General features: G+C 43.4%; 2 protein-coding genes across 3 annotated transcripts in view; both read left to right on the top strand.

Annotated features, from left to right (window-relative positions):
* Positions 1-2,891, top strand: part of LOC137422238 (actin, cytoplasmic 2-like) — a 4,692-nt gene extending 1,801 nt beyond the window's left edge. For both annotated transcript variants that reach the window (XM_068108996.2, XM_068109001.2), the window contains exons 2-6: positions 320-465; positions 551-790; positions 925-1,363; positions 1,446-1,627; positions 1,740-2,891. In XM_068108996.2, coding sequence (XP_067965097.1) covers positions 343-465; positions 551-790; positions 925-1,363; positions 1,446-1,627; positions 1,740-1,883 — 1,128 coding nt within the window. In that variant the 5' untranslated portion in view covers positions 320-342 and the 3' untranslated portion in view covers positions 1,884-2,891. The remainder of the gene's footprint in view (positions 1-319; positions 466-550; positions 791-924; positions 1,364-1,445; positions 1,628-1,739) is intronic.
* An 11,029-nt stretch (positions 2,892-13,920) lies between these two features.
* On the top strand, positions 13,921-48,886 carry LOC137422187 (actin, cytoplasmic 1-like). The gene is made up of 6 exons (XM_068108952.2): positions 13,921-13,967; positions 28,299-28,444; positions 32,033-32,272; positions 32,370-32,808; positions 32,891-33,072; positions 46,202-48,886. The coding sequence occupies exons 2-6, from the start codon at positions 28,322-28,324 to the stop codon at positions 46,343-46,345; spliced, it is 1,128 nt and encodes a 375-aa protein (XP_067965053.2). The 5' UTR covers positions 13,921-13,967; positions 28,299-28,321; the 3' UTR covers positions 46,346-48,886.
* The last annotated feature ends 22,672 nt before the right edge of the window (positions 48,887-71,558 follow it).

The following is a 71,558-nucleotide window of genomic DNA, read 5'->3' as shown; positions in this document are numbered from 1 at the left end:
CGATGTCCCTGTTCTATGCTGTTGTACTTGTGTGCTTCCCTCTCTCTCCCCATCTTGCCTACCGCTCCCTTTATTGGATGTTTTGTGTCAGTTTTTTTTTTTGTGATTAATGTTAGCTCTTACACGAGCCTCGATCTTGTATCCAAAAAAAACCCAAAAAAAAAAACAACAGACCCTGAAGAAGTCCCAAATTCCTGCCCTGATTGATGGGAAGGCAATGGCAAACAAGCATAAACCTTTGCCAATAAATTCCTTTGCAGCACCAATGCTCTGTCGAGTATGGTGTATCTCAACTCGAGTATTTTGCTTCATATTGCAGATTGATTTTGAAGACAAGACAATATGGAAGAAGAAATTGCAGCATTGGTGGTGGACAATGGCTCCGGGATGTGCAAGGCAGGTTTTGCTGGAGATGATGCTCCACGGGCGGTTTTCCCCTCCATTGTTGGGCGGCCAAGGCACCAGGTGAGGAGGACTGAATGTTGATTGTCAAGGGGCGGGTGGACTATGAAAAGGTTTTAAGGACTTAACTTAAAGTCTCCAATTCCAGGGAGTGATGGTGGGAATGGGACAGAAGGACAGCTATGTGGGTGATGAGGCCCAGAGCAAGCGTGGCATCCTTACACTGAAATACCCCATCGAGCATGGTATTGTCACCAACTGGGATGACATGGAGAAGATCTGGCACCACACCTTCTACAATGAGCTGCGTGTCGCACCTGAAGAACATCCCGTGCTGCTCACAGAGGCCCCACTCAACCCCAAAGCCAACCGGGAGAAGATGACTCAGGTTAAAATAAAAATAAACTTTCTTATCCACGTCTGAAATTGAATTCTTGAAATGGTGGATTTTGAAGTGAAATTTCACAAATGGAAAATGTTTTCATCAGTTTTGCAGATATGCTTTGTGTTGCCTTTCTACAGATCATGTTTGAGACCTTCAACACCCCTGCCATGTACGTCGCGATCCAAGCCGTGCTGTCTCTGTACGCGTCTGGCCGCACCACGGGTATCGTGATGGACTCCGGTGACGGTGTCTCTCATACCGTGCCCATATACGAGGGCTATGCTCTACCTCACGCCATCCTGCGCCTCGACCTCGCTGGCCGAGACCTCACAGATTATCTTATGAAGATCTTGACCGAGCGCGGATATTCGTTCACCACCACAGCAGAGCGAGAAATCGTACGTGATGTCAAGGAGAAGCTTTGCTACGTTGCACTGGACTTTGAGCAAGAGATGCAGACAGCAGCATCATCTTCCTCCCTGGAGAAGAGCTATGAGCTTCCTGACGGACAAGTTATCACCATCGGGAATGAGCGCTTCCGCTGCCCAGAGGCGATGTTGCAGCCAGCTTTCCTGGGTATGTTTGTTGGCAAATTTTATCACCTTCATTGGTAGGCCATGAATGTTTGTAAACTGAAGCCAAATGATTACTACCTCAGGTATGGAGTGTGCTGGAATTCACGAGACTACGTTCAACTCCATCATGAAGTGTGATGTGGACATCCGTAAAGACCTGTACGCGAACACCGTGCTGTCAGGTGGTAGCACCATGTATCCAGGCATTGCTGACCGTATCCAGAAGGAGATCGTAGCCTTGGCACCACCCACAATGAAGATCAAGGTGAGGTTGATGGATATTTCTCCCTTGGGCTCTCTCATTTCTCACCCTTGGGCCCTCCCATGTTTATCATTTGCACTCTACCATGGACTCTGATCTTTTAATTTTCTTCCAGATCATTGCTCCTCCTGAGCGAAAGTATTCTGTGTGGATCGGGGGGTCCATCCTGGCATCCCTGTCCACGTTCCAGCAAATGTGGATCAGCAAACAGGAGTACGATGAAGCTGGGCCTTCCATCGTGCATCGCAAATGCTTCTAAATGTTTTCGTTCAATGGCTCTATGTTTGACTTCTGCAGTTTGCATTGAGCATGTATCTATTTATTGTATTTTAAACAAAAGTTACCTTTTTTCTTCATGTCAAGCTGTCATGTCGACAAACATTTACACTAAAATGTTGATTCAACTGTTGGGGAAAGGGAAGTGTTGGAATGCTTGCATGACGATTTTAAGTAGTGCATCTTCAGGTTTGCTTGGGTAATCCAATAGATGTACAAAGGAGTGCAATAGGCCTGGCCCATATCCCCACACTTTGATGGTGTGGTTGATACCAACCACTCCATCAAACTCGAATTTCTTTTTATAAATGCTTAATTTAAATTGGGGGGGGTGGGGGGGGGGGGGATGTAGCTTTTGGCGTTCCTTAAAATTTATGTCCAAATATTTTACTCTCATTCCTGTGTGGTACCTGTAAGTGATTCCCATATCAGGGGAAGATCCATCAATAGAAAGTTAAGAATTAAGCTTGGCCCGTGTGCTCGTGTAGGTTAGACTTTCATTTGCATCAGGGTTCCGTCAGAGCTACATTGTCTATAATATGTGTACCGATGAAGGCGGTGATTGTAACAATAGAGCAGAATAGCATAACGTGTTTTGCGTAAAACCTTCTGCAAAGGTGAGGCTAGGTGTAGGGCTATAAGTGCACTTTACAGGACGTAATGGATGCTTCAAAAGTGTTATGAGCAGGTATGGCAATTCTTCTGACGGCTTTCAAAGGAACAGGGGATAAGTGGCCTCGTGAGCTGCGGGAAGCTCCAGAATGGGGGGGCGAGGCCTATGCTGTGATGGAACAAGTCCCTGTCTTCCTCTTTCTTTAACGGTTTAAGTCAGGTATTTTGGCTCCTTAACGGGGTTTAGTTCATTTGTATTAAGTATGTGTGCTACATACTCTTCTTTTGACCCCCTGGTGCTTTCCATTTATTTATTAGCGTCTTGTCAACCCCTCCCTCCCCTCTTTGAGGGGCTTTGAATAAACCATTTTAATTATGAGGAATATCTTCCTGCCTTCTTACCTTCCCGTACGCGAGCAACCGGCAGCTTTGGAACGTTTCAGTGATCCTTGGGAGATTGTAAATGGTTAAATTGAACGCTGTTGAAATTATGACAAAATGTTGATTGCAGTGAGATGTGAGAGATTTGCGGGTGTCAAAGACCACTCGGTATGATGGGGACGTTAACCCGACGCATTGCTTTCCTGTATACAGCTTTGTGTTGGCTACCTATTCACCTAAACTCTTCCATTTATCTTGAATTTTAAAAGATTGCAAATTACTCGTGACTGGTTGAGTTGGCAGTGTATTTGGTGTTGCTCCTTTTTAGCCGCGTCGCAGACGCTGGTCATAGAGTGCCCTCTGCTGTTGTTGTTGTTGTTCTTCTTCTTGTTCTTCTTCTTCTTCTTGTTCTTGCAGAGAAGACAAAACCTCAAAGCTCCACCCATTCTGGGAACCATAGCTCCACCCATTTTGGGAGAGGCTTCATATAAACAAATATCCACCATTTTATTAACTCGCATAGCTTTGAGGCCTGTTTTGTAGGCCCGTGGTGTCTTCCTCTCTCACACAGTTTTATTTCAAATCAAATTCGATATATCATTTCATTTTTCACAGTCGCTAACATAGTTTTAGACTCGGTTGAAAAAAAACGGGAAGAAAATCAGATGAAAGTTGCCCTTTATAGAACGAAATGAATTCTCAAAGGCCTGTAACTTCAAGTCCATTGAGATTTTTTTTTTTTTTATCGCGGCATGGTCAGGCATACACCGCCCGAAATAACAGATGGGAAAATGCCGAGATATATATATATTTTGTTTAAATCGCGGCATGGTCAGTCATACACCGCCCGAAATAACAGACGGGAAAATGCCGAGATATCTATATTATAATAGCCGTAGATGATTCTGTCTGTCTATCTGTTGGGTGTCTGTCCGGGGTGTGGCTTACTCGGTTTGCAGAGTAGCTCCACCCATAGCTCCACCCATTCTGGGAGTGGCTATAAACAAATATCCACCATTTTATTAACTCGCATAGCTTTGAGTCCTGTTTTGTAGGCCCGTGGTGTCTTGCTCTCCCCCAGTTTTATTTCAAATCAAATTCGATAAATCATTTCATTTTTCACAGTCGCTAACATAGTTTTAGACTCGGTTGAAAAAAAACGGGAAGAAAATCCGATGAAAGTTGCCGTTTATAGAACGAAATGAATTCTCAAAGGCCTGTAACTTCAAGGCCATTGAGTCTCTCTCACGCCTTTATCTCCAATCTAACTCACCATATGATTTCATTTTTATCGATGGTTTTAGACTCGGTGTCAGCAATAATTGAGAACAATCCACACACGCGGGAAAATGCAGAGATATATTTTTTAAAATCGCGTCATGGTGTATCATACACCGCCCAACATGACACCGCCGGCAATGTGTCGATATATATTAAAAATTCGCTTTTGCTTTTCCGTTATGATATATTACTATTTCGTTTGATGATAGTCGTCACAAAAACGTCAACAATGATGCCGACATATATTTCTTCGTTTTTATTTCATTCAACATATTTATTATTAGCCGGAAGTAAAATATGTTTCAGGAAATTACCGAGAGATATTTCTTCGTTTTTTTTATTAGTTATGTGCGCATACACTTTAAATAGGTTTATTTGAAATCTTTAATTTTCCACAAACATTCCACACACGCGGGAAAATGCAGAGATATATTTTTTAAAATCGCGTCATGGTGTATCATACACCGCCCAACATGACACCGACGGCAATGTGTCGATATCTATTTTAAATTCGATATATCATTTCATTTTTCACAGTCGCTAACATAGTTTTAGACTCGGTTAAAAAAAAACGAGAAGAAAATCCGATGAAAGTTGCCGTTTATAGAACGAAATGAATTCTCAAATGCCTGTAACTTCAAGGCCATTGAGTCTCTCTCACGCCTTTATCTCCAATCTAACTCACCATATGATTTCATTTTTATCGATGGTTTTAGAGTCGGTGGCAGCAATAATTGAGAACATTCCACACACGCGGGAAAATGCAGATATATTTTTTAAAATCGCGTCATGGTGTATCATACACCGCCTAACATGACACCGACGGCAACGTGTCGATACATATTAAAAATTCGATATATCATTTCATTTTTCACAGTCGCTAACATAGTTTTCGACTCGGTTGAAAAAAAACGGGAAGGAAATCCAAAGAAAGTTGCCGTTTATAGAACGAAATGAATTCTCAAACGCCTGTAACTTCAACTTCAAGGCCATTGAGTCTCTCTCACGCCTTTATCTCCAATCTAACTCACCATATGATTTCATTTTTATCGATGGTTTTGGACTCGGTGTCAGCAATAATTTAGAACATTCCACACACGCGGGAAAATGCAGAGATTTATTTTTAAAAATCGCGTCATGGTGTATCATACACCGCCCAACATGAAACCGATGGCAACGTGTCGATATATATTAAAAATTCGCTTTTGCTTTTCCATTAAGATATATTACTTTTTCGTTTGATGACAGTCGTCACAAAAACGTCAACAATGATGCCGACATATATGTCTTCGTTTTTATTTAATTCAACATTATTAGCCGGAAGTAAAATATGTTTCAGGAAATTACCGAGAGATATTTCTTCGTTTTTTAAAATTAGTTATGTGCGAATACACTTTAAATAGGTTTATTTGAAATCTTTAATTTTCCACAATATAATTTACTTGCCATTTATCATTTGATGATTACGAGACAAATTCCTCTTGAGGATCGTGACAATTCATGCGCTGCGTGGAAACTTCTATTTCCAAAATGAATGAGACGATCGATGAAGAACGCAGACTTGAACAGGATGCAGCAAGAAAACGAATGAGACGGGCGAACGAGTCCATCGACGAACGTCAATGCAAACTTGCGGGGTCACCCGTGGGAATCCCACGGGCATGGATGTGTGTGACATTTCGACATATTGAGTTAGATGCTGCACATTCATTTTTACAAAATGGTTACTGGCAAGTCATCAGATCCAGAAATGGTGTAAAAACCACCGTTTAGAGGCCATTTTTCCCCGCAAAGCGGGGGTTGGCCTTTTCGGGGACCGTGGTAGTTGTTGTTTTTTTGTCCCCTTTTTGAAGCAATGTTTTACGGCCGGATGCCCTTCCTGACGCCAACCCTTTTTGCCGCCTTCAACGACAAACAGGGAATTACCAGTGAACTGGTACTCAATTAGCCGACCTCGGAAGGATGACAGGCTGAGTCAACCCCCCTGGCATTAATTCGGCGATCGACCGAGATTCGAACCCAGGATCCTAAGCCGGCACCCTAGCCGCTAGCCCAACACCAGAAATGGTGTCATGAACACAATTTATTTACGCACAAGCACAAAAGCAAGACGGGCCGATTTCCGATTCCGACGGGCGAGACGGGCCGATTTCCGATTCCGACGGGCCAATTTGGAGCAAGAAAAAGAACGAGACGGGAGAAAAAGGAGAGAAACGAGACGGGGAAAGCCGATTGGAGAGGCGAGTGAGGCGCGATTGGAGAGGAGTGTGAGGCGCGATTGGAGAGGAGTGTGAGGCACGATTGGAGAGGAGTGTGAGGCGTGATTGGAGAGGAGTGTGAGGCACGATTGGAGAGGAGTGATTGGAGGGGAGTGTGAGGCACGATTGGAGAGGAGTGTGAGGCACGATTGGAGAGGAGTGTGAGGCGCGATTGGAGAGGAGTGTGAGGCGCAATTGGAGAGGAGTGTGAGGCGCGATTGGAGAGGCGTGTGAAGGATTGGAGAGGAGAGGAGTGTGAGGGATTGGAGAGGTAAGGGATTGGAAAGGAGAGGGATGTGAGGGTTTGGAGAGGAGAGGAGTGCTAGGTGGAGAGAGGAGAGTGTCAGGTGGAGACAGGAGAGTGTCAGGTGGAGACAGGAGAGTGTCAGGTGGAGACAGGAGAGTGTCAGGTGGAGAGGAGTGAGGGGTCACATATTATGTGAAATAAATAAATTGTGTTCATCACACCATTTCTGGATCTGATGACTTGCCAGTAACCATTTTGTAAAAATGAATGTGCAGCATATAACTCAATATGTCGAAATGTCACACACATCCATGCCCGTGGGATTCCCACGGGTGACCCCGCTAGTATATATATATTTTGTTTAAATCGCGGCATGCTCAGTCATACACCGCCCGAAATAACAGACGGGAAAATGCCGAGATATATTAAAAATTCGTCGCCACACACGGGAAATTGCCGAGATATATTTTCACTTTGCACAAAAATAACATCAAGTAATCGAATCAATAGGAATGTCCTGTGCCTATAACATCGACGTTATAGGCACAGCTGCATCTAGGCATTGTGTAACATCGACGCGGCTTTTTTGTTTTAATTAAAACTTTTTGTACTTTTAAAAAATAACAAATTGAGGAAAAGAAGAACACGGTATATGCTAATAAATTAGCTGTGGGCTATCGTACTGTTTTTATTGTACAAAAGGGTAAATTTTTTACTTGAAATAAAGGAAAGTTTCACATTAGATATTGTATCCTTGGTGCTGCAGAAATATTTTTCCACTATTACAAACTGTGGTGAAGACAGATTTGTAATTTGTCAGTATGTGTATATATTTGCCGAGGTCATCTTCCATCTGCTTGGAAGTCAGCTAACTTCATTTTCATCAACCATCCTTCCTGTTTATATATGGCACAAGCAAAACTCACTTCCGCTTCACTGTGAAGCTCAGGGCTTGGGGGGCTTTGGTGTGAACCTCCGCTTAAAATTTAAATTTCTAATTATTCTCACTCAGATTTCAACATCACCGTAATGCATAGGAACTTGTTCAAATTTTCTTAATAGAAGATTATTTGAAGTAACCACAACCACCGGGTGGCGCTATATGATACACATTTACAGAGAGAGAATTGGGGTCTTCCTCCCATCCTAAACCCCTCCCCCAGATATGCTACACAGACAGAAACCATACTTTGGGTAGATTTCGGGAACCTGCTAAATTTGGTTGGATTTGGTTCAGCAGTTACCCTCGCCAGAGGAGAAGGTATTGCATTTGGGTCAGTTTGTTTTTGTTTGTTTGTCCATACATAACGTGAGTATGTGTATTAATTACATTAGACCTTGAAGAACCTTAAAACCCTTTACAACCCGAGGACCCATTGAGATCCTGAAGACCCTTTAACACCCTGAAGACTCCCTAGACTCCTAAAACCCATAAAGACCCTTTGGAACTCCAAGAGCCTTTGAGACCCCTAACACTCCACACAGTAGGGTTTCCCAAACACGGGTTTGCGACCCGAAGTTAAAAAAAAATCCCTCAAAATCCCTGTTTTTGAGGGTCTTTTTCACGTCGAAAGCGTTTTCTCCAACTATTTTTATTGTGGGTATTGGTACCATTTTGGTCGCGATGTGAATGTGATTTCAAATTTTGGATGGTGGACAAAAAAGTCAGGGGACCACTGCTTTAGACCCTTTACAACCTGAACACCCTTAAGACCTCCAAGGCACTTTAAGACACCTTAGCCCTCCTAAGACTCCTTAAAACCTTTTAGACCCTTAAATACCCTACCGTGAAGAATGGTGGTGGTAGCATCATGCTATGGGATGCTTTTCAGCGGCAGGGACTGGGAGACTTGTACGGATGAAGGGAATCAAATACAGGAAAGTCCTTGAGGCGAACGTGCTTCAGAGTGCTTCAACGTACTTCAGACTTCAGAATGCAGGAAAGATTTATGTGACAACAGGACAATGACCCCAAGCATATACAGTCACGTGAAAAAGAAAGTACACCCCATGTAAAGTTTTGACTTTTTCAACATACTTCAACATACAGCTATTTGATCTTCAGTTCAACAATATTGAAAGATAAAGGTGATATAATATAACAAATATCATGAAACATTTACATTTTGTAGTCCATTGTATAATTTAAATAAACATAAATGCAAATTTCGCATGTGGAAAAAGTAAGTACACCCCTACATTTATCACGACTTCAAATACCTAAAATTAGAATCAGGGGCACCAGCTCAGGTGCAAATGATTAGAACATTGTTAGATAGGATCTTCGAGGAAGCTGTCTTATTTAAACCTCAGACATTTAGTTTGGTTTGCTCTTTGTTGTTGAAGTGCGGCGTCACCATGCCAAGATCAAAAGAGCTCTCTGAGGCCTTCAGAAAGAAGGTTATAGATGCCTACGAGTCTGGGAGGAAGGGATTTAAAAAGATCTCCAAACAATTTGAAATCGATCATACGACTGTCTGGAAGATCATCTACAAGTGGAGAAGATTCCAAACAACTGCCAACTTGTTCAGGCCAGGCCGCCCCAGCAAGTTCAGCCCGAGAGCAGACCGCAAGATGCTGAAAGAAGTCTCTAATAACCCCAGAATGTCATCACGGGACCTACAGGTAGCTCTTGCCTCTGTTGATGTCAAACTGCACGAGTCTACCATTAGAAAGAGGCTGCACAAATTTGGTCTACATGGGAGGTGTGCCAAGAGGAAACCTTTGCTGGCCAGAAAGAACATCAGGGCAAGACAAGTTTGCCAATGAACACCTAGGCAAAGACCAGCACTTCTGGAACAATGTGCTCTGGACAGATGAGTCAAAGGTAGAGCTATTTGGCCACAGTACCAGAAGACATGTTTGGCGAAAACCAAAGACAGCATTTGATCACAAGAACGTGATACCAATTGTAAAGCATGGTGGTGGAAATATTATGGTTTGGGGCAGCTTTGCTGCATCAGGGCCTGGGCAGCTCACCATCATAGAATCCACTATGAATTCTTCATTGTACCAGAGGGTGCTTGAGGATAATGTGAGGCCATCTGTCGGAAAGTTGAAGCTCACCTGAAGGTGGACCTTGCAACATGACAATGATCCTAAACATACCAGTAAATCAACCAATGAATGCCTGAAAAGAAAGAAATGGAGGGTTCTGGAATGGCCAAGTCAAAGCCCGGATCTAAATCCCATTGAGATGTTGTGGGGGATTTGAAACGAGCTGTGCATGCAAGAAACCCCTCAAACATCGCACAGCTGAAAGAATTCTGCATGGAAGAGTGGGCAAAAATTTCTCCTCGTCGATGTCAGAGACTGGTAGACAGTTATAAGAAATGCCTACTTGAGGTTGTTTCTGCCAAAGGGGGCAATACCACCTATTAGAGACAAGGGTGTACTTACTTTTTCCACATGCGAAAATTTGCATTTATGTTTATTTAAATTATACAATGGACTACAAAATGTAAATGTTTCATGATATTTGTTATATTATATAACCTTTATCTATCAATATTGTTGAAATGAAAATCAAATAGCTGTATGTTGAAATATGTTGAAAAAGTCAAAACTTTACATGGGGTGTACTTACTTTTTCAGGTGACTGTATATATGGTTCTCGAAAAAATATATAGATATATTTATATATATATGGTTCTTGAAAAAAAAAAAATATATATATGTATATGTATATATATGGTTGTTGAAAAATATATATATACTGTATATATATTTATTTATATATATATGGTTGTTTTGAAAAAAAAATTTTATATATATATATATATATGGTTCCTTGAAAAAAAAAATTTTTTTTATATGTATGTGGTTCTTGAAAAACAAATATATATATATATATATGTATCTTACTATAATTCACCAAATGTCCGTCTGTCTGTCTGTCTGTCCGTCCGTTCAAAGGTACGCAAAAACGGCTGAACCGATCGCAACGATATTTTGTCTGGGTAATCCTTGGATCTGGAGTAAAATAGGGTGTATTGTTTTTCCAATTTCAGCTTTGGCCTCCAGCATTTTCAGGTTTGGTCTCCCACATAACGTTATTTTCCCGGGTGCTGCACAAACGGCTGCACCGATCGTTGCACATCTGCACCGATCAGCTGCACCGATCGGATTCGGTGACCTTGGACAAAGACCTTTTATAAGGACATGGGTTGAATCCCTGCTTGAGAGAATGCCAACCCCCTCCCCACCATCACGGTCGTCTCTCCAACTCACAATCCCACGAGATATGTGGAAAGGATGACCCAAAACCAATTATCTTCTTTTTGATTCGTATATAAACATCAATCATTAAAAGTAAATAATGACCTCGGGCAAAGTTCAAACTACGTGAGTTTAATCTCTACATGAGAGAATTCCACATAGCTGTTTGGGCGGTGAATATGCTGACAGATCGCTGTCTCAATCGATCTTGCCAAGGCCGTAACACCTATCGGCTCAAAATCCTTTTAACTGTTGACTTGGTAGTTTTTACAATGAAGGAAACATTAACAATGTTGTTAAAAGTGCATTTTGTGATTGGATTTATGTTATTTGGAATGAAAAAAGAGATATTGAGTTCAAGTAAATGACGACATGCTGTGATGGTTTCTACATTCTAAACGTGAACTTCGCGGATCGTCATATGCAGAATCGCCACGGACCCACGATCGATGTTTCTATACGTGAACGTACCCGTTTGTTTGCGAACGGGTACGTTTTTCATGGAAGTCCTTGACTAACTTTCTGTCCATGTCTGACGTGCGACAGAGGGTGCTACAGGAATGTGGAATTTATTGGTTTCATGCTTTAGCATTCGCCGTATCTGCATTGCCTGTTTGCTTCTGGCCTCCCACCCGTGCGTAGCATGGGTATCTCACTAGGATTTATAAATATATGGTTCTTGAAAAAAAACAACAATATATTGTTACGGATCTCAACGTCGGCCCCTTTTCCCCTTACCAAGGGGGGATTAATCCCCTTGTCTGCGACTGACCGACGTGAGTCCTGGGGGTCCCAACGCTCCTTCCGGTTGGGAGCAGCCAGGGTATTTGGTCAACAAAAAGTCCCAAGGACCTGAGTGCCACTCCTGACCGCGAAGCAGGGTAGGCTCCCGCTCGAACCACGGTTTTAGATGTTCTGATTGCCGAGCGGGTTAGCAGCCCGCGGTTCGAACCATTAACAAAAACTAAACCCGATTCTTATGCGTTGGCCAAAATCGTGCCACAGGTGTTCAATGATGGAAATCACAAAGACGAACGGATGTGAAGAAAGGAAGGCAAAGGTAGGAAGAACAGGGATTTATTATTATTTACACAAGACTAAAGGAAGAGGAGCAATCAAAGTAATATACAGAAAATGGAAGGAGCAGAAGGACACAGCAATTTCTAGCTTATCTATACAGGCTTACTTAAACCCCAGGGACAACACAGACAAACAGACGACAGTCAGACTCACATGAATGGGAATGAAGCAGGAACGAATGGCTGGAAGGATGAGAAGGTTCAGGTGGTCCACAGAGCTGGAAGGATGCGGGTCCGGTTCGTGTAAACGGCAAGGCTCGAGGTGAGCGGCCGCCGACCCTCCTCAATCTCGTTCGCACGGCGGCGTTTCTTCGTAGCAGCGGGTCGAAACTGCCGTCAAAGCTCAACTCAACTGCGGTGGACTCAGCTGCGGTGGACTCGGCTGCGGTGGACTCGGCTGCGGTGGACTCAGCTGCGGTGGACTCCTTACTCATCTCCTTAAGCAGTCCCTCCCAACTTCCTTTTATGAGGCGCGTGGCGATGGCGCCCATCGGTGAGCTCGCCTCGGCCTTGATTGGTCGCGAGGGCTCACCGATCCCACCCCTTGATGAGGCGTTGGCAAAGCCACGCCTTGTTCCTGGCGCTTGGCTGACTCCTCCCACCTACCGCTCCGAGATGACCTCGTGTTCAATGGAGTCTGAGGCGCTGACAATAAGCCAAAGCAGTAGTGGCGAACGCCGCCGTACTGGCGCTTTTCAGGAGGCCATGGTGGTGTCGGAGGGATCCTATCTTATTCGATTCGGTGCAATGCAGTGTCAACTAATGGGCAACAGAGCCTTATACTGACATAGAATAAAGAAATAACTATAGAGAGGTTCTATGGTGGCCTACGTGCTTGTACATGGACTAGCTACGGTGCACTCATTTCAATTAACAGCCAATTAAAAGGGGAAATGTACACAGGAAATTTAATACTAAATTTACAAAGTGAAGGTTCTAAAAACCGTAACAATATATATATATTTCATTTTTTTGATGGTTGCGTTGTTTATGCCAAAATCGCTGGGTACTGATATCTCAATCATCAATGCTGCATTTTTCCTTTGTGTTCCTGAGTACAATGTCCAGACGCAATGCTTTGTTTTCTATGTTCACACTCGATGGAATCATCAGGTGGTGCATGAGTATGACGTCATCATTTTCAATGATTGCCCTTGGTTCGTGTTTCCATGAGTTTCCTGGTACTGGGATGTTTGTGTGTGTGTGTGTGTGTGTGTGTGTGTGTGTGTGTAATATTACGATATCAAATCTAAATTGTCCTAAGTGGGTGTGGGGAAGTGTTTTAGGCCCCCACAAAAAATTTTTTAAATCCAAAAGGATTTCTTCAAAATGCCAACAGGATTAGAACATCATTGGGCAATGCCGGCTACTCCTGCTAGTATGCCTGCGATATTTTACACGATATCTCAAAAAGTTATGGACGGATTCGGATGAAACTTTGTGGACAGGTTGGGGAATGAATCGATTAGAAGAATAGAACAAGGATGAATAGATTAGATTTTGATGAAGAATTTGAATACTGATCCGGATAGGAAAAGTTTTAATTTTTTAAGTGATTCTTTACCATTGAGTGATATGTAGCATGGTATTTCAAACATTTGTGAACGGATTAAGACAAAGCTTCGTGGATGAGTTGGGTGAGTGACAAGAACAAACCGATTAGATTTTGGTTCAGGTCTGAATCCAGATTCGGCCTATCAGTGGATACAAAACGTAAACTGTTCAGCCTGGCGGAGGTACGCTCTCCACAGTGTCGTTCGAGTTTAAGTTTGTGAAAACAAACACACACCTGTAATGCAGACAATCCGTGCCAACAAACATCTCGCAGGTGAGCTTTAACCAATCAGCGTCGAGCTCTCCTGCATCTTACCATTTATGGTGAAATCACGATACTGCTTGTGGGCGGGTAAGTTGTCATATAAAATCTCCAAGGTTGGAAATTAATCGACACTTGCTGTGCAAATCGATTGCTTTGTGCTCGGTGTGCCCAGGTGGGTTGTGGTTGGTAACTTCGAATAGTTTCCTTGTGCACATTGACTTGTTTGTATTACGTATGCCTACCTGGTTGAATCGATTTGGATTTGTAAATTGTATGTAGACTTGTTTTTTGTGTTTTGTAGAATTTTGTTGCGTTTTAAAAGTTTTATTTCGTTCTTTTATTTTCGAAAATTCACAATAAATAAAACTAATGCAGATTGGTGAGATTATTGTCTCTGTGCAGAATATATTTTTTATTCAAGGTGTCCTTCTGGACGCAGGTACGTATATATATATATATATATATATATATATATATATATATATATATATATATATATATGCTGAAAAGAGAAGGAATTGGGGGAATGGGTGGGTGGGAGGGGAGGGGGCAAGATATTCAGGAATAAACAAAGGAGGAAATACTTGTTTATAATCCAATCCGCAAACCGCAATAATAACAGCAATTAAAAAATAGTCAAAAGATTCTCCATATTGCCTAACCTCCCCAAACACATACACACACACCTAATAAAACACCCTGGTTTAATGCCTCGGGCCGAGGTTCACCTTCCTGAAACCAATGCTTGTACTCTTTCTGATAATGGGTTACTTTTCGCCACCAGCACTTGGCCACGACTGTATGTTCGGTTCTCTATGCAGATCCTGGTGGGGTGATGTATTTTTACCTCCGTCACTGAAGGTGGACACAGGTTGTGGTTTCACCCCTGTCTGTTTTCTTTGAACGAAGTTCAGGGGAGCTTATGCTATGGCGCGTCGTCCGTCCGTCCGTCAGTCCGTAAACACTTGAAACTTCTTCTCTGAAACCGCTGATGGGATTGCGACCAAATTTGTCACAAATTATATTTGTTGTGTTGTGACTAAAGTTTGTTCACGGCATTTAAAAAAAATCGGGGTCTAAGGGGGTTTACCGGGGTCAAAGTGGGTCCAGGTTTGACCCCTCCAACATAGGAATTTGCTTTTTCCTCTGAAACTACACAAACTGTTTCGATGAAATTTGACCACAACCTTCATCACCTGTGTTGTACCAAAGTTTGTTCCTGGTATTTAACAAATCGGGGTCTAAGGTGGTAATGTTTGCTCAAGGCATTAGAAAAATTGGGGTCTGAGGAGTACACGGGGTGGGACGGGTGGGGGGTTGCCCCCCAAAATAGGTATTTTTTTTGTTTGTTTATTTAAAGTCTTATGATTATGTTAGTATGATTCTACATGCTGCCCTAGCTTCTAGCAAGAAAGGTTTAAAATACCTTTAGTCAGTGCAGTATACCGTTTATTCCACCAGGTGAGTTACAGGGGTATTGCCCCTATATTTATGTCTATGAGCAGGATATCTCAAAAAGATATGGATGAATTGGAATGAAATTTAGCTGACAGGTTGGCTGTGTGACAAGAACGAAATGATTAGATTTTGGTGAAGATCCGGATCTAGATCCTATAATTTTAAGTGATTCTTAATAATTGAGAAATGGGAACAAAAACATTGTATTGCACGATATTTTAAAAAGTTGTGGACAACCCATGACAAAACTTGGTGGATGAGTTGGTTAGGTGAAAAGAACAACCTGATTAAGTTTTGGTTGAGGTTTGGATCCAGGTCCGGCCTATCAGTGGGATAGAAAACATAAAGCGTTCAACCTGGCGGAGGTAAGGGGTGTTGCAAAACATTTTACCTTTTTTCCCCCCGATAACCCATTACGGTTGTGCACGCATTCGGGGGAAAAAAAGGTAAAATGTTTTGCAACACCCCTTATGCGCTCTACCGAGTGCCGTTCTAGATATTTTTGTAACTCCCACGGTGTTTTCGCAAATCTTCATTGCCTTTGATCATGTATGTGGCGTTTTGTCCTGAATGGCTGTATTTTTGGTATATTTGAGTTAACCATCTCAGTTCCTCTATTGTGGACTAATTGGCTGCTGCAGGGTTTTTTTCTTTTTAATTCTCCATGTGAGAATTGTGTTAAAAAAAGAAGAAGAAGAAAAGATAAACTAGAGATTTCATTAAACGCAAAACTCCACGCAGTGTTTATGTATAAACTTCAATTTTAATAAAAATTGCACCCGTGTCAGAAGAATGCGGTTTAGTTTGACATTTTTCATATAGTCAGGTTCACTATGTTTTTTCGTTCAAAATCATGGTAGATTAGCAAACATATACATTTTTGGAAACGTTATTACATGGAAAATCTGAAAATCAATGTTTACATTTGCCAATTCTGACCAATTCGATTCGACCAATTCGACCAATCGACCAATTCCATTCGACCATTCGACCAATCATTTCGATCGACCATTCGATCGATTCGATTCGATTCGATTCATCGAATTCGATTCGATCGACCATTCGACCAATTCGATTTGCCAATCAATTTGACCGACCTTTGCTTGTGTGGAACGGACTGTGAAAACGATGCGGACTATATTGTCGGATACGACACACAGGACAGTGATGACGAACTCTAAATGGCATATTCTGTAATCGTGTATGTTTGATGCCATTGACTGCCTGTGTATATTTTGTCATTGACTGCCTGTGTAGATGTGAAGTTATACTGACTGCATGTGTATATATGATTTTGCTGACTGCCTGTGTATGTTTGGTGATATGAATTATTGTGACACATTTTGATGTTATTAACTGCCTGTACAAAATGATAACATGTATTTGATTATGCAACTTATCGCGAATATAAAGACAGTATTTTGCTATTCACCACCTTTGATTCGTGTCTTACCATTCCCCATAGCACTAATTTGATACGTTCATTGGATTCCTTGTCCCTGAAAATATAGGTTTAGTATATTTTTAAAAGTTTTTAGGGTAATTAGAGGCAGAAATAGAACAAAATATGTATTTTACAGTGGCCATTTTGAAAATCCAAAATGGCCGCCATACAGGTATCTCTCCAAATGTAAACATTGATTTTTAGTTTCCTTATGCTATAACCTTTCCAAAAATGTATAGGTTTGCTAATCTACCATGATTTTGAACGAAATATAATTTATTGACATAGTGAACCTGACTAATATTAAATAGGTGAAGCCGAGAAGTGAACGAAACCCTTTAGAATTACCCTTTATAATCACCCTTTAGAATTACCCTTTAGAATTAAGAATCACCCTTTATAATTACCCTTTATAATTACCCTTTATAATAAAGAATCACCCTTTATAATTACCCTTTATAATTACTCTTTAGAATCACACTTTATAATTACCCTTTATAATTAAGAATCACCCTTTATAATTACCCTTTATAATTACCCTTTATAATTACTCTTTAGAATCACACTTTAGAATTACCCTTTAGAATTAAGAATCACCCTTTATAATTACCCTTTAGAATTAAGAATCACCCTTTATAATTACCCTTTAGAATCACCCTTTAGAATTACCCTTTAGAATTAAGAATCACCCTTTATAATTACCCTTTAGAATTACCCTTTAGAATTACCCTTTAGAATCACACTTTATAATTACCCTTTAGAATTAAGAATCACCCTTTATAATTACCCTTTATAATTACCCGTTATAATTACCCTTTATAATTACCCTTTAGAATCACCCTTTATAATTACCCAGCTCTGCTCACCAAACTCTCCTCCTATGGTATCCATGGAAATCTCCATGCATGGCTTGCGGACTTCCTCTCTGGTCGTAGTCAACGTGTGGCCCTGAATGGATTTCTCTCATCTCCCCTTCCTGTTCAGGCTGGAGTTCCCCAAGGAAGTGTGCTGGGCCCTGTGCTTTTTCTGGTCTTTATCAATGATCTCTCTGACTCTCTGGAAAATCCTCTCTATCTCTTTGCTGATGACTCCACTCTCTGCCGCTCCATTCCTCTTCCCTCAGATAGGCAGTCTGCAGCCTCCTCACTCTCTGAAGACCTGGACAAAATCACAGACTGGTCAAACAAGTGGAACATGTCTTTCAATCCTGCCAAATCTCACTCTCTTACTATGTCTCTCCGAAAAGATCGACTGGACAACCCTCCCATCTACTTTCTCAACAATCCTCTCCAAGAAGTTCTGTCACTCAAGCTTTTGGGTCTCACTATCTGCCATGATCTTTCTTGGGAAAACCACATTTCCAAGCTGGCCTCCAAAGCCAGTCGCCGACTGGGCATCCTCCGTCGTGCGAAGTCCTTCCTCGGCACACCTGAGCTCCTCACCACATACAAGGCTTTCATCCGCAGCTCAATGGAATACTGTTCTCCCCTATGGGCTGGTGCTCCTGCCTCACACCTGGCTCGGCTTCACGCTGTTGAATCCAAAGCTTTCAAAATCATTGGAATCTCCCGCGATGAAGCTATCTCTGAGGGCCTTTCACTCACTCACCGCAGGCAGGTAGGTGGTCTTTCTGTCTTCTACCGACTCCTCTCCGGCCTTGCTCCCCCAGCTCTCTCCGTGCTCTGTCCCCCAAATATTCCTACAGGTCGCACAAGATCTGCCAGCAACCCTCTGATGGTTAAACTGCCGAAATCTCGGCTCTCTGCTCACCTTCACTCTTTCATTCCTCTTTTCTCCCGCCTGTGGAACAAACTCCCACACTCCCTTCAATCCCTCTCCTCCCTCCAGGTCTTTAAAACAGCTGTTCACCACCATCTCTTATCTTCCCCCATCCATAACCTTGATCTTTTCTACCCCCACTAATTCACCCCAGATCCACCTTGTTTGAAATTCCAACTTATTTCCTGGAAATCCTGGCAGTGTCCATATGTTTATACCTCTCCCACCCCCCCCCCTTCACATGCCTCCCCCCCTTCACATGCCTCCCCCCTTCACATGCCTCCCCCCCAAAGCCCTCTCCCTCCCACAGATCTCTCGATGTCTCCATGTCTCTCGGTCCCTGCTCTCAAATGTTGTGTTTGTGTCCTTCCCCCTCTCTCCCCATCTTGTCTACCGCTCCCGATGTTATTTGTTTTATGTGTCTGTTTGTCTTTCTGTGTGATTAATTTTCGCTCTTTCACGAGCCTCGATTTTGTATACAAAAAAAAAAAAAAAAAAAAAAAAAAAAAAAAAAACCCTTTATAATTACTCTTTAGGATCACACTTTATAATTACCCTTTAGAATTAAGAATCACCCTTTATAATTACCCTTTATAATTACCCTTTATAATTACTCTTTAGAATCACACTTTAGAATTACCCTTTAGAATTAAGAATCACCCTTTATAATTACCCTTTAGAATTACCCTTTAGAGTTACCCTTTAGAATTAAGAATCACCCTTTATAATTACCCTTTATAATTACTCTTTAGAATCACACTTTAGAATTACCCTTTAGAATTAAGAATTACCCTTTAGAATTAAGAATCACCCTTTATAATTACCCTTTATAATTACCCTTTATAATTACTCTTTAGAATCACACTTTAGAATTACCCTTTAGAATTAAGAATTACCCTTTAGAATTAAGAATCACCCTTTAGAATTACACTTTAGAATTACCCATTGGAAGTACCCTTTCAAATTACCCTTGAGAATTACCTTTTTAGAATTACCCATTAAAATTGCCCTTTAGAATTACCCATTGGAATTGCCCTTTAGAATTACCCATTGGAATTGCCCTTTAGAATTACCCATTGGAATTACCCTTTGGAATCCTTTAGAACCCATTAGAATTACCCTTTATAACATGTTAGAATTAAACACAGTGTTAAAAATGTTCTTCTACATTGTTGACAGACAGACGAACATAACCAAATATTGAAGCAGCTTCACTTCACTTCACCTTAAATAATGATTTTAAAGTTTGTTTTTAAAAATGTGGAAGTTTAGTGCTTCAGAAATAGTCTTATTCACCACCCGTGTAAACTTGCGCTTTGTTCTTTACCAGCACACCAGCAAATCTTACTCAAATAAGACACGTTGAGTCGCAGTTGAGGAAATTAAGGCTTTGTTCATCACCATAGGACGTAGAATCAATCAGCATCGTACATCGCCATACTGGCGGCCTCTTCTTCACCCTGATACTGTAGCCTCTCACACGCCACACCTTCTAATGCTATATATTGATATACAACATGGTTCTTGGAAATATTGTCACGTGACTACCCTTGGTGAACACCTTAAGGTAGCACGGATGACCAAACGAGCTGTTACTCCAAGGCGTTCATCAAATGGCGGAGAATACACGTGGGGAAACATGAGGGAGGGGGAGAAACCGGCGCGCTTACCTTCGCGGATCCCAATGGCAGTCCTCAAACCTGCAAAAAATAAACACACGAAAACTGATTTTAAATGTTCAAAAATAACAGGTTTATTTAAATAAATGCCGGTACAAAGAAAATGCGGGATAAACTAAATTCCTAAATTGCGACGTCCTCACAACAGACTTGCACACAGACAAAGGATAAAATAACGTGAGATAAAATAACTGTGTGGTTATTTAGTGCACTTAGCTCGACTCGACGTGTGTCTTGTCTGAACTCTTCCAGGCACTGGCTGCGCAGACTGGACGCGGCTCCATTCTTGGCGGGAAGTCCGCTCGTTCGTTGGCACGAGTAGGCCTTAGTCCTCCCTCGTCTCACTAGGCTGCACCCGCTGATGCGAAGTAGGCCTCAGCATGAAGCGAACAGCAGGCGTAAAGCCCGCTCCTCCACACCGTGTTCGTCCACCCTTCCGCAAGGAAAACCCCAGTTCCTGAACTGCGGTTGTGCCTCTGCATGTCCACCAGCAACATCTCGGGAGATGGCTGATCCGATCGCTTCCTTGAGTGGAGAGCACAATGTTCGTACGAAGTTCAGGGCGAGAATGCGGAAGAGGGAATTGCGACCGTTCGCTGTCGTCTCCAGCATGAAAGGGGCGCAAGAGAGAGAAACAAATACGGCCGTCCGTTCAGGCATCCAAAACGAGAAGGGAAAATGTCCGCCGCTTCAACTACTTTGTACACGCCGCTCTGACATCACCCGTGCTTGCTTCACCAATCAGCGTGTCGCTCCCTACCAGGCCTTCCCGTCAATCAAAAACCCCGCCCAATCACGGCTCCTCCGGGCGTGTCCTCGGCCTGCCCGACCTATGTGTGCCTCCAAAGTCAGGGTTGTCAACAGCAGCGCTCAATGTCCTGGCTTCCGGTATGTTTTTTTTATTAGGACCTTTAAATGTGGGATTCTGGCTACGTGTCTATGGTGCGGTGCCAACAGGGACATAGGAAATAAATTACAGAGGTAACGACGTACAAGGGATAATTTACCTATAATCCCTGAGCTAGTTAACATGCCCCAGTCCTCATAATGGGGACGAAGATACACCTTAATCCGAACACACGGTCTACCGGATCCCTACTTATAGTACAACGAGGTGGTTCTTCTTCTTCATGACAGTCGGAGCACACTAATCTATACAAATCTACCGGGACTAAAGTAATCACTGCCTACCCCCTACAAACGTAACAATATTATGATGGTGATTTGTGTTCTACAGCATTCAAGTATATAGTTCAACATAAATAAAGGTTTAAAGAGGTTTCAAGGCAAATAAATAAATAAATTAAATTCGGGTTTTTTTACCCCGACATATTTCATCAACCAATCTAAGCTTAAGATCTCCACCTTCTTGAGTTCAAACTCCTGTCGTGCCATTGAATTAACACCAGGTGGGTCGACTCAGCATGTCGTCCTTCCAAAGTCGGAAAAATGAGTACCAGCTAACTTGTAACAGGGGGCGTTGCATTAGCAGCACAACTCCAGCCTTTTTTCATGCCTCTGCCGCAAAGTCGCCGGAGGCATTATGGTTTTGGGTTGTCCTTCCGTCCGTCCGTCCATATGGGCTAAACCTCGTTTTTCTCAGCAACCATATATCCGATTGAGACGAAACTTTCAGGGTAGGAGTGACACCCATGCAGAATGTCTTTTTGATAATTGTGACATCATAGGTCACGTGGTACGGCAGCCATATTGGATTAAAAGCAAATAATTAGAATTTTATTTCTCGGAAACCGCTGAATGGAAAAATCTGAAACTTGGCATATTGTCAAGTACTCCCAATGGGGAACAAAAGCGTGATAATGATGACATCATAGGTGAAGTGGTACACCAGCCAAAAATGTTTCAATCAAATTCATTATCCTAAAATGCTGAAATTTCATGCACAAGATCTATGACCCATTTGTATTGAAATATGAAATTTATGACATCATAGGTCACATGGTTTGTCAGCCATATTGGATTGAAGGAAAATATTGAATAATTATATCTCTAAAACCGCTCACCCTCTCAATGCAAAATTTTACAAATATCATCTCACAGCAGTGTTGCATAAAATTGTAAAATGATGATGTCATGGGTCATGTGGTTGGCAGCCATCTTGGATAGAAAAACGAACCTTATCTGATCAACACGAAATTTCTCAAACGTGATCCCCTACCCATACATGTGCAGAGTGATGGCATCTACCCGTTGTGGGACTATGCGGAGGCATATTGGCGAAAGTCACATTGTTCTAGTTTTTCTTGTTGAAATCACCCCAAACAGGTCATAAAGCCACTCCAGGTAAGGGGCTAAATGAAGGTTAGATAAAGATAAGGATAAAGCAAAACAAAATAAAAAATAAATAAATGAAGAAAAAAAATAACAAGAAGAAAATATCCAAGATTCAGGAAGTAACAGAGTCAGGTAAATGTGATGAAACCTCAAAGATGTACGAAGTAGGACTTGACATTCCTCTTAAGGCTGAGTAGATCGTAGGATAATGGGAAGCACATTTCAGTTAGTGAATTCCAGAGCGAGACAGTACGAGGGATACAACTATCTGCATAACCTTTCATTCTGCACTTTGGATCAGCTATAGTGTATGGGTGTGCGGAGATGGCAAACCGAGTCTTGCGTCCAAGCACTCGTATGGGAGGAACCAAGTTAGAAAGTCCATTTAAATGGGAGGAACCATTTACAATGAAAACATCTGTAGAACAAACCAAAAGTGGCAACTGACCTACGGTGAGAGCGGTTGAAGAGTTGAACCCATCTCCACACCAACCAAGTTGACTTGTGTGTTTCTGGAGCCTATCAAGTAAAGGTAAGTGGCAGACCAGTGCTCCTGCCCAAATGTGGCAACAGTACTCTGAGGGGACGTCTTATACAGGTGCAGAACAGCATCAGGAGGTAAATACCTCTGCTCTCCATAAAGAGAACCAACTCGTTTGGAAACACTCTTCGCAAAACCAGAAATGTACTTATCCCAACGGTCGTTAGAGGAGATGTCCAGACCAAGAAGCTGAAACTCAGATGATTCTGTTAAGGCGCGTACAGAAGGGAAAGACCTGCTTCTAGAGCGAGATATGGCCAACAATTTAGTTTTCTTTGCATTGAAGGTTACCAGCCAGTTATGCCCCGACGTCAACACATCCTCTAAATCATTGTCCAGTGAAACTCCAACCTCATTACGAGTGATGTTGAGTGAAATTGTCACAGCAAAGGGGTTGAATACTTATTGACTCAAGACATTTCATCTTTTCATTTTGAATGTTATTGTAAAAATTCCACTTTGATATTATGGGGTATTATGTGTAGATCAGTGTCAAAAAAAATCTCAATTTAATCCATTTTAACTTCAGGCCGAAACACAAAAAAATGTGAAAAAACTTAAGGGATGTGAATACTTTCTGAAGGTGCTGTGTATATTGTTGTGTTTTTGAGGGGTCGCAAAAAGACCCTCCATGGTTAAAGCCGTTATTTCATCGTTATATTGTTTAGTTTAACAGTCCAAAGTCCACGTTGATCGATCTGCATTGTGATTGTCTCGTGAGAAATCTCAAATATCATTTTTCATCATTCCACATTCCTTTCTACAAACCATCTGCCGCATATTTTCCTCACCACTAACGCATAATCCTCACAGCTCACCTCCCACACCCCATCCCTGGAAACCATTTCAAACTGCTTCGTGATGACCTGTGACAATAGGATGCACCAAAACCAGAGGCTCGTGAGACGATTCTCTTCATGAGTGCATCCAGAGCCATATTGTGCACGTTTCGTGAGCACCCACCGAAGGATATCGCGCTTATTGACAAGGTGAAGTGGCAAAGTGGAGCATGGGGGATTTTAGGTCTATAAAGGCCGGCATGTAAAGCCTCAGAGGGGTGTGAAGGAGAGATTGGTATTGAAAGGACCGGAGGGATTCAAAGCTTGAGAGGGTTACGGACTCTATTGGGAGCTCGATTGTTATTGATCGCACGGATGTGACGGTACTCTCCTTCCCTCTGTGGTCTTCTCTCTGTCATTCCTTGCATTTTGTTCGCTCACAGTTCTTTCTGTCATTCTCCTTCACGCTTCATTGTTCGTTTCTCGTCACGCGATTAATCTTCATCATTCATTCTTTCCTGCATCTTCCGTCTCTGTCCTTTCATTCTGTTCCTTATTTCTTCTCTTTTCGGCCTTGCACACCTTCGCTTTCCCATTCCCACATCCGACAGCTTGGTCGTGGAACCCTCTGCTCCATGAACAACACCCCGGTGCCCTGCCAGGAGACCCACTGCCCACCGGGAAATTTTTGTGCGGGTACCCACTCACACTTGGGTTTTTGCGTATGCCAAGATAACACTGGGTGTGGGCTCCAGCAGGAAATTATTGGGTGACTGGTGATCGTGGTCTCTTAAAGACATGCCGTCCTCATGGAGTTATTCAGAGGCGACATCCGCAAACAGTCAATATTGTGACAGACGTTCCAAATATTGCAACGAAAAGCGCTTCAAAGTCCGGGGGAAAAAACAAGAGCTAGCAAAGCAAAATGTAGGACAGAGAGAAGAACACAAAGGACGCTCATGGGAATGTGAAGAAGAAGAAGAAGAAACGATCAGACTAACAGACAGGGTCTGGAAACCCTCTCAAGCTCCGAATTTGCGAGCCTCTGAGCCTCAGTCCTTTTCCCCCTCTCCGTAAGAAGCTCTCCAACCCACGTTTTTATACAGACTCTCTCGCCCTTTCGATAAACCCCTTGTCCCCCCAACCCCACATCCATGGGAGGAGCCTCTGCGGCCTTGGGTTTTGGCACAATATCTGGCTCCAGGTGTTGTGGAATTTTGACAGTATGTAATTGATGAAGCAAGAATTCAATGTCCAAACCTTTTGTCAGAAGAATGATTGACAAATTTTAATTCCCGAGAAGGATGTCACTTTTTGTTTACATACACAGCAAGAAACAATAAACCCTTATCAAACCAAGAAGAACATACAGCAAATCACGAAAAGCACATTGCAAGATACACTACAAAATCCTGGTACAGTAGAGATATACATCAAAGAAAACATCATAAGAATACACCAAATACACAGTAATATGCACAGTATACAATATCGACATAAGGTATCGACAAACCAAATGAAAATCCTAAGTACAATATCAACATGCAGTATTTACAAACCAAGTGAACAATATCAATATACAGTATTTACAAAATAAGTGAAAATCCTAATAGCTGAAGTTGTCCACATGTCTTTTATACCGGCTGGAAACAAATAAATAATTAGGAGGAGCCAGTGAAGGGAGGGGTGAAGTGAAGATGGGATTGGTCACATGAAGAAAAGGGGAGGAGAGCAGTAGGATTGGTTGAGCAAAGTGTGGGTGGGAGGGTTTAGGACAGTGGGGATTGGTCGAATGAAATATGGGGGGGGGGGGGGGGAGGGATCGAGAAATGGGGAAATGCAATTTGATAGGTCGAGTGAATGTTGGGATGGGCAGACTCCCTGCTGAGTGAGGTCTGCATATTAAAATATCCTTAATGAGCAACATATGTTCTTCTTTTGTTCACACCAGGCTCTGCGGAGCCAACGCTCTCCCCATTATGTTTGGAGACTTCAGGGACATGTGAAAGTCACTGACTATTTCAATGTAAATCTTTTTTAAACCTTGTAACAAATAAGTGGATATGTCTTTTACTCATGTTCAATACTACAAGGACATCTGAAAGGTTACTTACTTTATACTATGTAAATGTAAACTACAAAAAAACTTTATATATTTTACTTATTAAACTTTTAAATATAATCTTTGCAAGCACATCAAATTCCAAACCTGCATGTTATCCGTAATTCATTCATCTTCAACATTATTGTTTCACAGGATTTTAGCATAACTGTCCTGATAATTCAGTAGATGCTTATAATTTTAATTATTGCTTTTGAAAAAGATTTACTGGGAACTCCTGACAGTTTTTTTTTTTAACTCAAAAGGCCAGAGATATCTCCCCTGCTGAAGCAAACTTGGAAGCAACTATATCAATTTCAGGTATTTATTTCCGAATTGTTTCCGAGTCTTGTTTTTTTTTTAAACCCAAGACTGCATGCAATTTTTAAATAGTTCTCTACGCAATTTTCAAAACCTCGTTATAAGATTAACTTGTATATGAAGAGCAAGTGGGAAGAAAGAAAGGTACATGTGAACCCATCCCCCACATGTTAACGCAAAAGCAAACCATCCACTTTCATGTGTGGGAGGGAACACCCTGCCCAATAATTTACAAGTCGACCCTGCCCAATAATTTACAAGTCGACCCCTCGAATAAATTTACAAGTCGACCCCTCGACCCTGCCCAATAATTTACAAGTCGACCCCTCGAATAAATTTACAAGTCGACCCCTCGAATAAATTTACAAGTCGACCCCTCGAATAAATTTACAAGTCGACCCCTCGACCCTGCCCAATAATTTACAAGTCGACCCCTCGAATAAATTTACAAGTCGACCCCTCGACCCTGCCCAATAATTTACAAGTCGACCCCTCGAATAAATTTACAAGTCGACCCCTCGAATAAATTTACAAGTCGACCCCTCGAATAAATTTACAAGTCGACCCCTCGAATAAATTTACAAGTCGACCCCTCGAATAAATTTACAAGTCGACCCCTCGACCCTGCCCAATAATTTACAAGTCAACCCCTCGAATAAATTTACAAGTCGACCCCTCGACCCTGCCCAATAATTTACAAGTCGACCCCTCGAATAAATTTACAAGTCGACCCCTCGAATAAATTTACAAGTCGACCCCTCGAATACATTTACAAGTCGACCCCTCGACCCTGCCCAATAATTTACAAGTCGACCCCTCGAATAAATTTACAAGTCGACCCCTCGACCCTGCCCAATAATTTACAAGTCGACCCCTCGAATAAATTTACAAGTCGACCCCTCGAATAAATTTACAAGTCGACCCCTCGAATAAATTTACAAGTCGACCCCTCGACCCTGCCCAATAATTTACAAGTCGACCCCTCGAATAAATTTACAAGTCGACCCCTCCACCCTGCCCAATAATTTACAAGTCGACCCCTCGAATAAATTTACAAGTCGACCCCTCGACCCTGCCCAATAATTTACAAGTATTTGCATTTCACTATCAAACAATGAATTTGTTACAGACTCCATACTGAGCCGATACCACAGCCAAAATGAAAACAAGTTTGCCGAGCAAATGGCAAAAAAACATTGATGGAAATTAGTTTTACCAAACAATGGAAATTGTAATTAACTTTTTTTGAATGCTAATTTACTTCAGACAACCTGGTGCCAGTCAGACAACCTGGTGCCAGTCAGACAACCTGGTGCCAGATGTATCATTTTTGCCTTGAAAACAATATCTTTCAAATTAATATCTTTCTACAACCTATTTATTGAACTCGGTACAAAAACATTTTATATCTATATTTGCGTGTATTAAAAACATAACGCAACGAGATTTTCTGAATCATTATTCGATATTGTACAGAATTATTTTTCATTTGGGAAGACCCAATCTAATACTAATTCTATATTTCAGAGCACCATATATCATGCTTAGTCATAAAGAAATCATAAAAACGATACAAAAAATGATTTACCATTCTGTGGTTTTCAGCAAAACTATGACAGGAGGTGGTCTAACGTTGCCTCTGTTAAGAGTTATACTTTTCCGAGCAAATAAATTTGGTCAGGGTGCCAGCGATAATTCGCCTACTGGAGGCAAATTTTAACTTCTTGATGGAAGTCATAAAAAATTGCACACGAGGTGAGTAGGTTCTAAACAACGATTTTGACAGGCTGTGGCTCATATAAACCACTCGATTCATAGATAAATTTTATACTTCCACACAGGCGTTCATGAAACCTGTATAAAGTGGTTTTGAGGCCGTTTGTGAGGAGAATGTGCTTGTGATACTGTGAGATCTGGTAGATGGCTTCTCTTAAAGAAAGACTACATATGGGATTTTGAACTACACAATCACAACGCAGACCTATCAGACAGGTAAACTCCTTCCCTGAGTGCTGGTAAGGCAATGGCAAACCTTCTTTGCCAAGAAACAAACATTGTCGAGTACACATCTCAACTCATCATGTATTGTTATGCTTCATATTGCAGATTGATTTTGAAGGCAAGACGAGATGGGTGACAACGGTGCAGCTCTGGTGGTGGACAATGGCACTAGGATGTGCAAGGCAGGTTTTGCTGGAGATGATGCTCCACGGGTGGTTTTCCCGTCCGTTGTTGGGCGGCCAAGGCACCAGGTGAGGATTAGAATGTTGTGTCAAGGGGAGGGAGACCTATGAAAAGGCTTATAGTAGAGCGGCTAACAACAACAATTGTGCATTTTATGAGAAAAGGATGAAATTTCTAACATAGTTAGTGCATACCATAAGGTTTATTTTCAGATGTGGAGGGAAGTCAGATTTGACTTCTGAGGACCGTGAGAGGTCAAATCCAAAATGGCCGCCAGTCCACCGAGTCTAATGTACAAATGCGCTTAATTTTGGAACCAAATAGTGTAGAAAAACATTATGGGTGTCATTTCCAACTAAATTGGGGATGCCCATTCATTTGGTGATACTTTTGAGATCGCCAGATCTGAATATAAACCTAAGATGTAAAATGTGGTGGTTGGTGCTAACATTGTGTTTTTGGCTGGAAGACAGTGGCTGGACGAACGCCCTGGTACAGGCTGACATTGCAAGTTCCGGAACAGCAAATTCCTTCATACATGCCAGCCATGTCACCAAGACCCGCCATGTCACCAAGACCCGCCATGCACACCAGGTCACAGCTGAAAGCCTTTATACACTCCTCCAACAAGCTTACAGTGAAGACTGCACATCCGATGATACTGATGCCATGCAACCAGATACTCCGCCTTTTGAGGAGTGGTGCATACAGCGAGCAAAGGCCAGTGTCCACTTTGACTACTGGCTTAAGACCCTGTCATTGGAGCTTCTCTTGCTGAGGTACATCAGGTGACTTCGTAAAGGTAACGCCCAGCTGTACGTGGAATACCTGACGCAGATCATGCCCTGGATGTTCACCCTAGATCACAAGCACTACTCCAGATGGCTTCCTGTACACATCTGTGACATGACAACTCTTGCTGAAAAACACCCAGATGTCCTAGCAGAATTCAAGTCTGGAAATTTTGTGGTGCACAAAACCAGCAACAAGTTCTCTGCCATGACACTTGACCAGTCCCATGAGCAGAACAATGCAATGGTGAAAGATTCTGGTGGGGCCTGACAGTGCTGGAAGAGATGGGGAATCCATTTCTAGAACACAGCCAAGACCTATGAGTCATTAACACAAGGGACATCATGGACACCCGAGTGGCTGAAACTGAGAAGGATCGAGACCCTTGGTGAGAAGCAGTACACCAGGTTTGTGACAGAAAGGCTAGAATAGTGCACAACACCTGTCACACAAACACTTCCAAAGAACAAGTTGCCACTGTTCAGTAAGCCACCGGTCAACATTAAGTCAAAACAGAAGGCACAGCTCGCAGCACTGAAGAGTGACTGTAGTCTCTTTTCGAGGCTGTACATCTCCTGTCAAACTCGAGATGGAGACATCGACAATTTCTTCACCCATGAAAACCAGGCAGCCCCACCAGCTCTGTCAACTGGAGGAAAAATGCGGATTGGGGTAAAAACAGGACTACTTCACTGCCTGGAATCAGATCTGCTCGAAAACAATAGTGCGCCTGTGGCTGATGCAACAATTCTTGATGGTGCAGCTGTGGTTCAAATGCTGAATCCTGGAACATCAAGAATATTTCAAGAGTATGGAGAAAGGGTGTTTGCACCATACATCTCTGCTCAACTCGAGAAAAGCAGCCGCATCGACCTTGTCTGGGATGTATACCTACCTGCCAGCCTGAAAGCCTCAACAAGATAGAAGAGGGGAAAGGGCACCAGGAAAAGGGTGACTCCTACTGTGATGCCAAAGCACTGGAAGGACTTCCTTCGGGCCGATGAGAACAAAACCGAATTGTTTGCTTTCCTGTCACATGAAGCTGTTCATCTTCCTCTAGCAGAGGGCAAGGAACTGTATGGAACAGATGGAAGTGGAGTTCTCTGCTCTCCTGCTGAGTCATACTTGGCCCGCCTTGCCCCATGTTCGCAAGAGGAGGCCGACACTCGTCTACTTCTGCATGTGACAGATGCTGTGCAAAAGGGTTGTAAGAAGGTGACCATACGTACCATTGATACTGATGTGGTGGTACTGGCTGTGGCTTCATTCAGCAAGACAGCTCCTGATGAGCTGTGGGTTGCCTTTGGTGTCAGGTCAAGCTTTCGGTACAAAGCTGTTCACGAAATGGTTGCCACATTGAATCCAACATAGTGTCTGACTCTCCCAGTCTTTCACCGTTTCTTTCACTGGGTGTGATACTGTATCTGCATTCGCTGGCAGAGGAAAGAAGACTGCCTGGGAAACTTGGAAGTCTTTCCCAGAGGTGAATGATGCTTTCAATGAACTCCTAGGCATGCCAAGTGAGGTCAGTGAAGGCTCAATGTTACTGCGAGACCGATTTGTAGTGCTGATGTACCACCGAACCAGTGAGAGCACGGAAGTGAATGATGCCAGGAAACAGCTCTTCACACAGAAGTGTAGAACTCTAGAGAACATTCCTCCAACCCAGGCAGCACTCAAGCAGCACATCAAGCACACTTGCTACCAGGCCAACTGTTGGAACCAGGCATTGGTCATGGATCCAGAGATGCCAGACCCATTTGACTGGGGCTGGACAAAGGAGACAACTGGGTGGCAGCCTCTTTGGACCACTCTCCTTGAAGCATCAAAATAGTGCCATGAATTGATCCACTGTGGCTGCAAGAAAGGGTGCACTGGACGCTGCAAGTGTGCCAAATCTGCATTCAAGTGCACTGCACTGTGCTTCTGTTCTGGAGACTGTTAGATTTTGATCATTACCAATTTTCATCATTGCACTTGATTTAATGTAAGCTTTTGTGGACATACTTGGTTAACTGCAGTTATTTTTTCAGAGGTTATTGCATCATTCCTTGCAGTGTAAACACTTTTTTCATCATTTCTGGTCTTTGGATGTTCTGCACCTATCCCTGTACCTGAAAAAATAAAGTTTTAAAAGTTCAAATGAACTTTTTCCAATAGCAGTTCCAACTGCAGTACCATAAAAGAGGAAAATGACCACAGTGTGGTCACCAGCTGCGACGTGTAGAATCATGAGGATATCCGTTGCAATATGCGCTACCAAATTCGACCAGTCATTAAATTATACGCATGCACTAGCGTCTTTTTGTCTTTCAGCTAAATTTATTCTGGTTTCTTCAAACAAATCGCGATTTTAGTCCACGATGTTCTTACCTCATACCAACGCACGTCCGAGTGTATGCGCATGCGCTATTCAAAAAGGCACCCCAACAACAAGAACAACAACGCGGGCCTCTCATAGAGCTGCTCGTCGCAGCTAAAAATGGATATTTAACGTAATTTGACTTTAACCTTGACCTAAATGCATGTCCTTGAGTTCTGGCGATCTCAAAAGTATCATCAAATGAATGCGCATCCCCCATTTAGTTGGAAATGACACCTATAATGTTTTTGTACACTATTTGGTTCCAAAATTAAGCGCGTTTGAACATTAGACTCGGTGGACTGGCGACCATTTTGGATTTAACCTCTCACGGTCCTCAGAGGTCAAATCTGACTTCCCTCCACATCTGAAAATAAATCTTATGGTATGCACTAACGATGTTAGAAATTTCATGCTTTTCTCATAAAATGCACAATTGTTATAATATGAGAGCTTATCGGCCATAGTAGTAATGAGATTAACTTGAGGTGTCCGATTCCAGGGAGTGACGGCGGGAATGGAACAGAAGGACAGCTATGTGGGTGACGAGGCTCAAAGCAAACGTGACCTCCTTACACTGAAATACCCCATTGAACATGGTATTGTCACCAACTGGGATGACATGGAGAAGATCTGGCACCACACCTTCTACAACGAGCTGAGTGTCGCACCTGAAGAACATCCCGTGCTGCTCACCGAGGCCCCACTCAACCCCAAAGCCAACCGGGAGAAGATGACTCAGGTTAAAATAAAAATAAACGTTCTTATCTAAGTCTGAAATTGAATACTTGAAATGGTGGATTCACTTTGAAAATGTGCTTTGTATTACCTTTCTACAGATCATGTTTGAGACCTTCAATACCCCTGCCATCTACATGGAGATCCAAGCCGTGCTGTCTCTGTACGCGTCCGGCCGCACCACGGGTATCGTGATGGACTCCGGTGACGGTGTCTCTCATATCGTGCCCATATACAAGGGCTACGTTCTACGTCACGCCATCGTGCGACCCGACATCGCTGGCCGAGACCTCACAGATTATCTTATGAAGATCTTGACCGAGCGCGGATATTCGTTCACCACCACAGCAGAGCGAGAAATCGTACGAGACGTCAAGGAGAAGCTTTGCTACGTTGCACTGGACTTTGAGCAAGAGATGCAGACAGCAGCGTCATCTTCCTCCCTGGAGAAGAGCTATGAGCTTCCTGACGGACAAGTTATCACCATCGGGAATGAGCGCTTCCGCTGCCCAGAGGCGATGATGCAGCCAGCTTTCCTGGGTATGTTTGTTGGGGAATTTTAACACCTTCTTTGGTTGGCCAGGTATATTTGTAAACTGAAACCAAATGATTCATGCCTCAGGTATGGAGAATTGTGGAATTCATGAGTATACGTACAACTCCATCATGAAGTGTGATATGGACATCCGTAAAGACCTGTACGCGAACACCGTGCTGTCAGGTGGTAGCACCATGTATCCAGGCATTGCTGACCGTATGCAGAAGGAGATCGTAGCCATGGCACCACCCTCAATGAAGATCCAGGTAGGCTGAGGGATATTTCTCTATTTGGGCTTTTCCATTGCTCACCCTTGGCCTCTCCCATTTCTCACCCTTGGCCTCTCCCTTTTCTTACCCTTTGGCCTCTCCCATTTCTCACCCTTGGCCTCTCCCGTTTCTCACCCTTGGCCTCTCCCGTTTCTCACCCCTTTGCCTCTCCCGTTTCTCACCCTTGGCCTCTCCCCTTTCTCACCCTTGGCCTCTCCCGTTTCTCACCCTTGGCCTCTCCCGTTTCTCACCCTTGGCCTCTCCTGTTTCTCACCCTTGGCCTCTCCTGTTTCTCAACCTTGGCATCTCACGTTTCTCACCCTTGGCCTCTCCCGTTTCTTACCCTTGGCCTCTCCTGTTTCTCACCCTTGGCCTCTCCTGTTTCTCACCCTTGGCCTCTCCCGTTTCTTACCCTTGGCCTCTCCTGTTTGTCACCCTTGGCCTCTCCCGTTTCTCACCCTTGGCCTCTCCCGTTTCTCACCCTTGGCCTCTCCCGTTTCTCACCCCTTTGCCTCTCCCGTTTCTCACCCTTGGCCTCTCCCCTTACTCACCCTTGGCCTCTCCCGTTTCTCACCCTTGGCCTCTCCCGTTTCTCACCCTTGGCCTCTCCTGTTTCTCACCCTTGGCCTCTCCTGTTTCTCAACCTTGGCATCTCACGTTTCTCACCCTTGGCCTCTCCCGTTTCTTACCCTTGGCCTCTCCTGTTTCTCACCCTTGGCCTTCTCCCGTTTCTCACCCCTTTGCCTCTCCCGTTTCTCACCCTTGGCCTCTCCCCTTTCTCACCCTTGGCCTCTCCCGTTTCTCACCCTTGGCCTCTCACGTTTCTCACCCTTGGCCTCTCCCCTTTCTCACCCTTGGCCTCTCCCGTTTCTCACCCTTGGCCTCTCCCGTTTCTCACCCTTGGCCTCTCCTGTTTCTCAACCTTGGCCTCTCCCGTTTCTCACCCCTTTGCCTCTCCCGTTTCTTACCCTTGGCCTCTCCTGTTTCTCACCCTTGGCCTCTCCTGTTTCTCACCCTTGGCCTCTCCCGTTTCTAACCCTTTGGCCCTACCATTTCTCACCCTTGGGCTCTCCCCTTTTTCTTCCTTTGGGCTCTCCCCTTTTTCTTCCAATGGGCTCTCCCCTTTTTCCTCCTTTGGGCTCTCCCCTTTTTCTTCCTTTGGGCTCTCCCCTTTTTCTTCCTTTGAGCTCTCCCCTTTTTCTTCCTTTGGGCTCTCCCCTTTTTCTTCCTTTGGGGTCTCCCCTTTTTCCTCCTTTGGGCTCTCCCCTTTTTCTTCCTTTGAGCTCTCCCCTTTTTCCTCCTTTGAGCTCTCCCCTTTTTCTTCCTTTGGGCTCTCCCCTTTTTCTTCCTTTGGGGTCTCCCCTTTTTCCTCCTTTGAGCTCTCCCCTTTTTCCTCCTTTGAGCTCTCCCCTTTTTCTTCCTTTGGGGTCTCCCCTTTTTCTTCCTTTGGGCTCTCCCCTTTTTCTTCCTTTGGGGTCTCCCCTTTTTCCTCCTTTGAGCTCTCCCCTTTTTCCTCCTTTGGGCTCTCCCCTTTTTCTTCCTTTGGGGTCTCCCCTTTTTCTTCCTTTGGGCTCTCCCCTTTTTCTTCCTTTGGGCTCTCCCCTTTTTCTTCCTTTGGGCTCTCCCATTTTTCTTCCTTTGAGCTCTCCCCTTTTTCTTCCTTTGGGCTCTCCCATTTTTCTTCCTTTGAGCTCTCCCATTTTTCTTCCTTTGAGCTCTCCCCTTTTTCCTCCTTTGGGGTCTCCCCTTTTTCTTCCTTTGGGGTCTCCCCTTTTTCTTCCTTTGGGCTCTCCCCTTTTTCTTCCTTTGGGCTCTCCCCTTTTTCTTCCTTTGGGCTCTCCCCTTTTTCTTCCTTTGGGCTTTCCCCTTTTTCCTCCTTTGGGCTCTCCCCTTTTTCTTCCTTTGAGCTCTCCCCTTTTTCCTCCTTTGGGCTCTCCCCTTTTCCCTCCTTTGGGCTCTCCCCTTTTTCTTCCTTTGGGCTCTCCCCTTTTTCTTCCTTTGAGCTCTCCCCTTTTTCCTCCTTTGAGCTCTCCCCTTTTTCTTCCTTTGGGCTCTCCCCTTTTTCTTCCTTTGGGGTCTCCCCTTTTTCTTCCTTTGGGCTCTCCCCTTTTTCTTCCTTTGGGCTCTCCCCTTTTTCTTCCTTTGGGCTCTCCCCTTTTTCTTCCTTTGGGCTCTCCCATTTTTCTTCCTTTGAGCTCTCCCCTTTTTCCTCCTTTGGGCTCTCCCCTTTTTCTTCCTTTGGGGTCTCCCCTTTTTCCTCCTTTGAGCTCTCCCCTTTTTCTTCCTTTGGGCTCTCCCCTTTTTCTTCCTTTGGGCTCTCCCCTTTTTCCTCCTTTGGGGTCTCCCATTTTTCTTCCTTTGAGCTCTCCCCTTTTTCCTCCTTTGGGGTCTCCCCTTTTTCTTCCTTTGGGCTCTCCCCTTTTTCTTCCTTTGGGCTCTCCCATTTTTCTTCCTTTGAGCTCTCCCCTTTTTCCTCCTTTGGGGTCTCCCCTTTTTCTTCCTTTGGGCTCTCCCCTTTTTCTTCCTTTGGGCTCTCCCATTTTTCTTCCTTTGGGCTCTCCCATTTTTCTTCCTTTGAGCTCTCCCCTTTTTCTTCCTTTGGGCTCTCCCCTTTTTCCTTCTTTGGCCTCTCCCCTTTTTCCTCCTTTGGGCTCTCCCCTTTTTCTTCCTTTGGGCTCTCCCATTTTTCTTCCTTTGGGCTCTCCCATTTTTCTTCCTTTGAGCTCTCCCCTTTTTCTTCCTTTGGCCTCTCCCCTTTTTCCTTCTTTGGGCTCTCCCCTTTTTCCTCCTTTGGGCTCTCCCCTTTTTCCTCCTTTGAGCTCTCCCCTTTTTCCTCCTTTGAGCTCTCCCCTTTTTCTTCCTTTGGGCTCTCCCATTTTTCTTCCTTTGAGCTCTCCCCTTTTTCTTCCTTTGGCCTCTCCCCTTTTTCCTTCTTTGGCCTCTCCCCTTTTTCCTTCTTTGGGCTCTCCCCTTTTTCCTCCTTTGGGCTCTCCCCTTTTTCCTCCTTTGAGCTCTCCCCTTTTTCCTCCTTTGAGCTCTCCCCTTTTTCTTCCTTTGGGCTCTCCCCTTTTTCCTCCTTTGAGCTCTCCCCTTTTTCCTCCTTTGAGCTCTCCCCTTTTTCTTCCATTGGGCTCTCCCCTTTTTCCTTCCTTGGGCTCTCCCCATTTTCCTCCTTTGGCCTCTCCCCTTTTTCCTTCCTTGGGCTCTCCCCTTTTTCCTCCTTTGGCCTCTCCCCTTTTTCCTTCTTTGGGCTCTCCCCTTTTTCCTCCTTTGGGCTCTCCCCTTTTTCTTCCTTTGGGCTCTCCCCTTTTTCCTCCTTTGAGCTCTCCCCTTTTTCTTCCTTTGGGCTCTCCCCTTTTTCTTCCTTTGAGCTCTCCCCTTTTTCTTCCTTTGAGCTCTCCCCTTTTTCTTCCTTTGGCCTCTCCCCTTTTTCCTTCCTTGGGCTCTCCCCTTTTTCCTCCTTTGGCCTCTCCCCTTTTTCCTTCCTTGGGCTCTCCCCTTTTTCCTCCTTTGGCCTCTCCCCTTTTTCCTTCTTTGGCCTCTCCCCTTTTTCCTCCTTTGGGCTCTCCCCTTTTTCTTCCTTTGGGCTCTCCCATTTTTCTTCCTTTGGGCTCTCCCATTTTTCTTCCTTTGGGCTCTCCCATTTTTCTTCCTTTGGGCTCTCCCATTTTTCTTCCTTTGAGCTCTCCCCTTTTTCTTCCTTTGGCCTCTCCCCTTTTTCCTTCTTTGGCCTCTCCCCTTTTTCCTCCTTTGGGCTCTCCCCTTTTTCTTCCTTTGGCCTCTCCCATTTTTCCTTCTTTGGCCTCTCCCCTTTTTCCTCCTTTGGGCTCTCCCCTTTTTCCTCCTTTGGCCTCTCCCCTTTTTCCTTCTTTGGGCTCTCCCCTTTTTCCTCCTTTGAGCTCTCCCCTTTTTCCTCCTTTGGGCTCTCCCCTTTTTCCTCCTTTGGGCTCTCCCCTTTTTCCTCCTTTGAGCTCTCCCCTTTTTCCTCCTTTGGCCTCTCCCCTTTTTCCTTCTTTGGGCTCTCCCCTTTTTCCTCCTTTGGCCTCGCCCCTTTTTCCTTCTTTGGGCTCTCCCCTTTTTCTTCCTTTGAGCTCTCCCCTTTTTCCTCCTTTGAGCTCTCCCCTTTTTCCTCCTTTGGCCTCTCCCCTTTTTCCTTCTTTGGGCTCTCCCCTTTTTCCTCCTTTGGCCTCTCCCCTTTTTCCTTCTTTGGGCTCTCCCCTTTTTCTTCCTTTGGCCTCTCCCCTTTTTCCTTCTTTGGGCTCTCCCCTTTTTCCTCCTTTGAGCTCTCCCTTTTTCCTCCTTTGGCCTCTCCCCTTTTTCCTCCTTTGAGCTCTCCCCTTTTTCCTCCTTTGGCCTCTCCCCTTTTTCCTTCTTTGGGCTCTCCCCTTTTTCCTCCTTTGAGCTCTCCCCTTTTTCCTCCTTTGGGCTCTCCCCTTTTTCCTCCTTTGAGCTCTCCCCTTTTTCCTCCTTTGGCCTCTCCCCTTTTTCCTTCTTTGGGCTCTCCCCTTTTTCCTCCTTTGGCCTCTCCCCTTTTTCCTTCTTTGGGCTCTCCCCTTTTTCTTCCTTTGAGCTCTCCCCTTTTTCCTCCTTTGAGCTCTCCCCTTTTTCCTCCTTTGGCCTCTCCCCTTTTTCCTTCTTTGGGCTCTCCCCTTTTTCCTCCTTTGGCCTCTCCCCTTTTTCCTTCTTTGGGCTCTCCCCTTTTTCTTCCTTTGGCCTCTCCCCTTTTTCCTTCTTTGGGCTCTCCCCTTTTTCCTCCTTTGGCCTCTCCCCTTTTTCCTCCTTTGGCCTCTCCCCTTTTTCCTTCTTTGGCCTCTCCCCTTTTTCCTCCTTTGGGCTCTCCCCTTTTTCTTCCTTTGGGCTCTCCCCTTTTTCCTCCTTTGAGCTCTCCCATTTTTCTTCCTTTGGGCTCTCCCATTTTTCTTCCTTTGAGCTCTCCCCTTTTTCTTCCTTTGGCCTCTCCACTTTTTCCTTCTTTGGCCTCTCCCCTTTTTCCTTCTTTGGCCTCTCCCCTTTTTCTTCCTTTGAGCTCTCCCCTTTTTCCTCCTTTGGCCTCTCCCCTTTTTCCTTCTTTGGCCTCTCCCCTTTTTCCTCCTTTGGGCTCTCCCCTTTTTCTTCCTTTGGGCTCTCCCATTTTTCTTCCTTTGAGCTCTCCCATTTTTCTTCCTTTGGGCTCTCCCATTTTTCTTCCTTTGGGCTCTCCCATTTTTCTTCCTTTGGGCTCTCCCATTTTTCTTCCTTTGAGCTCTCCCCTTTTTCTTCCTTTGGCCTCTCCCCTTTTTCCTTCTTTGGCCTCTCCCCTTTTTCCTCCTTTGGGCTCTCCCCTTTTTCTTCCTTTGGCCTCTCCCCTTTTTCCTTCTTTGGCCTCTCCCCTTTTTCCTCCTTTGGGCTCTCCCCTTTTTCCTCCTTTGAGCTCTCCCCTTTTTCCTCCTTTGGCCTCTCCCCTTTTTCCTTCTTTGGGCTCTCCCTTTTTTCCTCCTTTGAGCTCTCCCCTTTTTCCTCCTTTGGGCTCTCCCCTTTTTCCTCCTTTGGGCTCTCCCCTTTTTCCTCCTTTGAGCTCTCCCCTTTTTCCTCCTTTGGCCTCTCCCCTTTTTCCTTCTTTGGCCTCTCCCCTTTTTCCTCCTTTGAGCTCTCCCCTTTTTCCTCCTTTGAGCTCTCCCCTTTTTCCTCCTTTGGCCTCTCCCCTTTTTCCTCCTTTGAGCTCTCCCCTTTTTCCTCCTTTGGGCTCTCCCCTTTTTCCTTCTTTGGGCTCTCCCCTTTTTCCTCCTTTGGCCTCTCCCCTTTTTACTTCTTTGGCCTCTCCCCTTTTTCCTCCTTTGGGCTCTCCCCTTTTTCCTCCTTTGGGCTCTCCCCTTTTTCCTCCTTTGAGCTCTCCCCTTTTTCCTCCTTTGGCCTCTCCCCTTTTTCCTTCTTTGGCCTCTCCCCTTTTTCCTCCTTTGAGCTCTCCCCTTTTTCCTCCTTTGAGCTCTCCCCTTTTTCCTCCTTTGGCCTCTCCCCTTTTTCCTCCTTTGAGCTCTCCCCTTTTTCCTCCTTTGGGCTCTCCCCTTTTTCCTTCTTTGGGCTCTCCCCTTTTTCCTCCTTTGGCCTCTCCCCTTTTTACTTCTTTGGCCTCTCCCCTTTTTCTTCCTTTGGGCTCTCCCCTTTTTCTTCCTTTGGGCTCTCCCATTTTTCTTCCTTTGAGCTCTCCCATTTTTGTTCCTTTGGGCTGTCCCATTTTTCTTCCTTTGGGCTCTCCCATTTTTGTTCCTTTGGGCTCTCCCATTTTTCTTCCTTTGGGCTCTCCCATTTTTCTTCCTTTGGCCTCTCCCATTTTTCTTCCTTTGGGCTCTCCCATTTTTCTTCCTTTGAGCTCTCCCCTTTTTCTTCCTTTGGCCTCTCACCTTTTTCCTTCTTTGGCCTCTCCCCTTTTTCCTTCTTTGGCCTCTCCCCTTTTTCCTCCTTTGGGCTCCCCCCTTTTTCTTCCTTTGGGCTCTCCCATTTTTCTTCCTTTGGGCTCTCCCATTTTTCTTCCTTTGGGCTCTCCCATTTTTCTTCCTTTGAGCTCTCCTCTTTTTCTTCCTTTGGCCTCTCACCTTTTTCCTCCTTTGGCCTCTCCCCTTTTTCCTTCTTTGGCCTCTCCCCTTTTTCCTCCTTTGGGCTCTCCCCTTTTTCTTCCTTTGAGCTCTCCCCTTTTTCCTCCTTTGGGCTCTCCCCTTTTTCCTTCTTTGGGCTCTCCCCTTTTTCTTCCTTTGAGCTCTCCCCTTTTTCCTCCTTTGGGCTCTCCCCTTTTTCCTTCTTTTGGGCTCTCCCTTTTTTCCTCCTTTGGCCTCTCCCCTTTTTCTTCCTTTGGGGTCTCCCCTTTTTCTTCCTTTGGCCTCTCCCCTTTTTCCTCCTTTGGGCTCTCCCCTTTTTCTTCCTTTGAGCTCTCCCATTTTTCTTCCTTTGGGCTCTCCCATTTTTCTTCCTTTGAGCTCTCCCATTTTTCTTCCTTTGGCCTCTCCCATTTTTCTTCCTTTGGGCTCTCCCATTTTACTTCCTTTGAGCTCTCCCCTTTTTCCTCCTTTGGCCTCTCCCCTTTTTCCTTCTTTGGCCTCTCCCCTTTTTCCTCCTTTGGGCTCTCCCCTTTTTCTTCCTTTGAGCTCTCCCCTTTTTCCTCCTTTGGGCTCTCCCCTTTTTCTTCCTTTGGCCTCTCCCCTTTTTCCTTCTTTGGCCTCTCCCCTTTTTCCTCCTTTGGGCTCTCCCCTTTTTCCTCCTTTGAGCTCTCCCCTTTTTCTTCCTTTGAGCTCTCCCCTTTTTCTTCCTTTGGGCTCTCCCCTTTTTCCTCCTTTGAGCTCTCCCCTTTTTCCTCCTTTGAGCTCTCCCCTTTTTCTTCCTTTGGGCTCTCCCCTTTTTCTTCCTTTGGGCTCTCCCCTTTTTCTTCCTTTGGGCTCTCCCATTTTTCTTCCTTTGAGCTCTCCCCTTTTTCTTCCTTTGGCCTCTCCCCTTTTTCCTTCTTTGGCCTCTCCCCTTTTTCCTTCTTTGGGCTCTCCCCTTTTTCCTCCTTTGGCCTCTCCCCTTTTTCCTTCTTTGGCCTCTCCCCTTTTTCCTCCTTTGGGCTCTCCCCTTTTTCCTCCTTTGGGCTCTCCCCTATTTCTTCCTTTGGCCTCTCCCCTTTTTCCTTCTTTGGGCTCTCCCCTTTTTCCTCCTTTGGCCTCTCCCCTTTTTCCTTCTTTGGCCTCTCCCCTTTTTCCTCCTTTGGGCTCTCCCCTTTTTCCTCCTTTGGGCTCTCCCCTATTTCTTCCTTTGGGCTCTCCCCTTTTTCCTCCTTTGGGCTCTCCCATTTTTCTTCCTTTGGCTCTCCCCTTTTTCTTCCTTTGGGCTCTCCCCTTTTTCCTCCTTTGGCCTCTCCCCTTTTTCCTTCTTTGGCCTCTCCCCTTTTTCCTCCTTTGGGCTCTCCCCTTTTTCTTCCTTTGGGCTCTCCCATTTTTCTTCCTTTGAGCTCTCCCCTTTTTCTTCCTTTGGCCTCTCCCCTTTTTCCTTCTTTGTCCTCTCCCCTTTTTCCTCCTTTGGGCTCTCCCCTTTTTCCTCCTTTGAGCTCTCCCCTTTTTCTTCCTTTGGCCTCTCCCCTTTTTCCTCCTTTGGCCTCTCCCCTTTTTCCTCCTTTGAGCTCTCCCCTTTTTCCTCCTTTGAGCTCTCCCCTTTTTCCTCCTTTGGCCTCTCCCCTTTTTCCTCCTTTGAGCTCTCCCCTTTTTCCTCCTTTGAGCTCTCCCATTTTTCCTCCTTTGGCCTCTCCCCTTTTTCTTCCTTTGGCCTCTCCCCTTTTTCTTCCTTTGGCCTCTCCCCTTTTTCCTCCTTTGGGGTCTCCCCTTTTTCTTCCTTTGGGGCCTCCCCTTTTTCTTCTTTGGGCTCTCCCGTTTTTCTTCTTTTGGGCTCTCCCTTTTTTCCTCCTTTGGCCTCTCCCCTTTTTCTTCCTTTGGGGTCTCCCCTTTTTCTTCCTTTGAGCTCTCCCCTTTTTCTTCCTTTGGCCTCTCCCCTTTTTCCTCCTTTGGGGTCTCCCCCTTTTCTTCCTTTGGGGTCTCCCCTTTTTCTTCTTTGGCTGCTCCCCTTTTTCTTCCTTTGGCCTCTCCCCTTTTTCCTCCTTTGGGGTCTCCCCTTTTTCTTCCTTTGGGGTCTCCCCTTTTTCTTCTTTGGGCTCTCCCCTTTTTCCTCCTTTGGGGTCTCCCCTTTTTCTTCCTTTGGGGTCTCCCCTTTTTCTTCTTTGGGCTCTCCCGTTTTTCTTCTTTTGGGCTCTCCCTTTTTTCCTCCTTTGGCCTCTCCCCTTTTTCCTCCTTTGGGGTCTCCCCTTTTTCTTCCTTTGGGGTCTCCCCTTTTTCTTCTTTGGGCTCTCCCCTTTTTCCTCCTTTGGGGTCTCCCCTTTTTCTTCCTTTGGGGTCTCCCCTTTTTCTTCTTTGGGCTCTCCCGTTTTTCTTCTTTTGGGCTCTCCCCTTTTTCTTCCTTTGAGCTCTCCCCTTTTTCTTCCTTTGGCCTCTCCCCATTTTCCTCCTTTGGGGTCTCCCCTTTTTCTTCCTTTGGGGTCTCCCCTTTTTCTTCTTTGGCCTCTCCCCTTTTTCTTCCTTTGGCCTCTCCCCTTTTTCCTCCTTTGGGGTCTCCCCTTTTTCTTCCTTTGGGGTCTCCCCTTTTTCTTCTTTGGGGTCTCCCCTTTTTCTTCTTTGGGCTCTCCCGTTTTTCTTCTTTTGGGCTCTCCCTTTTTTCCTCCTTTGGCCTCTCCCCTTTTTCCTCCTTTGAGCTCTCCCCTTTTTCCTCCTTTGAGCTCTCCCCTTTTTCCTCCTTTGGCCTCTCCCCTTTTTCTTCCTTTGGCCTCTCCCCTTTTTCTTCCTTTGGCCTCTCCCCTTTTTCCTCCTTTGGCCTCTCCCCTTTTTCCTCCTTTGGCCTCTCCCCTTTTTCCTCCTTTGGCCTCTCCCCTTTTTCCTCCTTTGGCCTCTCCCCTTTTTCCTCCTTTGAGCTCTCCCCTTTTTCCTCCTTTGAGCTCTCCCCTTTTTCCTCCTTTGGCCTCACCCCTTTTTCTTCCTTTGGCCTCTCCCCTTTTTCTTCCTTTGGCCTCTCCCCTTTTTCCTCCTTTGGGGTCTCCCCTTTTTCTTCCTTTGGGGTCTCCCCTTTTTCTTCCTTTGGGGTCTCCCCTTTTTCTTCCTTTGGGGTCTCCCCTTTTTCTTCCTTTGAGCTCTCCCCTTTTTCCTCCTTTGGGGTCTCCCCTTTTTCTTCCTTTGGGGTTCCCCTTTTTCTTCTTTGGGCTCTCCCGTTATTCTTCTTTTGGGCTCTCCCTTTTTTCTCCCTTTGGGCTCTCCCCTTTTTCCTCCTTTGGGGTCTCCCCTTTTTCTTCCTTTGGGGTCTCCCCTTTTTCTTCTTTGGGCTCTCCCGTTATTCTTCTTTTGGGCCCTCCCTTTTTTCTCCCTTTGAGCTCTCCCCTTTTTCCTCCTTTGGGGTCTCCCCTTTTTCTTCCTTTGGGGTCTCCCCTTTTTCTTCTTTGGGCTCTCCCGTTATTCTTCTTTTGGGCTCTCCCTTTTTTCTTCCTTTGGGCTCTCCCCTTTTTCCTCCTTTGAGCTCTCCCCTTTTTCTTCCTTTGGCCTCTCCCCTTTTTCCTCCTTTGGCCTCTCCCCTTTTTCCTCCTTTGAGCTCTCCCCTTTTTCTTCCTTTGGCCTCTCCCCTTTTTCCTCCTTTGGCCTCTCCCCTTTTTCCTCCTTTGGCCTCTCCCCTTTTTCCTACTTTGAGCTCTCCCCTTTTTCCTCCTTTGAGCTCTCCCCTTTTTCCTCCTTTGGCCTCTCCCCTTTTTCTTCCTTTGGCCTCTCCCCTTTTTCTTCCTTTGGCCTCTCCCCTTTTTCCTCCTTTGGGGTCTCCCCTTTTTCTTCCTTTGGGGTCTCCCCTTTTTCTTCCTTTGGGCTCTCCCTTTTTTCTTCTTTGGGCTCTCCCTTTTATCCTCCTTTGGGCTCTCCCTTTTTTCTCCCTTTGGGCTCTCCCCTTTATCCTGCTTTGGGCTCTCCCTTTTTTCTCCCTTTGGGCTCTCCCCTTTTTCTTCCTTTGGGCTCTCCCTTTTTTCTCCCTTTGGGCTCTCCCCTTTATCCTGCTTTGTGCTCTCCCCTTTTTCTCCCTTTGGGCTCTCCCCTTTTTCTTCCTTTGGGCTCTCCCTTTTTTCTCCCTTTGGGCTCTCCCCTTTTTTCTCCCTTTGGGCTCTCCCTTTTATCCTCCTTTGGGCTCTCCCGTTTTTCTTCTTTTGGGCTTTCCCTTTTTTCTCCCTTTGGGCTCTCCCTTTTATCCTCCTTTGGGCTCTCCCTTTTTTCTCCCTTTGGGCTCTCCCCTTTATTCTCCTTTGGGCTCTCCCGTTTTTCTTCTTTTGGGCTCTCCCCTTTATCCTCCTTTGGGGTCTCCCCTTTTTCTTCCTTTGGGCTCTCCCCTTTTTCTTCCTTTGGGCTCTCCCCTTTTTCTTCCTTTGGCCTCTCCCCTTTTTCTTCCTTTGGGGTCTCCCCTTTTTCTTCCTTTGGGCTCTCCCCTTTTTCTTCCTTTGGGCTCTCCCGTTTTTCTTCTTTTGGGCTCTCCCTTTTTTCTCCCTTTGGGCTCTCCCCTTTTTCTTCCTTTGGGCTCTCCCCTTTTTCTTCCTTTGGCCTCTCCCCTTTTTCTTCCTTTGGGCTCTCCCCTTTTTCTTCCTTTGGGCTCTTCCCTTTTTCTCCCTTTGGGCTCTCCCCTTTTTCTTCCTTTGGGCTCTCCCCTTTTTCTTCCTTTGGGCTCTCCCCTTTTTCTTCCTTTGGGCTCTCCCCTTTTTCTTCCTTTGGCCTCTCCCCTTTTTCTTCCTTTGGCCTCTCCCATTTTTCTTCCTTTGGGCTCTCCCCTTTTTCTTCCTTTGGGCTCTCCCCTTTTTCTTCCTTTGGGCTCTCCCGTTTTTCTTCTTTTGGGCTCTCCCTTTTTTCTCCCTTTGGGCTCTCCCCTTTTTCTTCCTTTGGGCTCTCCCCTTTTTCTTCCTTTGGCCTCTCCCCTTTTTCTTCCTTTGGGCTCTCCCGTTTTTCTTCTTTTGGGCTCTCCCTTTTTTCTTCCTTTGGGCTCTCCCCTTTTTCTCCCTTTGGGCTCTCCCCTTTTTCTTCCTTTGGGCTCTCCCGTTTTTCTTCTTTTGGGCTCTCCCTTTTTTCTTCCTTTGGGCTCTCCCCTTTTTCTTCCTTTGGCCTCTCCCCTTTTTCTTCCTTTGGGCTCTCCCGTTTTTCTTCTTTTGGGCTCTCCCTTTTTTCTTCCTTTGGGCTCTCCCCTTTTTCTCCCTTTGAGCTCTCCCCTTTTTCTCCCTTTGGGCTCTCCCCTTTTTCTTCCTTTGGGCTCTCCCGTTTTTCTCCCTTTGGGCTCTCCCCTTTTTCTCCCTTTGGGCTCTCCCTTTTTTCTTCTTTTGGGCTCTCCCTTTTTTCTTCCTTTGGCCTCTCCCCTTTTTCTTCCTTTGGGCTCTCCCGTTTTTCTTCTTTTGGGCTCTCCCTTTTTTCTTCCTTTGGGCTCTCCCCTTTTTCTCCCTTTGAGCTCTCCCCTTTTTCTCCCTTTGGGCTCTCCCCTTTTTCTTCCTTTGGGCTCTCCCGTTTTTCTTCTTTTGGGCTCTCCCTTTTTTCTCCCTTTGGGCTCTCCCCTTTTTCTTCCTTTGGCCTCTCCCCTTTTTCTTCCTTTGGGCTCTCCCCTTTTTCTTCCTTTGGGCTCTCCCCTTTTTCTTCCTTTGGGCTCTCCCATTTTTCTCCCTTTGGGCTCTCCCCTTTTTCTTCCTTTGGGCTCTCCCCTTTTTCTTCCTTTGGGCTCTCCCATTTTTCTTCCTTTGGGCTCTCCCCTTTTTCTTCCTTTGGGCTCTCCATTTTTTCTCCCTTTGGGCTCTCCCCTTTATCCTCCTTTGGGGTCTCCCCTTTTCCTTCCTTTGGGCTCTCCCCTTTATCCTCCTTTGAGCTCTCCCCTTTTTCTTCCTTTGGCCTCTCCACTTTTTCCTTCTTTGGCCTCTCCCCTTTTTCCTTCTTTGGCCTCTCCCCTTTTTCTCCCTTTGGGCTCTCCCCTTTATCCTCCTTTGAGCTCTCCCCTTTTTCTCCCTTTGGGCTCTCCCCTTTTTCTTCCTTTGGGCTCTCCCCTTTTTCTCCCTTTGGGCTCTCCCCTTTTTCTTCCTTTGGCCTCTCCCCTTTTTCTTCCTTTGGGCTCTCCCATTTTTCTTCCTTTGGGCTCTCCCCTTTTTCTTCCTTTGGGCTCTCCCCTTTTTCTTCCTTTGGGCTCTCCCCTTTTTCTTCCTTTGGGCTCTCCCATTTTTCTCCCTTTGGGCTCTCCCCTTTTTCTTCCTTTGGGCTCTCCCCTTTTTCTCCCTTTGGGCTCTCCCCTTTTTCTTCCTTTGGGCTCTCCCATTTTTCTTCCTTTGGGCTCTCCCCTTTTTCTTCCTTTGGGCTCTCCCCTTTTTCTTCCTTTGGGCTCTCCCATTTTTCTCCCTTTGGGCTCTCCCCTTTTTCTTCCTTTGGGCTCTCCCCTTTTTCTCCCTTTGGGCTCTCCCCTTTTTCTCCCTTTGGGCTCTCCCCTTTATCCTCCTTTGAGCTCTCCCCTTTATCCTCCTTTGGGCTCTCCCTTTTTTCTCCCTTTGGGCAGTCCCATGTTTTCTCTTTTGGACTCTGATCCTTCAATTTCCTTCCAGATCATTGATCCTCCTGATCGAAAGTATTCTGTGTGGATCGGGGGTTCCATCCTAGCATCCCTGTCCACTTTCCAGCCAATGTGGATCAGCAAGCAGGAGTTTGATGAATCTGGGCCTTCCATTGTGCACCGCAAATGCTTCTAAGTTTTGTTGATTAATGGCTCTTAGTTTGACATCTGCAGTTTGCTTTGAGCATTTATCTATTTGGTTTTCTGAGCAGAAGTTATCTTTTTTTTTGATGCCAAGCTGTCATGTAGACAAACTTTGACATGAAAATGCTGAACGACGGTTGGAAAATAAAAATTGCTTGCTTGCATTTTTTAAATGGAGGAGCTAAAAGATTTGCTTAGGTAATCCAACAGATGTGCAAACTGTCACTCTTTCAATACAAAGGAGCACAATTTGCCTGTCCCACTTTCACACTCTTTCTAATCCATGAGTGCACACAACTGATAATACGAACCACACCATTACACTCAAATTTGTTTTACAAATGCTTCATTTAATTTGGGTAGGGGGGGAATGGGGGGAACGTTTGGGATTCCACTAGTTTTATCTTCGTGGAATGGCCGCTCCTCGTGGATTGGCCAATGGACACCAGCTAAAGGTAGTCTCAAGAGAACATCAAAACTGCTGAGTGCACACGTGCGTCCTCTCCATGCTTTATCATTCCCCACAAATAACTTATTCAAGAGACCGAAAATGCCCCCGTATTTGTCACCCCCCACGAAGAACTGGTTAAAGAGACTGAGAATGCCACCGCACTACATCGCCATCCTCTCCTTTCCCACCCAAGCTACACCTTCATCCTATGCCATGCTAAACTGCTTGACGCCATCATCCTACATCCATGAGCAGCTCATTCCTGCACAAGTCCTCGCCTGCCTCTTGTTTAACAGTTTGAGTCCGGTCATTTGGCGCCTTGATGAGGTTTAGCTCTATTGTATGAAGTTTTTGTGCTCCCCACTCGTCTTTTGACCACCTGGTTCATTCCATTTATTTATTAGCGTCTTGTCTAACCAACGCCCCTCCCACACATATTAATTGCTTTAAATAAACCATTTTAATTACCGTATTTTTGGGGATACACCTTGACACTTCTCCCCTAGAACTCCTGGCCTCGACTTGTACTCAGAATAGACTTGTCTATGTTTTAAGAAATTAAATTGCATAATTGAAAATAAAATTGCAATGAGTGATATTTACTGAAATAAATTGTATAATTGTTAATTTAAAACACACCACAGCAAGTTTCCATTTAACGTTGTGGACGCGTTCCGAGAAAGTGCAACTTAATCAAAATGATGTTGAGCAGAAGGATATTCCCATAGATATAGTATTATAATGGGGGCTGGGTTCCCAGGGCACGTTTTCGATCACTCTAACATACCTTTAACCTCACTTAACTACATATTAGAGACAAATAGTAAACAAATCAATAAACTAGATCGTATTCATAGAATACTTACCCTGTGCAGTCATCTTAGTGTGAGCCAACTCTTCTGGTTACACTGTTTTTGAAGTTTTTTTCCCCTTTGATCCAATATGGCCGCCAGACCACGTGAGCAATTACATCATAAATTTATATTCTCTAATATAATTGTTGCATAGATTATGCTCAATAAATTTCATACTGATCAGGCTAAGCATTGCCCCTGTCGAATTATGATGTCATAATTACAGCACCAATGACATTATCAGTAACACATCTTATTCCCCAAGGGGAGTACTTGACAATGAGCCATGTTTCAATTTTTTCCATGGAGTGGTTTCGGAGATGTAGAGGTGCAACTCTTTTCGATTTTTTCCAAAATGGCGCCTGTAACGTTACATATGACGTCATAATTATCATTAGAACAATTCTACAGGAGGAGCCGCTCATTTTCTGAAAATTTCGTGTTCATCGGACTAACAGTTGCAGAGGAATTATTTTTTTCCATACTGATCAGATCAAGCGTTGTACTTGTCGAATTAAGACGTCATAATGGAAGCACCTATGACTTCATCATTAACATATGTTATTCCCCATGGGGTGTACTTGACAATGAGCCATGTTTCAATTTTTTCCATTAAGCGGTTTGGGAGATATAGAGGTGTAACGTTTTTCCAAGATGGCGTCCATACCATGTGACCTATGACGTCATAATTATCAGCAAAATTTTTTTACAGTCAGAGGCGCTCCGGCGGTAAAAGTTCATGTCAATCGGACCAAGGGTTGCCGAGAAAATGATTTTTTAAAATTCAGACACGGCACACATACGCACACGATTGCTTAACCGAGTTTTCGCTTCGCGAGCGCAGGGTAATTATTGTAGGCTTAATCTGTTGAACACAGTGAGAATTAAGAGACTTTCATTCATTGGCGATGGTCAAAGACCACACGGTACAGCGGGATTCGTTAGTGTGACCCGTCGACTCGACAGTATTAACCAGTTTAGCTTTTCTCGATACAACTGTTTTGATTACCTTTAAACTGAAAATGTTCCATTTAAAAAAAATTTAACCCATTGAAATCCACTTGTGACTGGTTAGGTTGGCAGTGTAAATGGTGTTGCTAGTTTACATCAAATTGAGGAAAGTAAAAGTACTGAATATGCCAATAGATTAGCTGTGGCCGATCATATTGTTCCGACTGTCTGAATGGATGAATGTTTGACTTGAAATAAAGGGAAGTTTAAAGTTAAATCTTGTGTCATCAGTGCTGCAGAAATATTTCTCTAATTTTACAAACTAAAGTGAGGACAGATTTGGAATTTTTGGGTACATATAGATAAATATATTATATGAGCAATTGTGTTTGTTCCTTATGAAATGGAAAACCAAATACTGCATTGGAGTCATCAGAAGGAACCGAAAAAAAAAATAGTAAAGAGCGAACAAAAAAATAAAATAAAAAAATATAGTAAAGAGCAAAGATTGAGTCATTAGGAGGAACTAAAAAAAAAAAAAAAAAAAATAGTAAAGAGCGAACAAAAAAATAAAAAATAAAAATATAGTAAAGAGCAAAGATTGAGTCATTAGGAGGAACTAAAAAAAAAAAAAAAAAAAATAGTAAAGAGCGAACAAAAAAATAAAAAATAAAAATATAGTAAAGAGCAAAGATGGAGTCATTAGGAGGAACTAAAAAAATTAAAAAGTAGTAAAGAGCAAACCTGGAGTCATTAGGAGGAACTAAAAATAATAATAGTAAAGAGCAAAGATGGAGTCATCTTTGCTCTTGACTATTATTTTTTTTGATTCCTCCTGATGACTCCATCTTTGCTCTACTATTTTTTTTTGGTTCTTCCTGATGACTCCATCTTTGCTCTTTACTATTATTTTTTTTGATTCCTCCTGATGACTCCATCTTTGCTCTTTACTATTTTCATTTATTTTTTTGATTCCTCCTTATGACTCCATCTTTTCTCTTTACTTTTTATTTTTTTGATTCCTCCTGATGACTCCATCTTTGCTCTACTATTTTTTTTTGGTTCTTCCTGATGACTCCATCTTTGCTCATGACTATTTTTTTTTTTTGATTCCTCCTGATGACTCCATCTTTGCTCTTTACTATTTTTTTATTATTTATTTTTTTGATTCCTCCTGATGACTCCATCTTTGCTCTTTACTATTATTTTTTTTGGTTCCTCTTGATGACTCCATCTTTGCTCTACTATTTTTTTTTGGTTCTTCCTGATGACTCCATCTTTGCTCTTTACTATTATTTTTTTTGATTCCTCCTGATGACTCCATCTTTGCTCTACTATTTTTTTTTGGTTCTTCCTGATGACTCCATCTTTGCTCTTTACTATTATTTTTTTTGATTCCTCCTGATGACTCCATCTTTGCTCTTTACTATTTTCATTTATTTTTTTGATTCCTCCTTATGACTCCATCTTTTCTCTTTACTTTTTATTTTTTTGATTCCTCCTGATGACTCCATCTTTGCTCTACTATTTTTTTTTGGTTCTTCCTGATGACTCCATCTTTGCTCATGACTATTTTTTTTTTTTGATTCCTCCTGATGACTCCATCTTTGCTCTTTACTATTTTTTTATTATTTATTTTTTTGATTCCTCCTGATGACTCCATCTTTGCTCTTTACTATTATTTTTTTTGGTTCCTCTTGATGACTCCATCTTTGCTCTTTACTAATTATTTTTTTTCGGTTCCTCCTGATGAATCCAATGCAGTATTTGGTTTTCCATTTCATAAGGAACAAACACAATTGCTCATATAATATATTTATCTATATGTACCCAATCATATAATCATAAAGCAAATAATCCTACTTTCTGCTGAAAATCTATATAATAATATGCTTGTTTGTCAAGTAAAATATTTCATATTTTGTCAAGTAAAATTTGTCAAGTAAAATTGTCAATGAAATTCCATCATCTCGTGAGATTGTGAATTAAACATGGACGTCCTCAATGTCAAGCATGATATCAAGGCAGTCTCTCTGGACATATCTCGAGCTTTCGATACAGTCTGGCATCCCACCTTGCTCTCCGAATCCTCTGCCGATGACATCTAAAGCACACTCCGCTCTTGGGTTACTGACTTCCTCCACTCGCATCGCTAGTGTGAGACACTCAACAGAATCCTTTCATCTCCTCTCCCAGTCATGGTTGGAGTGCCACTGGGCCATGTGCTGGGCCCAATCGTATTCCTGATCTTATCAATGATCTTTCTGACTCTCTGGAAAATCCTGTCATTTCGGAAAGAACGATGAGCTATCGTGTGCTCGTTCAACGAATGATCGATGGAAACAAAATGGTGCCGATGACCCACGTGACGAGACATTTCTGGGTTACCAGTTCTTAAATTAAATAATTATGAGATGTAGTTTCTATCCCCAGGTAGGCGGTTACCTTCCATGCTATCACGTTTAGAATAAGTCAATCATACATCTTATAGGACTAGGAGAGAGTGGGGAGGGAATCAGTCTTAGATTGAAGCAGAATCACTCTTAAACCTGCTTTTATCAGAAAATTTACTCATGGCATTTACAAAGTAACATTTCAGAAAAATTGCAATAAACAAGTAATTATAAACCAATCAATTATAAAATCTTCCAAAGGTATTTTCTTATAAGATCCTTTGAACAAAAACATCGCAGAATATTAAATACTTGCTTTGTGTGGACCTTTCAGAGAAGGAAATGCATCTTCAAGTGAGGACTGCAGTTTTCACGGATTTGTTCAAATACAAAAAGGCTGGCAGGAATGCCAGGATGTAAGTGCATCTTGACCCAGGTATAAACCACCACCCTGGCGCCTCACAGGCGGGGCGAGGCATCAGTGCGTGCCCCTTCTGCCGGAGTAGTTGGTTGATCCTCCAACATCCTGAAAACATTCCAAATTGCTGCCCTGACTGCTGGGATGGCAACGGCAAACCACCCAGCATAGGGAGCGCGATAAGCATAGGCAGTGGTGGAGCGCATACCTCCGCCAGGTTGAACAGTTTACATTTTTATCCCACTGATAGACCCGATCTGGATTTGGTTTGTTCGTCACATACCCAACTCATCCACAAAGTTTCATCCGAATCGGTCCAAAACGTTTTGAAATATCATGCTGTATATTGTTTTTGTTCATATCTCTCAATGGTGAAGAATCGCTTTTAAAAATTGCAGCATCCACATCCGGATCTTCACCAAAATCAAATCAATTCGTCCTTGTCAAACACCCAAATATTTTTTCTATTTTTTTTTGTATACAAGATCGAGGCTCGTGTGAGAGCTAACATTAATGACAAAAAAAAAAAAACGGACACACGAGACAAAATAAAGGGAGCGGGAGACAACATGGGGCGAGAGGGAGAAGCGCACGAGCACATTTGAGAGCAGGGATATCGGGAGATCTGTGGGAGTGAGAGGGCTTGGGGGGAGGAGGCGTGGGAAGGGGGGTGGGGGATGGGAGAGGTAAAAAACACATGGACACAGCTAGGACTTCCAGGAAAGAAGAAATTCAAAAAAGAATTTCAGAAAAGTTGATCTGGGGTGAATTAACGGGGGTAGAAAAGATCAAGGTTTTGGATGGGGGAAGATAAGAGATGGTGGTTTATATAAGAGATGGAAGATATTAGATATAGTTTTTTTTTTTTTTTTTTTTTTTTTTTGTATACAAAGTCGAGGCTCGTGTAAGAGCTCACTCATATTACGACACTGAACACATCAGGACAAAAAGAACAGTTGAGAGAGGAGGGAAACCTCCGGAAACCTCCGGAACCGGAACCTCCGGAAACCGGAGGGAAACCTCCGGTATTATTATTGCCAAATGATACAACTGTTATTATTGTTTTTTTTTGGCATTTATTTTGTAATAAGAATGCCTTGCCCTGGAAGGACCTATTAAACTGCTCCACGCACCTTCACATGGCACGCGTTTAAAAACATGGGAATTCATCCCCGTTATTTGTAGTTAATTCGCCTAATGAACCTAAAATCATGATGATCATTTTGGTAAATCACATTCCACATTGGGATGGTCCAGTATTAATTCATACGTACTTTCTTCCAATGTTATCATTGTATTTGCGATTTATTTTCGAAGTGGAATGCCATGGAATGGAAGGACTTATTAAACTGCTTTAACTACCTGAACGTGGAGTGCACTTAGAAACATGGGAATTGCTCTGAATTATTTGCAGTTAATGGGAGGAATCAACTCATGAGATCATAATGATCATTTTGGTACATCACATTCTACATCAGAAAGCTCCAGTAGAACACGACAAAAACCAATACACACACACACACACACACACACACACACACACACACACACACACACACACACACACACACCATGATGAGTACATTCTGTTCATCTTCAGTTTTGTCATAGTTTTGGGGCCAGGCGTTTTGTCTTCAGGTTTGTGCTTTTGTGTAAAAAAACAGTCTCACAGTGAGGTTGATATATTCTCTCTTGCGAGAATTCTTTCATGTATTTTCATTGCTGAGGGATGAACAAAAGCCTTGTTGCAAACACAACACTTGTTGGGCTTCTCTCCTGTGTGTATTGTTTGATGAATTATTAATGTTGCTCTTTTACCAAATGCTTTTACTCTTGCTTTACTCGACTTGCTTTTTACTTTACTTGCTTGCAAATGCTTTTACTCTTGTTTCAGAATCATTGGAATCTCCCGCGATGAAGCTAACTCCAAGGGCCTTTCACTCACTCACCGCAGGCAGGTTGGTGGTCTTTCCGTCTTCTACCGACTCCTCTCTGGCCTTGACCCCCCCCCACCCCCCAGCTCTCTCTGGGCTCTGTCCCCCAAATATTCCTACAGGTCGCACAACATCTGCCTGCAACCCTCTTATGGTTAAACTGCCAAAATCAAGACTTTCTGCTCACCTTCACTCCTTCATTCCTCTTTTCTCCCGCCTCTGGAACAAACTCCCTCACTCTCTTCAATCCCACTCCACCCTCCAGGTCTTTAAAACAGCTGTTCACCACCATCTCTTATCCTCCCCCATCCAAAACCTTGATCTGTTCTACCCCCGCTAATTTCGGTCCCCTTGTGTTTTATACCTCTCCCCCCCCCCCCCCCTTCCCACGCCTCTTGCCCCCAAGCCCTCTCCCTCCCACACTTCTCCCTGCTCTCAAATGTTGTGGTTGTGTGCTTCCCCTTCTCTCCCCATCTTGTCTTCCGCTCCCTCTTTTTGTATATTTTGTTTGTCTGGTTGATTTGTTTGTGAAATAAATGTTAGCTCTTTCACGAGCCTCGATTCAGTATACAAAAAAATAAAAAATAAAAATTGTCAAGTACTCCCCATGGGGAATAGGATATGTTGATGACAATGTCATCAGTACCTTAATTATGACATCATAATTTGATAAGTACAACGCTTGATCCGATTAGTATGAATTTTTACCTCGGCCACCAAAGATGGATGGAGGTTATGTTTTCACCCTTGTCTGTTTGTCTGTTTTTTACTTGCAAAATCGAAGATTTTTCAAGTATATTGGTCGGTTGCGTTTGTTATTCTGTCTGTTACTTGGCAAAAAAAAAATTTTTTTTTTTGCAAGTATGTTGCTCACTCCGGTTTGTGTGTTTGTTTGTTACTTGGCAAATTTTTTTTTTTTTTTGGCAAATGTGTTCATCACTCCGGTTTGTGTGTTTGTTTGTGTGCTTGTCTGTCCGGTCACTTATACTTGCCTACAGGTCACAATTTTAAACTGATCTTCACGGAACTTCACCAAATGGTAGAGTTTGTGGTCCAACAAAATTCGATATATTTTTGAGGTCAAAAGGTCAAAAGTTCAACATAGGCCAAAGGTCAACCACTTTTTTCGAATTTCTAAAATCCTCAATTTTCATCCCATTCACTTGAAATTTGAATGGGATTTACATATCGGCGAACTGAATTCAACCACCAACTATTTTTGAGATCAGCATCAGCCAAAATGTCAACATAGGCCAAAGGTTAACCACCTTTTTCAAATTTCTAAAATCCTCAATTTACATCGGATTGACTTGAAATCTGAATAGGATTTGCATATCAGCTTACTGAAACCAACCACCAACTATTTTTGAGGTCAACATCGGCCAAAAGGTCAACATAGGCCACAATTCTAAAATTGTCAATTTTCATCAGATTAACTTCAACTTTGAAGACGATTTGCACATCAGGTCACTGAATTCAACCCCTAATTATTTTTGAGGTCAAAAGGATGCTCTACTGAGTGCCATTCTACTTTGTTCTGTTTTGCCAAGTGTCGATCTATGAGTGATTTTTCATTTGTCTGTCTGTCTGTCACCCGGCCTACAGGTCACAATTCCAAACCGATCGTCATGAAAATTCACTAAGTTGTAGAGGTCGTCACAATTGAGAAGCCTATTGATTTTGAGGCCACAGGTCAAAATGCATAGCATTTGTAAAGTGCCTCACTGAATTGTGAAACCAACTATTTTAAAGTCAAAAGGTCAAAGGTCACCTCGAGGTAAAGTTTCTAAAATCGCTATTTTTAATCCGATTGACTTGAAAATGGAACAGCATTTGTATTTGTGAAACCAACTATTTGTGAGGTCAAAAGGTCAAAGGTCAACTCAAGGTCAAAGTCCCAAAATCATCAATTTTCATCTGAAAAACAGTCAATTTTCATCCGATTGACTTGAAAATAGAACAGCATTTGCACATTGAGTCACTAAATTGAGAAACTAACTATTTTTGAGGTCAAAAGGTCAAAGGTCAACTCAAGGTCAAACTTCTAAAATTATCATTTTTCATCTGAAAAATCGTCACTTTTCATCCTACTGACCTTCACGGACCAAGCGCATTGACCAAGTTCGTCAATTTTAATCTTGATGAAATGGACAATTTGCTCTATGAATGGAAACCTTTTGGGGGGGGGGGGGGGGGGATTTTGCAAGTATCGTGCTCTGCATGACAACTTCTTGTTTGTATGTTACTTGCAAAATCTAAGATTTTTCAAGTATATTGGTCGGTTGCGTTTGTCTGTTTGTCTGTCTGTTTGTTACTTGCCGGAAAAAGATTCCAGCAAGTATGTTGGTTGGTTGGTTTGTCTGTCTGTCTGTCTGTTTGTGCGCAGTACTACGTCTACATCGTTGCACATAGCATCGCCATACTTTACACACATATTGGTCTTGCCCTGGAATAGACTGTGCCCAATTTTTAACCCTGTCAGCCCAAGGCCTCCGTTTTGACGTCATAATTTGATAATTCCACAAGTACAAAACTTCATCCAATCAAGATGCAATTTCTTGAGCGACATGACGGCATAAACTGGTGGAGGGAAAAAAATAATGATGATGTCATCGGTCACGTGGTTCGGCCGCCATCTTGGAAAAGCCGAAAAAATTTGCACTTCTATATCTCCGAAAGTGATGAATAGAAATAATTGAAATATGGCTCATTGTAAAGAACTCTCCGTGGGGAATACAATATGTTAATGATGATGTCATTGGTGCCTCCATTATGACGTCATAATTCTACAAGTACAAAACTTCATCCGATCAAGATGCAACTTCTTGAGCGCCATGTCGCCATAAACTGGTGGAGAAAAATAATAATAATGACGTCATCGGTCACGTGGTTCGGCCGCCATCTTGGAAAAACGGAAAAAAATTGCACCTCTATATCTCCGAAAGTGCTGAATAGAAAAAATTGAGACATGGCTCATTGTAAAGAACTCTCCGTGGGGAATACAATATGTTAATGATGATGTCATGAGTCACGTGGTTCGGCCGCCATCTTTGAAAAACCGCAAAACTTTGCACCTCTATATCTCCGAAAGGGCTGAATAGAAAAAATTGAGACATGGCTCATTGTAAAGAACTCTCCATGCAGAATAAAATACGTTAATGATGACGTCATCGGTCACGTGGTTGGGCCGCCATCTTGGAAAAACGGCAAAACTTTGCACCACTATATCTCCGAAACTGCTGAACAGAAAAAATTGAGACATGGCTCATTGTAAAGAACTCTCCATGGGGAATAAAATATGTTAATGATGATGTCATCGGTCACGTGTTGCGGCCGCCATTTGGAAAAACCGAAAAACTTTGCACCTCTATATCACCGAAAGTGCTGAATAGAAAAAATTGAGAAATGGCTCATTGTAAAGAACTCTCCATGGGGAATAAAATATGTTAATGATGACGTCATCGGTCTCGTGGTTCGGCCGCCATCTTGGAAAAACCGAAAAACTTAGCACCTCTCCATCTCCGAAAGTGCTAAATAGGAAAAATTGAGACATGGCTCATTGTAAAGAACTCTCCATGGGGAATAAAATATGTTAATAATGACGTCATCGGTCTCGTGGTTCGGCCGCCATCTTGGAAAAACCGAAAAAATTAGCACGTCTATATCTCCGAAAGTATTGAATTAAAAAAATTGAGTCATGGCTCATTGTAAAGAACTCTCCATGGGGAATAAAATATGTTAATGATGATGTCATAGGTCCCTCCATTATGACGTCACAATTCGACAAATACAAAACTTCAGCCGATCAAGATGCAATTTCTTGAGCATCATCAATGAATAAATTAGTTTAGAAAACAAATAATGATGACGTCATCAGTCACGTGGTTCGGCCGCCATATTTGTCCAAAATGGCCGGTAAAAAAGTACATTCCGGCAAGTCCTCGGTCTCTGACCGATTTTTCATTTGTTTGTTTGTCACTGTCCTACACATCAAAATTTTCAACCAAGCTTCACGAAACTTCACCCAATGGTAGAGTTGGTCATAAGCAAGAAGCCCATTGTTTTTGGGGTCAAAACGTCAACGTCAAAGTGGCCAAAGGTCACCAACTTTGCTAAATTTCTAAAATCCTCACTTTTCATCCAATTGATTTGAAATTTGAAGAGGACTTGTATATCTGGTCACTGAATTCAACCACGAAGTACTTTCGAGGTCAACATAGGCCAAATTTCTAAAATCCTCACTTTTCATCCAATTGATTTGAAATTTGAAGGGGACTTGCATATCTGGTCACTAAATTCAACCACGAAGTACTTTCGAGGTCAACATAGGCCAAATTTCTAAAATCCTCACTTTTCATCCAATTGATTTGAAATTTGAAGGGGACTTGTATATCTGGTCACTGAATTCAACCACGAAGTACTTTCGAGGTCAACATAGGCCAAATTTCTAAAATCCTCACTTTTCATCCAATTGATTTGAAATTTGAAGGGGACTTGCATATCTGGTCACTGAATTCAACCACGGAGTACTTTCGAGGTCAACATAGGCCAAATTTCTAAAATCCTCACTTTTCATCCAATTGATTTGAAATTTGAAGAGGACTTGTATATCTGGTCACTGAATTCAACCACGAAGTACTTTCGAGGTCAACATAGGCCAAATTTCTAAAATCCTCACTTTTCATCCAATTGATTTGAAATTTGAAGGCGACTTGCATATCTGGTCACTAAATTCAACCACGAAGTACTTTCGAGGTCAACATAGGCCAAATTTCTAAAATCCTCACTTTTCATCCAATTGATTTGAAATTTGAAGGGGACTTGTATATCTGGTCACTGAATTCAACCACGAAGTACTTTCGAGGTCAATATAGGCCAAATTTCTAAAATCCTCACTTTTCATCCAATTGATTTGAAATTTGAAGGGGACTTGCATATCTGGTCACTGAATTCAACCACGAAGTACTTTCGAGGTCAACATAGGCCAAATTTCTAAAATCCTCACTTTTCATCCAATTGATTTGAAATTTGAAGGGGACTTGCATATCTGGTCACTGAATTCAACCACGAAGTACTTTCGAGGTCAACATAGGCCAAATTTCTAAAATCCTCACTTTTCATCCAATTGATTTGAAATTTGAAGGGGACTTGCATATCTGGTCACTGAATTTAACCACTAAGTATTTTTGAGGTCAACATAGGCCAAAAGGTCAATATTTATTTATTTCAATTACGCAATTAATAAAGGTATTATTGTACACCTCTATATTATTGTATATTGGTGTGTTGATTTAACGATTCAGAATGAGTGCATGGGGTAAGACTGCGCATTGTACGAATGCTACTTGTTAATCTGAGTAAAGAATAATCTAACTGTTGTTGTTTGAAATATTATTAATCACACAATCTACATCGCCATATCCCACTGATCTTCAGACTGAAAAGTTGACGTCTTCGTGACTTCTCGTGTTTGCATATTCATTTTGTAAAGGATTATTTTATTGCAGTTTTAAACATTCTCTTCTCTGACGATGACTCATTATTGTTTCTATTCTTCCTCATTAAAACCAACTTGTGTAAGGTTATGTCACAGATGCAATGAACCTCCGCACGTACACAACATTCATTCGTGCATATACGCAACACGTGACTGCTGTTTTCACTGTTTCTGGGGACTGGCGATGGACTGCTCCCCATAGATTAGCCACGGGATTTAGAATCTGGAAGATGCACAGGTGTGCATTGGCCTTCTCCTTTCAGAAAGCCACCGTGGACGGTTGATGTCTGCCAGAGCGTGCCCGACGGAGAGTGGAGGGAGGGCTTTTAATGACAGACTCATTCATGTAACACCCTGTCTGTGAAACAGCCGGGGTGTTACATCCCAACCTACCTATCTATCCCAACCTACCTATCTATCCCAACCTACCTAAATTCAAGAGAATTGTCAATAGATTCATCCTTTCTGTATTATGTCTAATAACTATATTTTCCTTTGTGTAGCCCCCACCTCAAGTGCTCTTAAAGGCTTTGTGGCAGCAAATATCTCATAAAAAAGAAGAAATTTTTAAAAAAGCAGTTGCAAGGTTCTATGACCCGATTTACACCCCGAGAGACTGACACCATGGGAATCTACAACGAATCAAGAGGAAAGCTCTCCCGCCACCATGACACAGCGATATATATATAATGCACCTCAAGTTTTAGGACCTCAAGGCAACATAGAGAGTAACCCAGTTTTAGGACCGGCAGAGAAGATAACTGAGAAGGAAGTTGAGGAAGCGATAAAAGCAATGAAGGGTAGAAAAGCGTGAGGGCCGACGGGAGTTGTGGGAGATATGTTGAAGGCAGCAGGAAGTTGGGGTGTGAAGAGAATGACAGAGATCTGTAATCTGGTGGTGAAAGAGGCCGCATTCCAGTGGATTGGGAACTGAGTACCCTCGTCCCTCTATACAAGGGGAAAGGTGACCCTCTGGAGTGTGGCTCGTACCGAGCGATAAAGTTATTGGAGCATGGAATGAAGGTATTGGAAAGGGTGTTGGAGAGGAGGATAAGGAAGAAAGTGAAGATCGACGAAATGCAGTTTGGATTTATGCCAGGAAGAGGAACGACAGACATGATTTTTATTGTGAGGCAGTTGCAGGAGAAGTACATGGAGAGGAGGAAGAAGTTGTTTCTTGGGTTTGTTGATCTGGAGAAAGCATTCGATAGGGTTCCACGCGAAGTAGTGACATGGGCATTGAGGAAGTTAGGAGGGGAGGAATGGTTGATCAGAGTCGTGATGGCAATGTACGAGAGAGCGCGCACAGCTGTAAGGACGAAGGACGGGAACAGTGGTGAGTTTGAGGTGAAGGTGGGAGTGCATCAGGGGTCGGTACTAAGTCCACTACTATTTGTAGCTGTGATGGAGGTGCTGGCTCAGAACGTAAAGGAGGGTTTACCATGGGAGTTGTTGTATGCAGATGATCTGGTGTTGATTGCGGGAAGTATGGATGGACTGAAGGAAAAGATGAACACGTGGAAGGAATGTATGGAGACAAAAGGTCTGAAGGTGAATATCGGAAAGACGAAGGTGATGGCAAGTGGTAAAGCATGTGGTGAGGTGGAAAGAACTGGGAAGTGGCCCTGTGCTGTGTGTAGGAAGGGTGTCGGAGTGAACTCCATTCAATGTACAATGTGCGCTGAGTGGGTTCATCAAAAATGTAGTGGTCTGAGAGGGTCATTAACCAGTGTGGCAGCTACATTCAAGTGTAAGGTGTGCACAGAGGGAGCTGTTGGAAATGTTGTTGGAGGAAATGTTGAGTTGGATCTTGGAGACGGCGTGAAGGTGGAAGGTGAGAAAACATTTTGCTACCTCGGAGACATGCTGAATGCAGAAGGTGCATCAGACTCGGCAACGGTTGCCAGAGTGAGATGTGCATGGAAGAAGTTTCGGGAACTGAGTGGCGTGCTGATGATGAGGGGAGTGTCGTTGAAGCTGAAGGGAAAGGTGTATGCTGCATGTGTGAGAAGTGTTATGATTTTTGGGAGCGAGACATGGGTCATGAACGTAGAGCAGCAACGAAGGCTGGAAAGGGTGGAAATGCGAATGGTTCGGTGGATGTGCGGAGTATCGTTGAGAGAGCGGAAGACAAATGATGAATTGCGAAAGATGATGGGAATAGAGCCTGTGATGGATGCTGTGAAGAGGAACAGGTTGAGATGGTTTGGTCATGTGTTGAGGAAGGATGAAAGTGACTGGTTGAGAAGAGTGATGGAAATGAATGAAGAAGGAAGTGGAGGACGGGGAAGAGCGAGAAAGACTTGGCTAAAGGTGGTGGAAGAAGAAATGCGGGCAAGGAGGTTAACAAGGAGAGATGCAGAAAATAGGGCAAAATGGAGACGGTTGTCATGGGGACCGCAAGGCTAACCCCCACTCTAGCAGGGAAAATGGCCTTAAAATGCCTGTTGTTGCTGTTGTGTATATAAATAATGTACCTGTACCACGTCAACTGTGTTAAAACACGAGTGTGGGGTGTTTTGGGTCTTTAGGGGTCTTGGTGGCCTTAAGGGTCTTGGGGGAATCAAAGGGTCTTCAAAGGATTAAAGGGTCTCAGCAGTCCAAAGGGTTGAAAGGTATATTCTAACAGTATGTAATTAATAGACGTACGTAGTTAATAGACAGGATGCAACCGATATTAAAACAGTACGTAATTAATAGATAAATAGTCACACGGCTTCACGGGCCATGTTTTTCGGTTTTATATATATTTGAAGAAGAAGAAGAAGATATTTTGGTCACACACATACATACATACATACATACATACATACATACATACATACATACATACATACATACATACATACATACAAACATACATACATACACATACATACATACATACATACATACAAACATACATACATAACCATCTACGCTTGCTCCGTTATAATAAGAGATGCCCCAAAGAAAAAAAAACAGAGAAGGCAGTATACAAAATGCACAAAATCCAAGTCTGTGAAGACAAACACACACCTGTAATGCAGACAATCCGTGCCAACAAACATCCCGCAGGTAAGCTTTAACCAATCAGCGTCGAGCTCTCCTGCATCTTACCATTTATGGTGAAATCACGATACTGCTTGTGGGCGGGTAAGTTGTCATATAAAATCTCCAAGGTTGGAAATTAATCGACACTTGCTGTGCAAATCGATTGCTTTGTGCTCGGTGTGCCCAGGTGGGTTGTGTTTGGTAACTTCGAATAGTTTCCTTGTGCACATTGACTTGTTTGTATTACGTATGCCTACCTGGTTGAATCGATTTGGATTTGTAAATTGTATGTAGACTTGTTTTACGTGTTTTGTAGAATTTTGTTTTTTCAAAGTTTTATTTCGTTCTTTTATTTTCGAAAATTCACAATAAATAAAACTAATACAGATTGGGGAGGTTATTGTCTGTGTGCAGAATTTTTTTATTTATTCAAAATGTCCTTCTGGACGCAGGTGTGCTCAGTACTCTGTCCAGATCCTGGTGGAGTGATATATTTTACCTCCACCACTGAAGGTGGATGGAGGTTGTTTTCACCCCTGCCTGTTTGTTTATGAGCAGAATATCTCAACATTATTGACGGATTCGGATTAAAGTTGGTGGCCAGGTTGGGCGTGTGACAAGGACGGATTAATTATATTTTGGTGAAGATCCTGATCTGGATCTGGATCCGAGAATTGTTTCAGTGATGCTTCACCATTGAGTGTTTGGGCCACAAACGATATATAGCACGATATCTCATTAGGTTTTGGAGGTATTCGGACAAATCTTATTACACAGGGTAGATGTCTACCAATGACGAATTGATTCCATTTTGATGAAGATCAAAATCCAGATCTGGATGGGAGAATTCTTTTTAATTTTTGCGGGTCATTGAAAAAAATTTCAGCGTCTCTTTTTACAAATTTTTAATTCATTTTTTTCGAAGTGATTGTTCACTATCGAGAAGTAAGCTAAAGACGATATATAGCACGATATCTCAAGAATATATGGACGAATTCGGACAAGACTTTATTGAACAGGTTATATGTCTACCAATGACGAATTGATTCCATTTTGGTAAAGATCCAAATCCGGATGTGGATACGAGAATTTTTGTTTAAGTGATTGCTCACTATCAAGAAGTAAGGCCAAAGATGATATTGTTACGGATTCGTCACTTCCGTCGTTGTGGTTTTCATCCACTGTAAGCATTTTTGGTTCCATGTACTATTATTGTTATCGTTCAAGTGAAATGGAGATAACTGTTTTCAAAAGGTAAAAAATTCGTGTTTTAAAAGAAACCGGAAACCGGATTGGGAGAAACCGGAAGAAGAAGAGGAGGAAGAAAAAAAAGGCGGAGCAAGTGAGGTCGGGAAGAAAAGTCGAGCTGCTTTGAGGTCTCGAGGAGACGCTGGCGAACGGGGGTCACGAGCGAACTTTGGGTTTCTTGGGAAAGGGATTCCTGTGACAGAGTGGTTAATGCTGTGACAGATAAACTTGCGTGTCAGGTTTTGTGTTTTTTTTTTTTTCTTTTTTTTTGTATACAAGATCGAGGCTCATGAAAGAGCCAACATTAATCACACAAAAAGACAAACCGACACACAAAACACAAAAAAACAAGGGGAGCGGCAGACAAGATGGGGAGAGAGGGGGAAGGACACAAAAGAGAGGGGGAAGAGGGGGAAGGACACAAACACAACATTTGAGAGCAGGGACATCGGGGGGACTTGGGGGGAGGTGGGAGAGGAATAAAACATATGAACACTGCAAGGACTCTGGGGTGAATTACCGGGGGTAGAAAAGATCAAGGTTTTCGATGGGGGAAGATAAGAGATGGTGGTGAACAGCTGTTTTAAAGACCTGGAGGGAGGAGTGGGATTGAAGGGAGTGGGGGAGTTTGTTCCAGAGGCGGGAGAAAAGGGGAATGAAAGAGTGAAGGTGAGCAGAGAGCCTAGACTTTGGCAGTTTAACCATAAGAGGGTTGCAGGCAGATCTTGTGCGACCTGAAGGAATATTGGGGGGACAGAGCACAGAGAGAGCTGGGGGAGCAAGGCCGGAGAGGAGTCGGTAGAAGACAGAAAGACCACCAACCTGCCTGCGGTGAGTGAGTGAAAGGCCCTCGGTGTTGACTACATCGCAGGAGATTCCAATGATTCTGAAAGCTTTGGCCTCAACAGCGTGAAACCGAGCAAGGTGTGAGGCAGGAGCACCAGCCCAGAGGGGGGAACAGTATTCCATTTCCAACAGAACATTTCCAACATTTCCAACAGAACAGTATTCCAACAGAACAGTATTCCGGTTGATTCCGAAGAGAATCGTTGGAGAGCAGGTACACCTCCAGTACGGGCCCGCCCGCCATTTCGCCTCGCTCCCGCCATTTCGCATCGCTCCAGCCTTTTCACCCCTCTCCAGCCATTTCACCGCACCCAGCCGTTAGCCTGGTTTGTGAGTGTAACGTGGATTTCGATTGGGAATTTGTGGTTCTCCGTTTGGGAGCCGCTGAACGTTCATACCCGAAGGTGTGATTTCCCAGTCGCCTTTTGGGTGCACCTTTGCGCCTCTTTGGCAGCGTTGACTGTCAGCCGACTTGGATTCTGTTCTCGATTCGACATTTTTCTTGCGATCACCGGAGCGTAGATCGACTTTGGCTTGGTGCCGGGACAGTGACTTTGGGAATGTTATTTTCGCTCACTTGGAGCACAGTGAGTTATTGAGTAAGAAACTGATGGTACCATCATAGGAACTATATGGTATTTTTGTGGTGCAATTGAAACATATTGTACTTGTGCTGTTGTACCTGTGTGACCTTAATACAATACTTGTTTTTGGTAACAATTGGTTGGTGTGGTTTCACCATTGGTCATTGACACACATTATAACACATCTTTCTGCCGTGACTCCTTTCGGGGCTCGGAGGTACACCGTGACTGGGGTTTGGGGAGGAGCACATAACAATATATTGCACGATATCTCATGAGGTTATGGATGGATTTCGGACAAGACATTGCACAGGTTAGATGTCTACAAATGACAAATTGAAGCCATTTTGGTGAAGATCCAAATGCGGATGTGGATACGAGAATTTTTTTTAATTTTTGAGGGTCATTAAAAAAACATTTCAGGGTCTCTTTTTAAAATTTTCAAAATTACTTTTTTTTCTAAGTGATTGTTCGCTATCGAGAAGTAAGCTAAAGACGATATATAGCATGAGATCTCAAAAGGATATGGACGAATTCGGACAAGACTTTATTGAACAGGTTATATGTCTACCAATGACGAATTGATTCGATTTTGGTAAAGATCCAAATCCGGATGTGGATACGAGAATTTTTTTTAAAGCGATTGCTCACTATCAAGAAATAAGGCCAAAGACGATATATTGCACGATATCTCATAAGGTTATGGATGGATTTCGGACAAGACTTATTGCACAGGTTAGATGTCTACAAATGAGAAATTGATTCCATTTTGGTGAAGATCCAAATCCGCATCTGGATGGGAGAATTTTTTTAAATTTTTGAGAGTCGTTGAAAAAAATTTCAGGGTCTTTTTTTTACAAATTTTAAATTCATTTTTTTCGAAGTGATTGTTCACTATCGAGAAGTAGAGCTAAAGATGATATATAGCACGATATCTCAAAAAGTTATGGACGGATTCAGACAAGACTTTATTGCACAGGTTAGATGTCTACAAATGACGAATTGATTCCATTTTGGTGAAGATCCAAATCCGGATCTGCATGGGAATTTTTTTTTTTTAAATTTTTGAGGGTCATTTTGAGGGTCAGTCATTTAAAAAATTTCAGGGTCTTTTTTTTTTTAATGTAAAAAAAATAATTTCTAAGTGATTGTTCACCATTGAGAAGTAAGCTAAAGACGATATATAGCACGATATCTATCTATAATTCCAGTAATCTCTGTGTGTATGTATGTATGTATGTATGTATGTATGTTTGTCTGTGACCGCTGTTTCTCGACAACCACGGGTCCGATATACTTGAAACTTGCCAGGTATATTGCTGGGGACCCGAGGATGTGCCTTTTCAAGGTTTCATATTAATCGGACAAGTAGTTACCGAGCTATGTCCAAAAAACGATTCAACCAATCAGAGAGCAGCGAGTTATCACGTGTGCCGAACGTGGCGAACAGACTCTGCCTCGGATGGCACATTTGAGAGCGTATTCATTTATTTCACGTTGGCAAACTATGTTGTCGCTATGTTGGCGTTAAACTATGTTTTAAAACTAATTAAAACTAATTTGCGATTCTTTCGCTTTCCTGCGCGTTTGTGCACGCTATGGCGATTTCTTTACCAAACTCCGCAAGCCGTTCGCTTTGGACCAAACCATTTCATGTAAATAGAGGGGGGGGATTGTCACCGTACTCGCAAGCCGTTCGCTTTGGACCAAACCATTTCATGTAAATAGAGGGGGGGGATTGTCACCGTACTCGCAAGCCATTCGCTTTGGACCAAACCATTTCATGTAAATAGAGGGGGGGGATATAATTTTAGATATATATATAGTACGGGCATGCCCTAGTCTATCTATAATTCCACTAATCTCTGTGTGTATGTATGTTTGTATGTTTGTATGTTTGTCTGTGACCGCTGTTTCTCGACAACCACGGGTCCGATATACTTGAAACTTGCCAGGTATATTGCTGGGGACCCGAGGATGTGCCTTTTCAAGGTTTCATATTAATCGGACAAGTAGTTACCGAGCTATGTCCAAAAAACGATTCAACCAATCAGAGAGCAGCGAGCTATCACGTGTGCCGAACGTGCCGAACAGACTCTGCCTCGGACGGCACATTTGAGAGCGTATTCATTTATTTCACGTTGGCAAACTATGTTGGCGTTAAACTATGTTTTAAAACTAATTAAAACTAATTTGCGATTCTTTCGCTTTCCTGCGCGTTTGTGCACGCTATGGCGATTTCTTTACCAAACTCCGCAAGCCGTTCGCTTTGGACCAAACCATTTCATGTAAATAGAGGGGGGGGATTGTCACCGTACTCGCAAGCCGTTCGCTTTGGACCAAACCATTTCATGTAAATAGAGGGGGGGGATTGTCACCGTACTCGCAAGCCGTTCGCTTTGGACCAAACTATTTCATGTAAATAGAGGGGGGGGGGATATAATTTTAGATATATATATAGTACGGGCATGCCCTAGTCTCAAGAATGTATGGACGGATTCGGACAAGACTTTATTGAACAGGTTATATGTCTACCAATGACGAATTGATTCGATTTTGGTAAAGATCCAAATCCGGATGTGGATACGAGAAAAATTTTTTAACCGATTGCTCACTATCAAGAAGTAAGGCCAAAGACGATATATTGCACGGTATCGCAAAAAGATATGGATGGATTCGGATGAAACTTATTGGACAGTTTGGGTGTGCGACAAGGATGAACCGATTAGATTTTGGTGAAGATCTGGTTGCAGATCCGGCCTATCAGTGGAATCATTTTTATTATTTACACCATAGCCGCTAAAGGCGGCCATTGGCGATATAAAGCACGGCCAATCCTGTTCTTTCGTTCCATTAATCCTTCAATACCAACTGACACCAAACTGCCAGGTCTTCTCTTCCAATGGCAATATTTTGTCACCTTACTCCTTTTCATGACATTCAGGAGACCATCATCCTCTCAAACTCATTCATTTGTTTTTTGCTCCATCCAGGACACTCTCAACATTCTTCTCTCCATGGAGAGTGCATCGTTCAAAAGTGCTATTACGCTTCTTCTTCTTCTATTTTTTGTATACAAGATCGAGGCTCGTGTAAGAGCTCAAATTAATCACACAAAAAGTCAAACCGACACATAAAACACAAAATAAAGGGAGTGGGAGACAAAAATGGGGAGAGAGGGGGAAGCACACAAGTACAACGTTTGAGAGCAGGGACATCGGGAGATCTGTGGGAGGGAGAGGGTTTTGGGGGAGGAGGCATGGGAAGGGGAGGGGAGGTGGTGGGAGAGGTATAAAACACATGGACACTGCTAGAACTTCCAGAATAGATTACTTTACTCATAAAGTGCAAAACTCCAACCAGGTGATTTCACGAGCCCTTTTTGAGATCTATTCCAATATGTTGAGACTTCCAAACAGCGGACAAATCGCCAACTACATCTCGGGCCAGAGCAAGTCTGATCTTAATCTTCATGGACACAAGTTCATTTGATGAAATTACTGAGACAAGATATTTTAAAATGCCCCTCTGTGAGTTCTGACGAGCCAATGTGCACGTTTTCTCCATTTACACCATTCCAAACTATGACTTGAGACTTATCTTCATTTTAACGCAAAGCAAATATCTCACTGTTCAACTTGACTTCCTCTGCCATCAGTTCCATCTCCATCCTTGATTTGGCCAAGAGGGTAGCATCATCGGCATGGCTTGACTCCCCCACCCCCCTCCCCATGCCTCCTCCCCCCGAACCCTCTCCCTCCCACAGATCTCCCGATGTCCCTGCTCTCAAATGTTGTACTTGTGTGCTTCCCACTCTCTCCCCATCTTATCTCCCGCTCCCTTTATTTCGTCTTATGTGTCCGTTTGTTTTTTTGTGATCAATGTTAACTCTTATACGAGCCTCGATCTTGTATGCAAAAATAAATAAATATCCCACTCACTCTGGTAAGACGCAATTCACATCTATATAATAATAGCGTAAGGACTCGACTTTGTTATCCCTTTTACGCCGCACCCAGTGACCCGATGCCCACGGCACTAATGGATTTACGATCTACGAACCGCGCTCTTTGTTTATCACGTACAGCGATACTCGAAAAATCTGAATTAGCCGACGTTGGGGCCCAAAAGCATCCGATTAACTGCCGATACGACGCCATCTTACGACGCCATCGTATTGGCGTCTGCTGGGCGAAGGCGAAGCAAGCCGTCCGCTGATTGGACAGGCGAAGGCGAAAGCAAGCCGTCCACTGAGTGGACAATCCAGAGCATGCATTTGTGCCGGTGTCGGCGATCGTTGTTCATATACGCACTCTTCATTCTCATCTTTCTTCCTAACTCTTACTCGGACAAGCAAATCCCCTATGCCATCCATAATGGTACACTCTATCCATACACCACATCCTCCCTTCCGTGGATGTTCCACGGGTTTCGGCTAGTCTCTCATAATCCTCTCTCCAACCGCATTGAAGAGCAGAGGGGACAGTGAACCACCTGGACGTGTTCCCTTTTCAAAATGAAATTTCTCTCTGTCCATTGTCTACTCGAACAACTCCTGCCTCTGTATACAGGCATCTAATGAACCAAACTAGATGTTTTGGCACTTCAAATTCCAATAAGGCTTTCCACATTGCTTCGTGCACGATGCTATCCATTGCCTTGGCAAAGTCGATGAACATTGCCGAATACTGTGCCTCCTTTTTACCCTTCACCTTTTCAATCAAAGTTCTCAGCATCAACATAGCATTTGTAGTGACTTTACCACACACGAAACCAAACTGCACCTCGGCAATAACATCTTTCAAATGGTAGTTAACTCTGCCTGATGATCTCTTCCAGAATCTTCGATGCATGACTTATTAACCTGAGCATCCTATGTTTGGAGAACTCCTGTGATCTCCTATATTACGCGTTCCTCAGGCCAAAATCCGATTTTCCAGATTTTTATGACGTCCATCATTGTTCCACCACCAGCTATAAGTCCCTCAGCTGGAATACCATCAAGCCCCACTGCCTATTGGTTTTATGGTGTTTTATGGTGTTTTTGGTTTATGGCATCGCTAGTGTGACTCTGTCAGCCTGCCAGGACCAAAAATAACACCTGGCAAAGGGTGGATGAGCTCCCTAAGGGAGCCAACGGCCATCCAGTAAAGCAATGGTGTCTCCGAAAAACCACCCATCCAGTTTGGACCGGTTCAATCATAGCAAAGACTTAAAAACTACGTGCTGCTTCCTTGCTTGAAAAGGATAGAGCACGGACAATCCCCATTGGTTGGCATCCATCGGGAGGAGGAAATTCCTCTTGAGGAAATGCCCCGCTGAGTACTGTGAGAAAAGCGGCGCCATTGTTATGACGTCGTTGGTACCCAGAGTATCCCAGGAAGTGACGTTAGTGATGGCACTTCCCCCCAAGCTCAGTGGCTGTGTTAAGTGCATGTTTGTCTGTTAAGCCTTGCGGAGGGTGCGCGCTCTACCGAGTACTGCTCTTGTTATTTTTCTAACTCCCACAGTGTTTTCGCAAACCTTGATCGTCTTTGATTGTATACGTGGCGTTTTGTTCAGATGGCTGTATTTTTGGTAGATTTGGTGGATATTCAACCTTTGTAGCTCCTCACGTGTGGACTAATTCAGTCTTCTCGCGTGGCTGCTACATGGTATTTATTTCATTGTTAAATTCTAGATGTGAGAATTGTGTTTTTAAAAAAAGAAAGAAAGAGAGTTAATAGAACACAATACCCCACGCAGTGTTTAGGTACATACTTGTACATACTTCAATTTAAAAAAAAAAAGAAAGAGGATTTTAAAGATTGTTTAAAAATCCAGAGGTCTAACGCTGCTGAAGCAGTCTTATACACCACCCTTATGCACTGTAATCAGATGAGGTGAGTCGCAATTTAGGATATGGAAGCTTTATTGTACGCAGCGTGAATCAGCATCATACATAACCAAATTGGTGGGCTCTTCTTCACCCAGATACTGTACCCTCTCACATGCCACGCCCTCTCATGCTATATATCGGCATATATCTTGGAAGTATTACGAATGCGATTTGTGTTCTACAGTGTCCAGGCATATATTTCTAATTAAATTCAAAGATTCAAAGAAAGATTTAGAGGTTTAAAGGCGTGTGAACTCATTCTGGGTTTTAACGCCGTTTTACTCGGCATCTAACTCATCACAATCGTTTTTGTGCCTGTTGATTGTGTCCTTTACAACGTCCTTAGAAACAGGAAGTTTCATATTTGTAAGGATTTTCAATTTTGTTTGCTTGCCAGGCATGTGCGATCGGAATGAATTCAAAACCAAAATACGGTAAAACAAAAAAGCTCGTCTTCTTATTCGTGTTCTGATTCATGTTGAAAATATAACATTTGATTTAAACAAGTTGTTCCTCGGGGAACTGATTAGATTGACAGACGGACGAGAACCAATTGCTTAACCCCACTTTTAGCTTTGCATGCGTGAAGATAAAATAAGTGACAAAAGCAACCCAGACAAATTCCAGATTTCTGCCCTGACTTCTGGGAAGACAATGGCCAACCAGCAAAAAACCTTTGCCAAGAAATTGCTTCAGCAGCATAAAACTCTTTTGAGTATGGTGCATCTCAACTCAAGTGTTATTTTACTTCATATTGCAGACTGATTTTGAAGGAAACACGCTATGGAGGATGAAGCTGCTGCATTGGTGGTGGACAATGGCTCTGGGATGTGCAAGGCAGGTTTTGCTGGAGATGATGCTCCACGGGCGGTTTTCCCGTCCATTGTTGGACGGCCAAGGCACCAGGTGAGGAGGACATTATGTTGATTGTCAAGGGGAGGGAGGAATATGAAAAGGCTTTCAGAACTTAACTTAAGGTCTCCAATTCCAGGGAATGATGGTGAGAATGGGACAGGAGGACAGCTATGTGGGTGACGAGGCCCAGAGCAAGTGTGACCTCCTGAAAGTAAGGGAAACATATGAAAATCTGTTAACTAAATTGTTACCAAAACATTTCT

The sequence above is a fragment of the Myxine glutinosa genome, chromosome 1 (assembly GCF_964187855.1).
Source record: "Myxine glutinosa chromosome 1, kmMyxGlut1.1, whole genome shotgun sequence".
Classification (NCBI taxonomy): Eukaryota; Metazoa; Chordata; class Myxini; order Myxiniformes; family Myxinidae; genus Myxine; species Myxine glutinosa.
The sequence above is the reverse complement of the archived record's forward strand: the minus strand, read 5'-3'. Positions and strand labels throughout refer to the sequence as shown.

Bases quoted from the DNA above. Each gene is read 5' to 3' on its own strand.
- LOC137422187 (XM_068108952.2), top strand. From the start codon at position 28,322: ATGGGTGACAACGGTGCAGCTCTGGTGGTGGACAATGGCACTAGGATG. The intron at 32,273-32,369 runs GTTAAAATAAAA...ACCTTTCTACAG, and splicing joins ACCGGGAGAAGATGACTCAG to ATCATGTTTGAGACCTTCAA. The intron at 33,073-46,201 runs GTAGGCTGAGGG...ATTTCCTTCCAG, and splicing joins CACCCTCAATGAAGATCCAG to ATCATTGATCCTCCTGATCG.